The sequence below is a fragment of the Pangasianodon hypophthalmus genome, chromosome 10 (assembly GCF_027358585.1).
Source record: "Pangasianodon hypophthalmus isolate fPanHyp1 chromosome 10, fPanHyp1.pri, whole genome shotgun sequence".
Lineage (NCBI taxonomy): Eukaryota > Metazoa > Chordata > Actinopteri > Siluriformes > Pangasiidae > Pangasianodon > Pangasianodon hypophthalmus.
Window position 1 is genome coordinate 21,336,997 of NC_069719.1, and position 72,089 is coordinate 21,409,085.

At 38.3% G+C, this 72,089-nt stretch overlaps 1 protein-coding gene and 1 long non-coding RNA gene across 3 annotated transcripts; one reads left to right on the plus strand and one right to left on the minus strand.

Annotated features, from left to right (window-relative positions):
- Positions 1-17,743: 17,743 nt before the first annotated feature.
- On the minus strand, positions 17,744-35,820 carry bmf1 (BCL2 modifying factor 1). Of its 2 annotated transcripts, XM_026919789.3 has the most exons (5): positions 35,651-35,820; positions 30,084-30,132; positions 29,730-29,926; positions 28,458-28,615; positions 17,744-21,350 (listed from the first exon to the last, which is right to left on the minus strand). In XM_026919789.3, exons 3-5 carry the CDS (start codon positions 29,899-29,901, stop codon positions 21,231-21,233), a joined length of 450 nt encoding a protein of 149 aa, XP_026775590.1. In that variant the 5' UTR covers positions 29,902-29,926; positions 30,084-30,132; positions 35,651-35,820; the 3' UTR covers positions 17,744-21,230. The 2 variants fall into 2 exon arrangements, with proteins under 2 accessions (XP_026775590.1, XP_026775589.1); XM_026919788.3 differs by lacking the exon at positions 30,084-30,132 and having other exon boundaries at positions 35,651-35,819.
- LOC117598333 (uncharacterized) lies at positions 34,070-36,808 on the plus strand. Its single transcript, XR_004579003.2, has 3 exons — positions 34,070-35,355; positions 35,672-35,758; positions 36,442-36,808. It is a non-coding gene; the product is annotated as an uncharacterized LOC117598333 (long non-coding RNA).
- Positions 36,809-72,089: the final 35,281 nt, after the last annotated feature.

Consider the following 72,089-nt stretch of genomic DNA (forward strand, 5'->3'; position numbering starts at 1 on the left):
ATCAGGCTTACGTCACATGGCAATGAGGTACAGAATTCTTTACATTTTAGGTGCTCATTCATCTGCACTGAACTGCACAATGAAAACAGCTTCCAACACGGCTTTACTTTTTTCTGGTGTTGTGCTTAATTACCACTGCAAGCTACATAGAAATAGCACAGCAGTGAATTACTGAGCATGACAGTCACGGAACTGACAGAAATGACTGCACACTAAAGATTGGAAATTAAAGGTTTTATTCATTTACTGTGTTGAGATTGACAGTCCTATTTTTTTTTAAATGTTTTTATCCAGGCAGAAATTTCACGAGGCTTTAGTTTAAAGTCCAAGACAAGTTGCAAGGTTCATTTTCAAGATGGCAGTCAACATGCGACTGAGGTGCCACTGGAGTCCCTAACTCAAGTCCCATCTCTAATTTAGAGGCTACACAAATATATCATACATTTCCTATTACAAGACATGGACCTCCCTCAGGTAGTTTTTTGGGCATAACCTCAAAATGGACTCATCCAGGAAGTCACAAAAGAACACAGACAAACATACAAGGAACTGGAGGCCTCAATCACGTCAGATAAGGTCAGCATTTATGATTCCACCATTAGAAAGATACTGGTCAAAAATCTTATCCATGGAAGAGTTGCAAGGCAAAAACCACTGATAACCAAGAGGCACATAAAGAAAAAAAAACACCTTGATGACCCCCAGGGGGTCTGATTAATCAAAAATGTAACTTTTGGGAGACATAGGTCCTGTTACAGAGTGAAAGCTATCACAGCATTCCACAATAAGAACATCATACCAGGAGGCAAATATTGTGGTGGTAGTGCGATGGCATGGAATACTTTGCTGCTTCAGGGCCTGGGTGACTCGAGGAAACCATGAATTCTGCTCTCTACCAGAAAATCAGTCCATGATCTGAAGCTCAAGTCCAGTCATCAGTCCATGATCTGAAGCTCAAGTGCAATTGGGTTATGCAGCAAAATCATTCAATCATCATAATGAATCTAGAGGCCAGATCTGTGAAGAGTTGATGACATTTTTGTTGTCTAATTATTTCAGTCAGTGAGCTCTGTAACCCCTTCAGTGTTGTAGCTAAAGTCGTCTCTGACAATTGCCCTTGCACTGAGTTTGGAAGGATGGTATTGTTAGTGTCTGAGTTGTGTCATTTTTTTCCCCACTTTGTTATAATGGATTTCACAGTGCCCTTAGGAAGGTTCAAAACTTTGCCGATCTTTCTATAACCTTCTCCAGCATTTTTACTCTTAACAACTTCATCTTGAAGCTTCACAGGCAGTTCTCTGGTCTTCATGACAGCAGGACTTATCTTATCTGCCGTTTTAGCTTTATTGCGCAACCGTACACTCGGACACAGGTGCATTTAAAACTCATCCAGAAAATCACAAAAGAACCAAGCTGAACATCTAAGGAACTGAAGGCCTCACTCGCCTCAGATATGCTCAGCATTCATGATTCCACCATTAGAAGGAGACTGGTCAAAAATCTTATCCATAGGAGAGTTGCAAGGCGAAATCTACTGCTAACTATGAAGAACATGAAGGCTCCTCTCACATCTTATCAGTTAATCAGGTTTTACATTTTTTAAATTTGTAAATAGTTCTGAGGATATCTAAGTTATTTAATTTCATTAGGGTTGTGGTGGATCAAGAGCATATCATAGAAACATGACGTGCAAGGCAGGCAAACACTCTGCATGGCACTCCAGCCTATCATAGGGCATCACATACATGTGCAGACACAGGGAGAAGGTTGAACATAATGAAACTTAACAATGACAGTAACTCAGGTTCAGGATTGAACCCAGAACCCTGAAGATGTGAAGCCACAATGCTACCTGCTGTGCCATTATGCTGCCCTGTTATTATTAGTAATACGCTATATAATAATTAAAATATTACACAATAAGATTACTATCACTTTACACCTACAGGAATGGAGTGGTGAATTCTTGTTGTGATAATGTGTATCTGTAACTGTAGCTCTGTCTGAAAACATATAGGAAAACACTGATTGCTATAGGGTGTTTAGCAGATGAAGGGCAGATTTGTTTTGACTTATTATGTTGTATGCTACCATGCAGTTTATTTTGTAGTCACAGGCAGGGTTCAACCATAGTAACCTGGCTAATAAACTCTAACCTAGCAAGCTAACTCTGCTTACCAAAGCCTGAGTGGCTGTCACTCTGGTGGTGCTGAAGGTCTGCGTCCCAGCAAGATAAATCAGATGCAGCATGTTCTGGACATCTATTCATAGAAAATTCAACAATATAAAAAAAAATGGCAGCCAAACAATCACAGGCAGTGTCCCAAACCACATCCCACCATTCTAACTAGTATAGCATAATAGCTTACGAGTAGGTGGCATACTTTTTTAAGTACTCAACACCCTATTAAGTACAGTATCATGTGGTTTGTAACACCGCCAAAGGAAACAGTGAGATGAACACCTATCTAAGTTGTGGGCTAACCCTGATTGTTAAAGGGTATTTAGCGCACATCTGTCTTGGCACACTCTTTCGTATGGAGTGTGGCGTTTGGGTAGCCAGTTATAGTAACCTGGCTGCTGAACTCAAGACTAGCAAGCTAACTCTGCTTGTTCAATGATGTTTATCGCAGCAGTGTTTCCCTCACATAGGTGATACTTTGGCACTGCGCCCAGGTATATTGACAACCAGCCAAGCACATTTCCAACCATTTTATTTATTAATCCATTCCAAGAAAAGCAACATGCCCTTTTCCAATGACTACAGATATGAATGGGTCAGGGGGAGCTGAGAGAAAGAGAGAGAGAGAGAGGGAGAGAGCTGACACACTATTTAGTAAAGAAATGTGTGGCTTTTGAAGCAGTCATAGATTGGACCACACACACTGTAACAAATGCAGCACTTGTATACAATCATATATAACAGCAGTGACTCACCCTGAATCAGAAGAAGCTCAGCCAGGTGGCTGTCCGCATAATAAGCAGCCAGGTTCTGAGCCTGTAACACACACACACATGCACACACTGCAGTTAACGTTGTTTATTTCATTTTGTTCCTCTCAGATCAGAATCACAGAAGGTGCCAATGAGCTATGCTTTCCAGTGAGTATGTGCTAACTTTAGCTAGCTTAAGGGAAGATCTTGACATAGTAACTGAAATCTGTTAAAAAGAAAAACTATGGCTTTAGAATCATTTTAGAGTGTACCTGAGGAATAGCATGTATGGTATAGCCAGAGGATGGTGCAGGATGGTAGGGGTTGGGTACAGCATGCATACTCGCCATCCTCTTCATGTGCTGATGGGTCAGGTAAGCCTAGTGTTCCTCTCTGCACTGAGCCAAACCCGCATACAGTGTGACCAGCATCCTGCCATTCATCTCCATTATTGTGGTCTTCATGGCTTCCTCAGGAGTTGAGAAGCACATGAGCCCAAAGCCTTTGGAGCCACCATTCTCCATCATCACCACACATGCTAACATGTCTAGCCATGAGTGAAAACTAGCAATAGTCTGCACACCGAAGTACAAATGAATATCACAAAACAGCACCAGATCAACTCTGTTAGGTTAGCTGCAGGGTGCTGGTATTGTGCCTCTCCACAGTGGATATGTTCCTCTTCTACATTAATGGCAATTTCAGCTAGGAACTAGTATTTGAATTTCAATGTTATGCTAATACCAAGTTAACAGTATTGTACCTCTTCACATTCAGAAACTCCAATAGCTGAAGAAAAAAAACCATACCCCACTACCTTGTGCTGCAAGTGCACACTGGTTTTTACATATTAGAAAAACACTTCAGCGTCAGTAAAGGGAAGTAAATGGAATTTATTGGAAAACACTGCTATTTATCCAAACACTGCCGTTGGTTCATTTATCCAAACACTGCTGTTGGTTTATTTATCCAAACACTGCCATTGGTTCACTTATCCAAACACTGCTGTTGGTTTATTTAGCCAAACACCTCCGTCGGTTTATTTATCCAAACACTGCCATTGGTTCACTTATCCAAACACTGCTATCGGTTTATTTATCCAAACACTGCCGTTGGTTTATTTATCTAAACACTGCTGTTGGTTTATTCAGCCAAACACTTTCGTCAGTTTATTTACCCAAACACTGCCATTGGTTCACTTATCCAAACACTGCTGTTGGTTTATTTATCCAAACGCTGCTGTTGGTTTATTTATCCAAACACTGCCATTGGATTATTTATCCAAACACTGCCATTGGTTTATTTATCCAAACATTGCTGTTTGTTTATTTAGCCAAACAATGCTGTTGGTTTATTTATCCATTTTTTATTTAGCCAAACCACTACTGTTGGTTTATTTATCCACACCCTGGTGTTAGTTCCTTTATCCAAATATTGCTGTTAGTCTTTATGCAGCAGCCTTTACTCAAACACCACTGTTAGTCTTTATCAAAACACTGCTGCCAGTCTTTATCAAAATATTGCTGTTAGAGACCTATTTTAGCTTTTCTCCCTACATTAGTGACCTCTGATCCTGTATCACTGTATCCCATGTTATTACACAAATAATGAAATGGATATTAAAAAAAAAAAAAAAAAAAAAAAGATAAGCAGTTAAAGAATTCCATTATGCAATTAGATAGCAAGATTTTCACATATTAAACAGTAAATTTGCCAGGAATTGGACCCATACACACACTATACCCCCATGGAGATTATACACATGGAGATTATCTCACAAAATGCAGCACCTAAACATCACCAAGTGTCACTAGATCTACAATTGATATCATGTGTTGTGGTCAGATTTTGTCATGGCCCTATCCTATAAAAAAGGCACACAAAGTCTAGTTCTTGCCCTTATTAATGAAGATCTGTTCATGTGAGCCATGCAGGGAGCATCACGATATGGGTCTGTTTTCCTGCATCAGGCCCCAGACAGCTTGCAATAATTGAGATAACAATACATTACCTGAAGCTTAATGAAAGTTGAGTGAAGCAACAAGTCAATGACCCAAAACACATGAATATCATGTTGCAGTAATGTGATACTCAGTCATACTTGAATGCCTCTCAGACAATCAACATGCAAAATCAAAAACTAAGTATGGAAATTTGGCATTGAATGCAATTTAAGTCAGAATAATTTGGTTCCATTTTTGTGTAGGTGTGCAGTATTTTGTAGGATACACATTATTGCAGGCTCCTGCCCTTAACCCTACAGCACAATTATCTACTTTATTATGTACACCTGCTTGTTAAGACACATAGCATACCCTCTAAACATGGAGCTAAGCAGACATGGTCAAGAAGTTTAGTTGTTGTTGGCGCAAACATTACAGACAAAATGTGTGATCTAACCATGATTGTTGGTGCCAGTTTGGTGGTTCCAGCATCTCAGAAACAGCTGCTTGCCTGGGATTTTTATGTATTTACAGTCTCTAAAGTTCACAGTGAATGGTGCAATAAATAAAAAACAACATCAATGCAGTGGAAGTTCTGTGGTCAAAGCACTCTGTTAATGAGGAAGGTCAGTGCAGAATGACCAGATGGATTCAAACTAACAGAAAGGCCACATGTACCCAAATAATAACTTAGTGGTGTACAGAAGCCACAATGCACTGAATGCTGAAGTGAATTGGCTACAGTAATAGAATACTATGCCAGGTTCCACTCCTGTAAACTAAGAACAGGAAGATGAGGCTACAGTGGCCATGCCTTCATCCAAACTGGAGATTCAGGTTCAGAAGACAATGAATCTTGAGTTTTAATAGCATTTCAGAATCATGTGAAGTCTGCAGAGTTGATGAACTTCCCTTTATGGCCATAATCTACCTTTTTTTTCAAAGGATACTTGAAGTAGGATAATGTGTCTGATCTCAAGCCACTTCCATTAGCATGGTAGTAAATAAAATTTACTTGTGGACTAAAATAAAGATGCAAGATTTGTAAGCCAAGACGTCAGATAAATCTCTTGGTGTGAACAGGTCGAAATATGGTTTGTTGTAATATATCGGTGAAACCTTCACACTGCCTGATCATATTTCCTGTTTTAATGCCATATATATAAGTTGTACGTGGCCCAGATGTCTAAGTTAATTGGTATAGAGCACTGGCAAAACTGACTTTAACATGATTCATTCATTCATCTTCAGTAACTGCTTTACCCTGGTCAGGGTTGCACTCCTTATCCTGAGCCTCTCCCGGAAAGACTGTGTGCAGTAGGGGCAATACACCCTCTGAATGGGACACCAGTCCATTGCAGGGCACCATACACACACACATTCACACAGTCCTTGAAACCTAGGGGCAATTTAGCATAGCCAGTCTGCCTACTGGAATGTTTTTGGACAGTGGGAGGAAACTGTAAAAACCTGGAGGAAACTACTACAAACACAGGGAAAATATGGAAAACTCCACAGAGACTGTTACCTGAGTTCAGGATTGAACCAGGGAGTTGTAAGGCAGTCATGCTACCCGCTGCAACACTGCGGTACCTGGAAACATAATATATCATAAAAATCAGCAAACAGCATATAGATAGATCTGGCATATTGCCTTGTCTAACACATCACTCCCTGCAGCTCTCTCCTTCTCAGCCAGGTTCTACACTAGAGACTGAAGGTAAGGAGATGCACTTTCTGCTACATGGCACTGTCAGATAATGACGCTATTGTTTGTAGCATTAATATGTAATGGAGGGGTTCAAAACATGCTCAGTGTCAAGTCTGATTTATAAGACTCATCCAAATGAGCTGAATTGTGCAAGCAGCAGGTATTGGCAGACACCACAGAGTGTATGCTCCAAAAGGTTAACAAATAATTGCTATGAAATAGAAAGCTATGAGCTTCCCCTGCGTGGGGATTACGGGACACTGAGCATGACGGATTGTCTAACTGCAAGGCTTTTTTTAAAAATCTATTTAAATACACTTTGGAAAAGAATCAACACCTTGCTGATATTGCATCAAGTTTACACAAAATGGAAAGTCTATATTGTCCTATGGGCATGTAACAAAAGTATGCTGCATTCTGGCTTAACAGGGAAGGTACAAGGGATAGGTGCAATGCTGATAGATATGTAAAACTTTAAAAATCTGTAAAAACCTGATAAACACCTCTCTTAAACAGGATTCAGTTTAGGTAATATATTGAGCAACTGCCATTATGGAACATCAGTATTGAATGAAGTGAAAGATGCTCAGAGTTTGGTTTAAAACGGCCAATGGTCATTGCCACAATTGCTTCAGATCTCCATCTCAATGATTATTTGATGATACACCATATTTCAGCATTTCTATTTTGCTCTTTTTTGAAGAGGCTGTTAGATCTTCACTGGACAAGTCATTCTGCAGTGTGGTGGAGAATCAAGAAATCAATCTTGACATTCTTTCTTAGGTTCTTACCCTAGGATGACATTGTTGAAGCTTCAGGCCTCTGGATCAACTAAAACAGCACTACTTTTTTGGGAGAACTGCAGAGAACTGCAATGAATGGCTCGAGCATTGCACATAAACATCAATTAATAAAGAGGTTTAATGACCTGTTTGCTAAGTCTGTGAGTTCATAATTTTTAGGGAAAATATGTCTGTCAGGTTCTATATCCCACATTACATCGAAAGTTCAAAGGCAACAGATGTCGAACATTTTGGACAGGGATTTATCAGAGATAGATAGCAGTGTTTTAGCCACAAATCTAGACATAATACAAGCCTTCAAGGATGCAGCCAAAAATCATGCACATTTCTTAATACTGATTGGCATCTCCATCTTTTTGTAGGAGTCACCAGATATGAACTATGAAAGATGTGCCAAATAAATGTTGCTGAGAAAGCTTCCAGGTAATGCTGACTGCTCAGTTGTTTGATGAAAAGAAGAACCATTTCCACACCAACATAAAATGCACACCCTACACCCTACTACAAAAATAATGTCCATCTAGCACCCAAGAGTGTTCTACAGTTGTCCTTCTGGGGAAACCCATAAAGGTTCTATGTAGACCCCAAGAACAAAGTGGTTCATTTTTAAAAAAGCCTGCAAGAAAATCTTTAGAAAGTTAGATCCCTTAATTATCTAACACCCTTTGTGTCTACACCTTCATATAAGCGCTCAGTCTGCACACTCACAAGAGCCACAGTAAGGTGAAAAGAGGTTCCATCTAACACCTTAAAGTGTTCCTTGATTTGTCACTCTTCAAGTTTCTTTTCAGCACAATTCACCTGAGTAAGAGTGTAATGAAACAACACGATCTGTATCTGTATAGTGCTCCAAATCTGTACTCAGATTTAAACCCAAAGTGGGCATGGCCTAGACCAGAGGCCACAACTAGGGCAGTGGTGCAGTGGGTATTGTTCCCACCTGACAGCTCCAGGGTCCCTGGTTTGATCCTGAGCTTGAGTTACTGTATGTGCAGTGTTTCTGTGCATGTGTCTGTGCAAGTTTCCTCCAGGTTACTCCCTCCTTTGCTAAAGTGCTCCTAGGCATGAATGAGTGTCTGTATGCGATGAACTGGTATCCCATTCAGGGTGTATTCCTACCTCATGCCCAGTGATCCTGGGATAGTCTCTGGATTCCATGTGATTCTGATCAGGATAAAGAGGTTACTGAACATGAGTGAGTGAGTAAACAAACTAGTAGCCTAATTGAACCCATTGCAACCCTGACCAGGTAGTTACTAATAATAAATGAATGCTGTTGCATGTTAATGAACATGGTCTTTCTTTGTCCTGCGAGCTTCATATCTGACCACTTATACCCATATAAAAGAAAAAACCTCTCACTCAAGCAACGTTTTTGTTGTGTCCCATGGGATTCCAGTCGCGATGCTCACCTCTATTCTCAACCAGATGCCCTGTGAACCTTTCTTAAAAAAAAAAATAAATGGTGTACCTCCTATTCATATCTGTATTTGAATATTCTGTTACATCCCTAGAAACACTAACCATACTAAGAACCCTTAGTTTTTTGGCTACAAGTCCCTGCACTTTCCTGTTTGTTCTTGTTTCTTTTTCTCTCTTACCGTATAATTTGATTTGTACATGCATTTTCAGAGATCCTAAAACTTTTGGATTTGAATAGTTAATAATGGGGTATGATTTTATTATGAAGAGGGAGATAATGAATTGAACAGACAAGGAAGAACTTTTTAGAATGACTCTATTATATGATGGCACGTGTCCAAACAATTCTGACGCACACTATATAGTCAAAAGATTATGGAGACCTGACTATCACACCCATATGTGGGCCTTCCCCAAACTATTGCCACAGTTACTAAATCTACAATGGGGTGTGCAGAAAATAACATATGAGTGTGATGATCAGGTGTCCACAAACTTTTGGCCATATAGAGTACATCTGGATACAGGTGTGTGGCTTTTGGTTTGTCTTACCGAGGTGACCAGCAGAAAAGCAGTGGGAGTAAGAGTTATTATAAATTATTTTATGTAAAGGTTATGTTCCAAATATTATTGGTAATTATTGACAAAAACATTACCTTTATGGAAAAAAGATGTAGTATTACCAAAGCATTGTTCCAGTATACTGATACACAACACTGTTTATTAATTATGGCAGCTCAGATGTTTTTTTACATACATAGAATTGTAGAATTAAAGTTATCCATAGAATTTAAAGCACTTACTAATGGCACTTAAGCCCACAAATCACAAAAGTAACATAATAAATAAATAAATAAATAAATAAATAAAAACTGAAGGTGTAGTCTCTGTGTGTCATTATACCCTTAATATGCCTGGATCATGTCAGGTGTACTGTGTACAAACAGAGACCAATGATATTGTACTGTATAATGCAACAGAGAAAGAAATTTCAGGAGGGAAAAAGAAAGAAAACTGACACTCATATCTCTGATAAACAAGTTTAACCAGGTCTCTGTTAACATTATTTAGCAAACATAAACACTGCTAAAGGTCCACAGAACAACTGAAGGGATGTACAGCTATTTTTAGTGCAGAAAAGTTGGGAAACAATAACAAAATGAGACAGAAATGTGTCTGTGATGGAAAAATGTTGCTTTGGCTGTACAATGTTGATTGGGTTACTGGACTAACAAAATCGTACTGCACAAGATTTCACCTCATTCAGATTTATCCTCAGTTGGCCATATATGGTATAATTCACACATTGATCAGTCTCTGTGTAATATTAATGTATACATACACTGGTTATATTGTTTTGGTAAATTATGATCACTACAAAATGAAAATGTTTTAACAGCCAAGTAGTTTGAGGTTGGTCCTTTGAAATCTAATATAAACTGGTTCAGACTACAAGACTAACCCTGTTTAGCATGTAAGACACTTAAAATGTGAGCGCGCACACACACACACACGCACACACGTAAGCGATTGTGAAAATCCTATGCGTTGCTTTCAAATATCAAATACCAAAAACATCTGAGAAAATAATACTATATTTTTGAGGAGGAGTGAGGGAATTATCGGAGTATGACTTTTACATTTAACCGGCTGGAATTTTTAGATTCAGAAAAAGGGTTAGTGCAATATTCTGCATTTGTTAAAATGTCTACAGTGGCCATAAACTAAATATTAGGAAAGGAGTTAATAAAGGCCAGTTATTGAAGCTTGTCTTGTAGTTGTGCAATATATTGTACTTGTTACATTTAGTGACTGATGCTATTTTTTTTAAAGGTACAACCTAGAGTGTTGCAGGGATGACATATTTTTGTAGGCCAACCCAGAAGTTACCATCACCCTGGTTCCCTCGACAAAAAGCCAATAGGATTTTTCCAGTAGCTTTTGGATTATTGCAAAAAATAAACTCTGTGACCAACAAAAGTTTATGATTCTTACATGTTTTGTTCATCAAGATAATCTTCATAAATGAATACAACTTTTATGAATTTGAAGCCTAAATACAATCGCCAGAAGTAAAAAGCTAAAGGGCTATAAACGAACTACACCATGGTCGCATGACTTCAACGTCACCAGCACTAAGCTACCAACAACTCTTTCAATCTTTATTTTAAAAATATGTTCTCTGATAAGGATCCACTGTGATCTTTTTGTGGATGAATCTGCCCCCCACCTTTTTTGGGAATGTGTCCATGTTTCATTATTTTGGAGAAAATACCATTGGTTTATACTTGTAATAGATGAGTTTTCCTGTTCGGCATGATGAAGTTTATTGTCCCCAACAGCCTCTGTAGTCCCAATTAGGAACTTGTTAGCAACCTCCTTTTTCAAGACACATAAAAGCTTAAAAAAATCACGAGTGGGATTTTACCGATGTATGTTATATCGTAGAATAAAACATTAAAATATCTTGAGCTTGTGCTAACCACAGACCATTATTTCAGGCATTTAACCAAAAACCCATTCAAAAAACCCATTGATTTGAGGACGATGGAACCAGAAGTGCTAAAATACTATCTCATTTCCGGGTTTTAGGACTCAATCCTGCAGCAGTCCATTAAGATGGAAAGATTTGTATCTGGCATTGTTGCCTCACAGCTCACAGGATCCCTGGTTTGATCCTGAACTATGGGTACTGTCTGTGTGGAGTTTCTGTGCATGTTCTCCCCATGTCAGTGTGGGTTTCCTCTGGAATCTCTGGTTTCCTCCACAAAAAGATGTCAGTCAGTGGATTGCTTGATAAATAGCCCATAGGTGTGAATGTGTGTGACTGGCATCCCATTCATGGGATAGGCTCCAGAGCCACAGTGACCCTGACCAGGATAAAGTAGTTACTGAAACCAGTGTAGCCTACAATGTAGCATAGTTCCACACTATGCTGTCATTTCCTGTCTTTCTGAATGACCAGGCTTCTTTCTTGGAATCAGGCAAATGCCAACGGATAGACAGATATCATGATAGATGGATAGACAGACAGACAGACAGATAGATGATAGATGAGTACTTTATTGATCCCTGAGGGAAATTGTTTTGTCACAGCAGCAGACAATTACAGACATTACACATGACATTACAGACACCAAATACTAACAAGAAACACTTATCTGTAAGTCAGTATGTGAGTTAGATCCATACAGTGTCATGTGGAATAAAGTGTCATGTGAAGTAAAGTGTCCATGAAATAAAGTGACAGTGAATTAATAAATATAATAAAAACAGAATAGTAAAGATAAGTATAGACAATCTGAGGTAGGCAGATATTGTGCACAGTATAAAGGTATGTTGGTGGTGTTGTGTTTGAGTAAATTGTACGGAGGCTAGAATCATAGACAGCACCTGGTGGATGAGTTATATAGAGCCTGATCAGTCTGGACCTGAAGGTGCTCCGCTGACTGCTTAGATAGTCATGCAGGAGGTGAGAAGCATTGTCCCAGCAGTTTACCCAGCATCCTCTTCTGAACAGTCAGTTTCAGATCATGTTAAACTTTCCTGTGTTTCCTTAACTGTGTCTCACAGTGTGTGTAACTGTGTTACAGTGTCATAACTTTTGTTGTAAAGAACTTTTGAAGAATCTCCCTTGCCGCAAAAATCTATAGAATTAAAATGAAAATAGACTAAATGGGACATATGGAGATATGTTGTAATACTAGAATGATTTGTGCACCATAAAGGGCTTCCATACCCTCTCCATTTATCATGATTAACTGGTTGTGCCTCCTTAAAACAGGTCCTACGACAATCATGTAATTAATTAAAAATAGCCACAACCTTTCCACTATATCAGAAGTGAAAGCCTCCTCAGAAAACTCAGTGTTCTCTTTAACACTTTGAAAGTGCAGAATGACTCTTTAAGGTTAATTATATGTTCAAGCTCTTCAAAGCAGTAATTAAGCAGTACCCTCACAGGCTGGAACTACTTTAGCTGGTGCTGCTGGTGCTTTTGGGTGTATATTGTGGCTTTGTCAGTGTGGGAGGTGTTGATCCATTTCCCAGTGCCAGTTTGCAGTTAAGGCACTCTTACTGATAGACATTGTATTTACTTATTAGCAACTGGTTCCCTGCACAAAAATGTACAGCTGAATGCAAATGTTTGAAAAAAAAAATGACAAAAAGAAGGAGGAATGTAATTTAGGTTTAAGTTTTGCTGATGTTTCTTCATTATCAAGTGACAAGTGATATATATCCCTTCCCGAATGTGATATAAATCTTCACTAACAAACTTTGGTCTTTATAACTGCCTCCAACTTCTTTGTATATTTTCTAACTTTGCCAGATTGCTTTGCCAACCTTTGTCTATTTTTTTTAACATATCTGGTATAACTCTGGCAGTTGTCATACACAGCCTTCTTCAAATCAGGTCTGGGGACCTAGAAGGTCATTGAAGAAATGTTTTCTGTTGATTTAGCTTTTAGATTGTTGTCTTGCTGCAGTGCCACCCAAATTAGATTTTTTGACTTCTTAGAATTCAGTGTTTTTGTAGATAAATTGCAAAATAGAGGTACAATTTCCCTTTTTTTACCCAGAAACCATTGGGAATGCAAACTATTGCACCCAGCTGTAGGTTCAGCACACGGTGCTGCGTTCGAGGTGAGGTTGCAACTTGTACTCACCTACAACTAGTAAAAACCACTGAAAACGCCCCCACAACTTGAAATTTCAACTCGTCAACTTGGGGTATCCTTCTTAACTACCAGTCCCTTCCCTGTTTCCTGGAGTGACGTTAAATCAACATGGCCGCACACACTGTGAACAGTTCTCTACTTTTAAATTAGTTTACAGCACTATTGTCTTTAGATCAGTTAATATACAGACACAGTACTTGGTTAAATCTATAACATTGACCATACTAATCACTGTTTTAAGAAGGTAATCATCAACGCTAGAGTTATCACTAACATTAGCCGGCTGGCTTGTTGCTAATGTTACTTGCTATTGTACACTGGCTAGCTTGTTGCTAACACTACTCACTACTGTCCATTGTTGTTGCTGCAATTTCAGTCCAAAATGCTGCCTGAAGGTTCACTGTAGTAGAACAGCACCAATAGCCACTCAGGCCTGTAATGGTAAAAGTGTGGGTAAAGTAGCTTCTTATAAGCTTTATGTGTTCTACAGAGCAAACAAAAGTCATGTTTTTGAGGAGGCATTTATGGTTTTTTCGAATGTTATTACAACTTGTAAAATACGAATGCAGCATAAGAATGGCTGTCTCAAGAAACTTTTTTATTATTATTATTCTCATTAAGTAATAGTCATTGTAATCCATATGCTCTACATTCTGCAACAACTTCTCCGGAATCCTGAAAAGGAAGGAAAGGGTTAACCAGAGCAATAGAGTGTGTTGATTGGCTTTCCAGACATAAACAAGAGCCTTACTTGCTGGTGACCCTCAATCCTGACCCCAGAGATAGAGAGTGGGGCTAATGGGTGTCTCTTTCAAACAGCGAGAAGCCCAGGAACAGAGGGTCTATTGTTTGTCAGCCAGAGGCTGCCAAGTCTGTCGTGTCTCTGAGAAAAGTGCTGAGCCAAGCAAGGTTGTGGAGCTGGGACTGGCTCTGAGTTCCAGCTCTTCCCCCTCCTTCCCCTCCTCTCCCTTGCCTTGATTCAGCTGGAGCACCACAACAGCATTGCCCCAGGGATTCAACAGTGATCATCATCTCTGCTTTTATTGCTTGACTTGGTTGCAAGTGTGCTCTTATTTCCAAGTGTTCTCTAAACCTCTAGCTGGTGTGCTTCAATTTATGTTCTACACTAACACTGTAGGCTACATTGCTTTACTTTTTTTCTACTCTAGTTTCATTCATATCTCCTGTTGTCCACTATGCTCTGGACTTTACACTATTAGATTTACCTGCACATGCAAAAATGCCTTTAAAGATATCATGAAATATCTACTCTGCTGAAATCTGACTGAAAAACGATGAGCACTACCTCTTGGGATCACCAATATGAAACTAGCCCAGGCTTTCTGATTTACTTTTCAACCCTCATATTCTTCAGGTCAGCATGGCCCTGTTTAAACTTTTACTAAAAATCCTGCAATACTAAAAAGTATTTTTTCCAACATGAAAAATTAGCTAAGTTGAAGTTCTCTGATAAACAGTCCCATTTACTTAAGCTGAATCATTTATACCTGAGAGTAACAAAGTAAAATAAATATTTTCCCAACAGGATTCACTGTGTGATTCCATTAATATCATTTACATTGTATATGCTGGTGATATTGGATATTTTAAATAAAGGAGATGACCTGACCCATGGCACATGAATTGCTAAGCAGTGAAGGTAAATACTATCCACACAAAAGAAATGGTGGAGGGGGGAAGGGAGCCTGTGGAAACATCTGAAAGTGATTTCTGCTCTTATAAATAGCTGAAAAAGCCAAGTTCACTGTCCTACAACACAGGGCTTTGTGTTTATAGCTTGAACTGGGTGTACATCTAATGCTTCAGGCTAAAGAAGTTCTCAGCCTAGAAGTGGCAAAACAGGTCAGTCAGGGAACATGGAGGAGTGAAAGAGTAGCTGACAACAGGAATAAAATGCCTGCTGTGCACACGTGTTTCTGCGTGTGATAGATATAGGATGTGCCACAGTACACAATGGGGAAGATACATTATGGCTTTCAAAAAATATATAAACTTGAAACCCTAGAAGAGATCTTGCTTCATTTCCAGACATGCTTGAACATGTACTCACATGCTTTAGCTGTCATTTTGCCTGTTCATTTACCTTTTTCAAGCACATGACACTCTACCAGGCTATTACAGCCATTATGGAAAATTACCACAATAATTGGGATGTAATTCAATATATATGTATGTAATATGTATATAGTATGTATGTACATAGTATACGGAACTGTTTATTGCTCCAAATATTTGTATCTGTATCTGTTTTTAGATTCATTTTTTTTATTAAATTTGGAAACACTGAAAATACAGGAATAAATCCAGAGTAGCAATCATGACGAAGGAGAAGAAGCTTCCTAAAGTTCTCAGGGACAACATTATTAAACAACACAACACTAAAAGGCTAAAAGGTCATAGCAAAGACCTTAAACATTTCTGTCAGCAGAATTGGTGGGATATTTTGCAGGTGAAAAGTTCATGTAACCACAACTAATCGTCCCCGGACAGATTTCGCAATGCACTCTCAGAATAGTGATAAGGAAGGTAACAGAGAAGCCAGCAGTCCTTGAAAGGAGTCGCAGGACGACCTGAAAGCTGCAGGAACAACATTTATACGGAGCACAATAAGCAATGAACTGCACTGCAACCATCACTGTCCGTACACTCCACATAAAACCCTTCTGCTAAAAAGGAAGCACAGAGATGTGTTTAAAATTTGCACCCAAGCATTTACTCTTCTCGGCATATGGAACATGATTCCACATGTCATCAAGGAAACATGAATGGAGCGGTGACAGAGGACAGAGCCAAGAAACTGAATCTGGGGAGAAGATGGACATTTCAAAAAGACAACGCCTCCAATCATTCAGCATATACGTACAATGCAAGACTGCTTTCTAGAAAAGAAGGTGAAGGTGCTTGCATAGCCTCTTGACCTGAATCCGGTTGAAAATTTATGGAGGATTTTAAAATTGCGAGTCCATCAGACGGACCCTGGTGACCTTGGGGAATGGTATGATTTGGCCAGAGGAATGGGCCAAAATTGAACCACAACACTGCAAAAAGCTATTTACTTCTTATCATAGATGTATCACAGCTGTAATTGCCAACAACAGCTTTGCAACAAAGCGCTAATGTTGTTAAGTTGTGGTGCTTGAATACTTTTTTCGCCTTACAATTTAATTTTTAAAACATATCTTTGTTTATACTTGTGAATACATACTGTTTTGTTCATATTTATAAGTACAAAGTCAAAAGACATTGTGTGTATATTTCAAGTAGATATATGCACTGGAATTATATTAAATAACAAAAAGTCTCGGAATACTTCTTTCCCCTCATTCTAAGTGTGAAGAAGTGTGTGAATGTGTGCATGTTGCCCTGTAATGGATGCAGGATATATTCCCACCTTGCATCCAGTGTTTCAGGGATAGGCTCCAGATTCACAGTGAACCTAACCAGGATAAAGCAATTAATTAAAGTGTGAGTGAGTGAGTGAGTGAGTGAGTGAGTGAGTGGGAGTATTCTAGGTAACTAACTGACCAAAAAGCAAGGCTGGGGTTTTTGGCTTTTCTGTTTCTCTATTACTGTGTCCATTAACAAAGAGCATTACTTTGGTTCAAGGGGAACTTTTCCTGCATGGTGTCTACTGGCGCATTAGTCTAGAACATTTATAGGTGTGTGTGTGTGTGTGTGTGTGTGTGTGTGTGTGGACAGGCAGTCATTAGTGTGAGCAGGAAGCATAGCATGGCCCACTGAATTAATGACCTCGCAGTAGGAGAGGGAAGCAGCTGGATAGACTTCGACTGGCTGATTCAAGAGGATATATGAGAGAGAGAGAGAGAGAGAGAGAGAGAGACAGAGAGAGAGAGAGAACAATGCATTCTGCCTGAGCACAGCTTGACTCCAATAAACACCCTCAAGTTATTTTACTCAAAAGTTTAACCAGTGTGCATTTAATAATAAACACATCCCAGAGCATTCCAGGCTTTAATACAATTTTAATGAAAAAAATGTACCAATGGAAAAAAGTCAGAAATCATTTTTGTAGAGCAAAGCTCTTATATACAGCATATTGCACTATATAACATTGTCTAAAACTTCTATACTGTATCAAAACATAAGAAAACAACAAGTTCCAGAGTGCACAGTACAGTCTCGAAGACACACAGTTCAATGTTTACAACAAATGCTACATTTTCGCTGGGTCTCATTTCTTGGTATACAGAGAATTGTGAGCCTCAAGACTTTTTTTTTTTTTTTTTTTTTTTTTTACTTTTGAACTAAAAGGCTTTTAGACATCTCTATAATCGTAAAACTTTACAATAACTGATTTAATAACAGGTTTCTGGCAATTAAAAAAACACAGTGTAGTCCATTACAAATGCCAATTGATAAAAATATTTATTCTGTGGTTTAAGCAAGTATAATACCTCAAACATCAGTACACCTAATTTTGGAAATTGGAAACCAAAATTTTGGAGACCAAAATACTTTTCATGATACTGTTGGTTTCTGTCAAAGATAGGCCTGGTCAAGGTTCTCATAAACCTTGAATGTCTCTGAACAGCTGAAATTGGTGGCGAGACCTCAGCTCCTCGTTCTTCCTCTGTACAAACCACTTCATCAAACTAATACTGGACACCATGGTGTGCTTGCAATCCTTTGAGTAAAAGGAAAAATACATGTTGTTACTTGTGCCTGTCACCTGAAGTATATTTGGAGAAAGCCAGGAGAGGCTACATAGTAGAACACTGGAATATTTATTTAAAAAAAAAAAAAAAAAAAATCCTACAAGATTGGACAAAAATATTACAAAATATTTTCCAGTGCATATAAATCTAAAACTAGTGGATACAGTGAAGATAGAGAGCTAACTCATTAACATGGCCCAGTGTCTTGATCAATCTTTCCTACCCTGTTTTTGAGAAATATTTACAGATGTAATATTATAGTGAAAAAAGTTGAACGAAACCTGGTAGGAGACAGTGAGCATCATGGAAATGAGGTCAGTGAGAATGATGACCACAAGCTTTCATTCACTGCTGTATTATGGGCAAAGCATTTCTTCAGGGACTTTTCTGTCTAATAATCATGTTTATGTATATGCAATGTTTCAAAGGATTCTAAAAATATAGGTTTCAATGATATTTACTGCAATATAAGGTAGACAGGTGAAAAATTAAAGGTGTTGGGCCACCACAAACCACCAGAACAGCATCAATGCACCTTATTTGTATTTATATACTGTGTATATATAGCAGTGATCCTTCCCTCTAAGGGGACAAGTGGCCAGCAAAATGCCCCCCAGAGCATAACAGAGCCTCTATTTTCTTTACCTTTAATTTGTCACCTATCTGGAAGTGGTAACTTCACAATCCTTCACTGCTGTTGGATTCCTTCAGTCTGATAAATAGATTCAGTAATGTTACATTTCCTTCCCATTGTTGTCATTACCATTCATGTTCTTCAGAGGGAACCAAGATTTGAGGACAAGAGAGTTCTTCAGAACAATGACTGGACTAAAAATCCATCTCCCTTCATAGTTCATAACATAATCGCTCCAATCTGAATAATAAAGTCTTGTAGGACTACAATGATCATAATTTATCCATGGTTCACTTTTCATAACCTTAAAGTAATGTTAAAAGTAATTCAGGAAGTTATCACCATGAAACAAGATCCAAAAAATGGCTAACCTCTCACCTCCTTAATCCACAGGGTGAGGAAGAAGATGAAACACAGACACATCCAAGACCAAAACAAAAGTGGCAAGAAACACACAGAAAAGAAATTGCACACAACCTATACAGTAGCAATGGATCAATATACAAAGAAATAAATAAAAAAGGACAAAAATATATAAATTACAAATTAAAGAAAGAAAATCAGCATACCAAAAAGGTTAAAGGAGTGAACGTATATGGATGGAGACTAGGCGATGTGAGAAAGGTAGCTACTGAGTTGTGAGGCTACAGTCACTGGCTCAGCGTTCGCGATCTGCAGGAAACAAACGGTCAGCATTTCTTTGGACATTCACCATGCTTGAAAAGTAGCCTGTGCCCCACACTCACTCACACACAAAAACACACACACACACACACACACACACACACACACACACAGCTGGCAACACTGTTCAGTGATGAGAACTTGAGATGTTTTGTACCATGCCTGTGTACCTGTGTAATCGTAGGACCACAGTTAATACAGTTAAGCCAATAATTTTTATGAAATTAGTACATATGCAAATCAATAAGGCAAATTCTAGATTAGATTTTAACACAGACTCTAACCGGTTATCAGAGTTTCAATCTTAGAGCTTTTTTAATGTTCTAAAATGAAACCATCCTAGGTCCTTCATATCACATCCAACAATAACATGCACTTTCTGGTATAAATGTATCTACTATATTTATGTGTGTAACAAGAAAAATCTGTTAAGGTTGGACAATGTGAAAACCGAGTCTCACAAAATATACATCACTCCTTTAAAAAAATAAAATTAAAAAAGCTCTACAAGCAAAAAAAACAGCAATAAGAATCCATCAGTGTCTTAAAACAAGGCAGTTACAGTCTTACTAACAATTTACAGAAGAGCGTCCTTATCTAAAATAGGCAAAAGTAGTGGTTATTTAAAAAAAAAAACATTTCCACCACTGAAACACACTTCATTTGGAAGGTATAAAAAGCACAAATACAACTTGAAATTCTGTAAGACAAAAACACCCGAGTATCCTGAGAGGAGAAATGCAGTCACATCACAGACACAGTATTGCTCTGTGGTTGAGAAAACGAGTGGCCACAATGATGTTCAACAGCCAACCAAGAGGACCAGTGGTACATAAAACGTTCAGTAGAAAACCAGTGATGTTTTTTTTTCTTTAAATCAACCTGAACACATGTGGTGAGAATCAGTACTGAGGTTTTTTTGGTGTTAAACTTTCAGATTAATACCCACAGTGAATTTCCTTTGACAGTGAAAAAAAAAAAAAACAGGCATATAAGCAATCAGGGTTACTGAAACCTTCACTAAAAATTTGAGGAAGGTGGTTTGAGTTCAAAAAAAAAAAAAAAAAAAACATTTGTATCATAATAGGCACTGCACTCTTGTTCTTCTGGCTTAAATCAAGACGATGACACTTGTTGCCTCTAGGCATCTAACTATTTGGTGATCTCGCTTATTGATTATTGACAAGCTCATCAGTGAGACACACCAAATTCAAGTAGTAGAGGCCTGTCTACTTCCTATTCCTGCTAATTGCTGCGGGGGAAAAAAACACGACAGAACTACAGAAGCAGACATACTGAGGTGCAAAACTCTTTGGAGATTAGTCAGGCTGATTGGTGTCCTGGATGATTTTAGGGAGAAGAAGAAGAAAAAAAAAAACCTTCCAAACCACCACCTTCTCTTCTTCAGTCCACATTCAGTATTCAACAGTCTTTCTGCAGTGGCTGGAGATAAGGCATTCCCAGGACGGAAGTTGTTCAAAATGTACACATACGGAAGTGCAAGCAAAATTCGAAGACAGACAATATTGTACAAAATACCTCAACGTCAAAGTCTTATATGAAAATAATCTCGTGAACACCATGGCATCTTCTTGAGGAGAAAAAAGGAGGTCCCCGTCCCGCAGAGATCGTCTTCCTTCTCGTTTTCTCCCCCTAAAAACCCGTGTCGAAAGTCGAACAGTGCCATTAAGCAGAGGCAGCGGATCTTGTCACGGTGGCCATCTCACCTGCGATCCTCCTGTCTCCTCCTGTGAACCGCTGGCTCGCCATCGAACAGGAGAGCGTACAGCGCTGAGGCCAAACGCAACCAAAACGGCCACTGGTTCCTTTGGTTTCGGTGTTGCTGAAAAAAACGAAAAGACAAAAACGAGACAGGGAGTCAGGACTGGATCCAAACAGAATCACGCACGCTACAGTATTTGGGTTATATCATGCAGGCAGGGTGAGATGGGGGCAGCAGGCAAAGCGTGTGACTGAAAACCAGACGCCGGAACCGTGCTGATGTTTCCACAACAGCGGCAGTCCGTCTGACAGTCTGGCTGACACAAAAACATGGTGTGATACCGACACAAGAGTAACTGTCAAAAGTGGACACGTCTTTAGTGGAGGCACAAGGTTTCATTTCAATGAGCTGACAATAAAAAATAAATTTAGCCATATTACGGCTATGATATTACTAAAGCATCTCAGGATAAAATGATCCTATACTGTAAAGGCAATATTTATTCCCTATCAGTAACCCCTTTCGTCTCCTCTGCTAAAGCGTAAATTACAGTCATTAACACAGATAACACTTGATCAGGGCCTTAACATAGTATACATGATACTGCCGTCACCTGAAACTATGGCATAGTTAAATATCACTGTTAAGCTGTAAATGATGCATGGCTTAATCTCACTTGAGTCTCTCCCTGGAATCGAGTCCAAGTTGATCTGAAGAGATTTACAGGATAATACCATCAGGGTTTAGGCACAATACAAAAATTGCAGCGAATGGGATTAAGTGCTCTGGACAGATGCAAGCTTATGCACATATACACACAAAAACACTTTGCTTCACTCAACACGACAGGCTTGACTGCTTGTTTTGTATGTAAGTGTGCAATACCAAGCCACAATTCTCGCAAAAGAGAGACAAGCAACATTTAATTTGATCCTCTATAAATGAGGTACCTGCATTTAATCCCTACTCATCCACATCCATTAAAGAAAAGCTATGGTCTTGTATTTTCATGGGTTTTACTACAATATAAAATACATTTTATGTGGAGTATAGACACTCTAATATAGAGACTTAAAAAACACAGACAGCGCACACCCACAAGTGACAGCGATAGCGGTTACCATACACGACCACAAGCGACAGGAGTGAATTGTCACTGCTGGTGTGAATGCAGGGTTACAGAGAGTATAAAGACAAAAGCAGAGATAAGATGTAAAAGTCTACAACTTTCGTCAAGTTCAAGCTTTACTAGTCATGTGCAAGGATCTGTACAGGGTACAGCCTTCTTCATAGTGACTCATATCACGACTTTCTATGTATCTTCTGCCCCTCACCCTGCTACTCCTAATATAAATGATCCTCTCTAACACATCCAGGTTAAAACATACAGTGCCTTGCCTTCTTCATGATGCTGTATGTTTGTATTTATATTGAGGTCATGTGATGCTTTAATTGCACACAGTTCAGCTGCATTTAATAAATCATGTGATATCTGATTTGGGAGTTTCATAGGAATGGGGGTGAATACTTATGCAATCCCATTTTTGTGTGTAAATAATTTTGCACACTATATTGATTTTCCCCCCACAGAGCTATTTTGTGTAGATCCAATTAAATCAGTACCAGGCTGTAAAACTTCCAGATGTGGAAAAGTTCATGGGGGTGAACACTGTACGGACTACACACAGTTCAGTATGAAAGTTTTGCTATTAAGCAATAAAATTAGAAAGTTGTGTTAAAAGGTTACACACAATGTGAAGCAAACACATGCCTGATAATAAAGTTCCAAAGATTTGGCTAGAACAAATAAATGCAGACCTCAGTCTGTTTAAGAGAACTCTTATCTTTCTTATTGTTAAAGAGATAACGAGTGGCACTGACTCACGCAGATCACAGCAGGCATTGCAATATGTTGTGCAAGTGCTTGTCGCTCTTCCTTTGTCCTCAGAGATCAGTTTACACGCTCAAACCGTTACAGGAAGTGACATCAGGTCTGTTCGGCTTTATAACGTGCTTTAGATCACTCAGGCACACCCTGCCTTTGATAATTTTCAATTCAAGAATATTAAAAGGAAATAATATTAGGGTTTTCACACTTGGCATTTATACAGTGTTCTACAGAATTGTTATTTTTAGTCATATTGCAACTTTGCAGTTCTGGCAATGAAATATTTTCAGGGCAGCATGGTGGCACACCGGGTGGAGTCCTTGAATCACAGCTCCAGGGTCTCGGATTTGAGGTTCTGTCTGTGTGGAGTTTCACATGTTCTCCCTGCTTCTGTCTGGGGTTTCCTCTGGGTTCTCTCACACGTCCCAAAACTGTGCTAGTAGCTGGATTGACTACAATTAAATGTCCCGAGCTGTTGCAACAACACTTGATGTCATTCTGCACCTTTTTAAAAGCTTTAACTTTAAAAGCACTCCACTGTAACCAGAAAAAAGTATAAACCTTGCACAGACAATTGAGTGGTAAAAAAGTGTGAAAACACCCTTACTCCTAGTAATTTGTGCTACATGATAAGCACAGTACACCCTGACTGCATCCTAGGCTAAGAATGATTTCAGTCTAAGCCAAAAAATGATGATTTAAGAAAAGATCTGCAATTAAGAGTGTTTAACAGGTTAATCAGCCAGAGGTTTGTTACTGCAGACTCATGCTTCATGCCTCAGAACTGACAACACAAGGATAAAGAGAAGGCAAAAGTCCCCAAGAGTGACCTTTAGACGCAGACACACATGGTTTCCCACCCAAAACAGTGTGGCACGCAATGTCTGTGTGTAGGTGTGTGTGTGTGAGAGAGTGAGAGACTCCGTGCCACATGACTAACTGTCAAAATGAGTCAAAGGCTAAATTTAACCAGAGATAAGCGTTAAGAGTTGAGGCAGACGTCACCCGTCACTCCTGCGGGCTTCCTATCAGCCGTGCGTGCAGGCTTGCCATCAGCTGCAGAGCTCCCAAGAGCCACCGCTTATCACAACAGCAGCAATAAACACACACATGTACACACAGTAAATGTCACCAGACTCACTGGAGACCTCGTCTGCAATTTATAAATCACTGGAGCTATCCATAACAGAAGCTGACAGTTAGACACCTGGTACCAAAAACATAAATACATGTGCAGATCCACCACTGTCTACATCTCACCCTAAACTCCACACATATCTCAGACTTTACCTAATGTTTGAAAATATTTGAGATCTATACATATGTGTTGTCTTTTTTTAAAGCAGTTATATGATTGGCAGAAATAACTTAATAAATAAATAAATAACTTGCCAAATGGCTGGCTGACAATTTCACATTACAGTTGGGTAAAACTGGTTGTAGCAACAAGCAGCAGCCTTTTTACTTTTGTTGTTTTTCCCAAGCTGTTGCTTTTTGTCCCTTTAGAAGTGCTGCATGGCTTTTAAGCAAACTGGCTGACAGGAAACCTGTCTCTTAAAAAACATCCCCTTTTCTCTGGAGTGCTGGTAAACAGAAGTACATGCTTGCGCTCTCTCTCTCTCTCTCTCTCTCACACACACACACACACACACACACACGCACACACACACACACACACACACACACACAGGAAGTAGTATCTGAAACTCACATGCACATGTCTGCTTTATGGAACTCTAGGTATCAAAATTCTATGAACAAAGTGACCTGTGAAAGAACAAAAACAATAATGAAAAAAACATAATAACGACCCCCAAAGAAAGCTCCTGGAAACACAGCCCTGCAAAGATAATCCCTCTGACTGCCTCAGGGTCCCATCGCAAACCTGTCAAGAGCAGCAATTTATCTGTCAGCAGCGGCCGTTCCTATCTGACTCTCTACAGCCGCTTCATTTCAGGCTGAGCAGCCCGCCGGCGCTGCACTAACTGCTCGTCAGGGGGCTCGTGGGAATAACAGACTACTCTTTGTCACGTCTGACTCATTCGAAACTGAAGTGTCACTGCCGGCGTCAAATCTCGAGACAAGGCACTGATAAGCGAACACTCCTGGTGATAAATGAGCATGGCCAAGGCTTTAGGGGATGAAACATGAAGTCTCTCCCCTACGGGTTCTCATCATGCCATATGGCAATACAGAAAAGTCCGTTATTTCCTACTTATTTTCTTTACTCTCTCTGTGGGTTGACAAAACAGTACATTTAACAAAGAAAAAAAAAGATCAAGTTTGGTTTAGTTGTTAAAAAAACAGATGGAAAGAATTTTCAAGTTGGATATAGAAGACGTCAAGAAGTAAAGGTGCAAAAGGATCCTGCTTTATTTTTTCAATTTAATTCAGTTTTATTTGCGTGTCACTTTTAACAATCGACGTCGTCACAAAGCAGCTTTACAGAAATCTGGATGTAGATTTAGATCCCTAATGAACAAGCCAGAACTGACAGTGGATAGAAAATCGTGCTGAAAGGACAAGAGGAGGAAGCAGACTCAAAAAGGGAACTCATCCTGATACCAAATAGTGGGATTAGTCTGCAAGATTTCCAAACTGCATCTTTGAACCACGAACAGAATAACGCACGACCGAACATGCTGTTATAAAAAAATAATGGACTCTTGGGGGGAGAGGGTATTATTTCTGTATAACAGCACGGCCTATTATGCTGTTATGCTGCACAACAGACCGAGCGCTCATTGCTAAATGCAGGTTGAGGAAGACAATGAAATCTCAAAGTGATTAAATGGACAGTAATAAAAGAAACCCTGCAGCTCATGAATGTTGCACAGTGCACCTGAACCAGAACTCTCATAAGGAATAATAGCAAAGTTAAAAATATACTAGTAATATTTGAAGTTAGCACTGGAGATGTCCCAAAAGATCAATTATAAAAACATAAACATGAATTGAAATGAAAAACTTGGACTGAGTCCAAGCAATTAAACACACTGCTACACTGTAATGACTACTTTTATATATTTACTTGCCAGCCTAAGACATGACATGTAGAATGAGGCACAAATAAGGACTGCAGTAAATAAAAGAAAAGCAAACAAGAAAAAAAAAAAAAAGATAAAGAGCTACAGCCTGAGGCAGCCTCCATACTTTGAGATTACGGAGTAAATTACACAATTAAGAATAACAGTAAGAAGCGGAGGGGGGAGAAGAGCACACACACTCACTAAATGCAGGCTAATAGATTTGGGATCAGGTTTCTTTGGGATCAGTCATCAACTTGGCGTAAAGTGGCGTAAAGTGGCCCGAGAGAGCGCGAGTCATAATCTCTGGGATCCTGCATGGCCTCACAAGTCATTTAGGTGCGCTGAGGCTATCAGTTAACACTCTGGCCTCCATATCTTACCCTCGTATGGACTTGTACACATCTACTGTTGCAGACCAAAGAAAGTTGTTTGGCAATACAACTCCAAAAAATGTTTGTCCCAGTCCCAGATATCAGTGTAAGAGTATAGTCACCCCTCTTTTCCACAGGCAAGAGCAGGGCACAGTGTTGGCACAGTGTTGACACAGTGTTGGTACAGAGGCAAACAGTGTCTGCTACATAACAGAGAGCAGAGCAGCCTGAAAAACAGGCTTAAAATCTCAACATCTAGCAACTTGATGAGTTGCAGTAAAAATAGTAGCTTGTTATCACTGGGAACACACACTTGGCATCAATCTGGCTGTAGTATCGCTGCCTCGTGGCTCCTCATTCCTTAATAGAGTGTGTAAGCTTGCGTAAGTGTGAAGTGGCTTATTTGGTTATCTCTTGTTAGTTCTCTCAACGCCGAGCAAGACTTCGCTGGAGTCTCACTAACCACATCTATTCAGAACAAGCCTTGGCTTACCACCCTCTCTACCTCACATTCTCACCTCTTCCCTGTGTGTGTGTGTGTGTGTGTGTGTGTGTGTGTGTGTGAGAGAGAGAGAGAGAGAGAGAGTGTGAGTGAGAGACAGAGAGAGAGAGAAAAAAAAAAGAGAGAGAGGTTTGTGAAGGACAACGATGATTAAGAGCTTAACTATTTAAAAGACTTTGTGTAATAGAAAACAAATTAGAAACTGGCAGCTGATGGCTTCCGTATACGCTGCACCTTTCATAACATTTCCACACTGCCAGTGCGTGTAAACACACTCACAGCCTCTCTTTTTAAGCACACGTGACACTAATCCTACAATGTAGCATTAATCTGAACAAAGAGCCATTATTCTTGGCCAGAGTGCACAGTCACACAAACCGTCAACAGTCTCAGCTGATCATTGCTGTCTGTGAGTTATATGACAAGCCCACCACACAATGACACACACACACACATATACACACACGGTGAGTTATGGGCATACACGCACAGAAGCGCACACACGTTCACACACATGCGCTAGGTCACACACACAGGCGCGCACACTCGCACACAGGCGAGCACAGGCGAGCACAGGCACACAGGCGCGCATGCTCACACACAGGCACACACAGGCACACACAGGCACACATACATAGGCACACACGCACACACACACACACACACACACACACACACACACACACACACACACACACACAGACACAGACACAGGCACACAAAAGGAAAAGAGAACTATAAACAGGAAGCTAGAAGGATAGTGTGTGCTGAGCAGGGTAGGAGAGATTTTAAAAAATTGAAAGAGAGAGAGAGAGAGAGAGAGAGAGAGAGAACGAGAACAAATTTCCGACACAGAAAATGTCCATGTGTAAACTGGATGTTGGGCTTCTGTTCCAGTCTACAGCACCTAGCATAAGTAACACCCACCCCCGCCCCCTGGTTCTGGAAAAGTGTCAATCAGGGATTGACACATGAAACATTCAAGGGAGGTGAACACTTGTGATGAAACTGTATAGATATTTAATTGGCTTTCAGTTGAGGAAAAAAATGATGAGCGTCCACTAAGCTCACAGTTTAAAAAAAAAAAAAGGAAAGAAAGAAAGAAAAAGCTTGGCAAGAGTAGCATGACATTAAGTGGTTTTAGCTGCTCACAAACCTACTGATATCATCACCACTAACCTTTTGGGCAGGAACTAAGATAAGATGTGTGATGCTCTGCTTCTCTGTGCACATGTATGAATGATGTTTATCACCAACGTTTTTATGTTCCTAAAAGGGCTTAGGAGGTGGGTGTGTACAATAACCATACAACAAATATTATACTGCATCGTACTAGAATATAGCAGTATTTTTATTTTCTAAACATCACCCACACCCACTGAGAACAGAGTTGTGATGTATTCCTATGCCATAAACAGGGAGCATGATGTGACTCACCAGCATGTGCTCTTGATAGAACTGGTCGCCAATCATCTGGAGTTTCTGGCCGATCTGAGCCTCCACGCTGTGCGCAGGCCGTCGGCGAGGCTGATTCTCAGGAAACATGGCGCGATTGGAACGGGCAGACGGCGTCAGCAATAGCAATCCTGCACTACCTAATGAGAGAGCATAAGTGTTAAAATCACACTGAAAGCTGCAACACAACACACCACCTAGCAAGGGACTACAGAATACTGACAAACATAGCTGCTACTGCTATAACTCTGACATCTATAGTGTATATCAAACCTCATAAACTAAACAACTAGGCCAATGTACAAAAAAGTTGCAGAAATTAAAAGTATTGCACTGACCAGATTGTTATCTTTGCAGTGTGTGCTTAAGGCACCAATAAATCAGACTTCAGAAATCAAATTTCCTGTTTGTTGTGGTTTCTATACCTCAGGCTCTTAAGTTTTAAAAATAAACTATAAAATGACAAATCACAAAAACGAAACATTTTTACAAAATCATCAAAGAGAAGGAAACACACCACAAGAACACATGAGTCATAAAAGGTTTAACACTGACATTCAGAGAAGTTGAACAGGAAGCTGCTGTTTGGGCCAAGGCTGACTTAACAGTGCTGAATGTGAAATGAGAAAGAATTCGTGGTAATTTTGGCCTTTCAGCTTGAAGTATAAGGAAAAATAGCTCTGTAAGAGTGCGAACATAAACAAATGAAACAGTGCAGTCAGGTTGTAGCTCTCTTGGTGTCCATGACTGGGCCCACAGCCAGCAGAACAACCCTTGCGTGCAGTCATTTGAATTGCAAAGCGACTAAGTACACACACACAAGTAATAAAAGCTGAAGAGGCCAGGACAATCAGACGCCACAGGGGAGAGAGGGGAGAGGACGAGAGACACATAGATTGCTCTCACAGGAGCTGGAAACTCTCGCTCAGTTTCGGCATACTCTATTAGCATAGGAAATAATGGTACATTACCAGTGCTTGCGGCATAAAATAGAGAATTAAACTGTTACATTGCCTGTAATGTAACTCTTATGATTAAACAGACTATGTGTACTGGTAGTGTGAGTGCAAGGACAAACTGTGATGCCCTGTGAACAGAATTTTTTTTTTTTTTTTTAAAGTTCCCCTAACTGATAAAGTAACTTTTCAGTTCTTGCCAGACAGTCCCCGATTTTGTCTTTCTCCCTTTGTCTCTACGTCTCTGCCATCATCTCTCATTCCGTCTTCCTCTCGTTTTTATGAGGCTCAGGTTTACCATAGAAGAGGCGTCTGGGCTCCTCGGCCACACCGCAGGGCAGCATGCCATTCAGCCGTGCCGTGGGGCTCCCTGGGGTCTGCGTGCTGTGGTCCTCCTGCTTTATCTCCCTGTTTGAGGAAGGCCAGCACTGTGACACAGGCCCAAACACATCATCCTCATCCTCATCCATGAGCAGGGTCTTGCACACTCTCCACCTGCAATCCAGAAAATTGCAGAACATTTGTCAGTGAGTATAGAGACCATCATAAACATTACGGTAATAGTGGAAAGACATATGTACTTCTGATTAGCCTCAGTACAGAATAGTAACAAGTGATTTAAATAAAGAGAAAGATATAGAAGTACATGCACCTGTATACAGTACATGTCCATGTACAGTCCTGCTTTACTTCATCTTTTCCTGTGGGAAAAGAGGTTTTGCACTTTTTTTACAGTATAAATACACTACAGGAAGCACTCACTCATTTCTTCCCCCACTAAAACAAACCCAAGTACTGACTGAGCTCAAAATGCAAAAGAGACAACATTTAAAAACATTTGTCAGAAAAGTGATGTTTCCAGGCATTTTAAGTAAGCTGTTGAGTTCCTAGCACAGGTACAGCCAACATACATGTTATGGTCATGTGACCTACTCATGATCAAGCACAAGTTACAACGAGCACTTTTAATAAAGTTCAAAACAACCCTTTGAATTAAAATTAGGTGTGTGTAGTACACGTGGAATTTTTAGCAACAACCACGTGAACATTGTGAAGACACTCCCGTCTCTGTGATTTATACAGAGATCACTTATCCAATGCAAATCAGTGATAATTACTACACACATTCTCTGCCAACGTTACTTAACAGACATGTGCAGAAAGCTAATGCTGTATTCGACTTACCTCATAAGCGGCAATTCACAGGTCAGAATGACATCATTTTTGACCTCGCGCATTTGACATACAAAGTGGAAAACAAACATGGACGCCTTCGTGTTCCTCTTTTTTTTACCCACAAGCTAGCCTGCTACTGTGATGAATGTATATGGGTATGTATATTTTCCTCCTCAAACAGTGAACTGTATAACTAATGTTATAGATTTAACGAGTGAATATGTCTGAAAATTGATCGATCTAAAGTATATAATTGTATATACAGCATAACTCATTTAAAGGTAAGAAGTGCTACTTTGTTTATTCTGATGCTGTGAGCAGCCATGTTGATTTGACATCACTCCATAAACAGGGAAGGAACTCACAACTGAAAAGGTACACCAAGTTGACGAGTAGGAATTTCAAGTTGAGGATGCGTTTTCTTTGGATTTTCCTGGTTGGAGGTTGGGAAATACAAGGTTTGACCTCGAGCTGAACGACAGTCACTTCTAAGCACTTTCGTGAGTGACTGGGGGAAGAGTGGTGTCCAGGTATGTAGACATGGGGTGACTACGCAAACAGTACAGTTCACATAGTCATCTGTATACCTGTATACCTGGAGGATTAAAAGATCTATCCACTAGGGGGCAGGTCAGAGCCAACACATACTTCGCCAGCACTGGAATACAGTCTTTAACCAGTGCCCCAGATCTTGGTACCAACAGGTAAACAGTGAAGATGTGGCGCCAAGGTAGATGGTATATCAGACCATTAAACCAATCGTCAAGACAACACAGAGCACATTTCTCTAGTAATACCAATGACAGAACCTGACAAAAAAGGCACAGTTGCGTTGCCTCTGCATTTTACTTTGTATTGCACCATACACTGCATTAATTTTTTGCATAACAAACACAGAATACACATGACGGCCATCTTGCATACACATAGTTCTTAGTTCAGAATGAATGACCACATAATGACTATTGTATTTGATTCATAGTCACTCTGCAGTTCCTAATATTTACAAGATTTGGCCAAAATACCTGTATGATCATTTATGATTCATTAAGGCTGTATCAATCGCATATGAGTAATAGATCTCTCAGGAGGATCTGAGGTTAGAGGTGGGGTGGCCAAGGCTTATTTCAAGGGTGGCATCTGCCACCCTACACCACCCATTTGGCCACACCCCTGGACTAGGAACATACACACAAACGTACAACCACATTATGAAGCCTGTGTTTGTAATGCACACATGACCAAAACAAATCAATTCCTCTGACTCTAATAACAGCAGGGCTGGAGAGAAAATGCATGCAGTCCAGACCCTGAGCATCAGTTACAGCATAATAACAGTAAAGATTAGCTTAGCTTGTGGTACTCATTTAGATAAATAGTGGCCATGAAACCAAACCATGCGGCTGTGGTTAGACAACTGCTTTACTATATTTAACCTTACAGAGACTTTGGCAAGGCAGAGGCAACAACCGTGTCTCCTACTTTCTCCATGTTCTGTGGTAGAGCCCATGTGGTTTTTGCGGATCATGACAATTCTGGGTGAGTAGTAGTTATTTGTCCCCGAAATACCTCGATGTCAATCCCATATAACATTACACTGCACAAGACACGGTGGAAGTAAAACAAACACATACATACACACAAACACACAATAGTTTTGCATCACTGGATTTAGGACAGGACTAGGGTATGTAGGCTGCAGCTTAATTGGTATGTACAAATTCAGACACCGATAGGCCTGTGTCAGAAACTGAGGCAGCCAGCCTCTAAATACAACACAGCAGTAATAAAAATAATAATGATGTCATGAAGAATGGAGACAAAGCTGATCACACACTGCAACCCCGAATTGACACAACAAGCATGTGCTACTTTCATAAAAACATGAGTCAAAACATGTTCACAACTAATTTCTAAACTGAAAGTGAAGGTCTATGTGTTGTATCTGAAAGCTGAAAGCATGTACACACTTTCACAAGTACAAAATGTGCTTCGTGTGGGCTTGGAGTGCAGTATGGAGAGTGTGTGTATTTGAGAGAACCACCAGTTCGCTTTGTTCAGATCCCATCGAAAGTGTGAATGACTCCACACTGAAGCGAACGATATACAGCTCCCTCTGCTGCCCTGCTCTCTGAGCGTGCGTGTGTGTGTGTGTGTGTGTGTGTGTGAGTTTGCTCAGAGTGCTGAAACCTATGATCCTGCTCAACATGACACACATTTATCATCACTTTTAGGGATGTATTGATCTGATACCATACAAGTTTTGATATTTCACCTGATACCTCCCATGTATTGGACCAAAATCAGACAGATTTTCCAATACACTGACATTTCATGCATGTGTAATATTGAACCCCAAAACACAGATCCAAACAAGACCAGGTTGTCATCATGCGTCCTATGCTGCGCAGAACCTGGTCGCAGAAGGTTGAAGAGAATTAGCATGCTTACCATGAAGATATATAATGGATAACACTGTATCCACTTAAATAACACTCAGAATTTGTCTTTCACTCAGTTTTATTCTGACTAATCTTACAGATCATCCACACAGACTAAAGCCTCTGGAGAGAAAAGAGGAAATGAAGTGAGGTCTTTGAACTAAACGTACACACTGATACCTAGAAGTCTCATAGTGTTAAAAAAAAAAAAGTTTCACTTGAGTCAGGCAAAAAGTGACAGTATTTACAATTAGAAGCTTTCTGTGCTGCCTGCTATCTGTTTCCTAACCAACACCCCCCAGTATGTCTCGACTCATACATCATGTACATTCAACCACTGGCATCACTATTCAGCAAAGGCGCTGGAAAGAAAAGGTGAAACGAGATGAGAATGTCAATGAAAATTACACACAAATACATAGAAGCCCAGGGCCACATTCAACCGGTCAGACTGCAGGCGTTACCGGCATTGCCACTATTATTCCAAACATTAAATGATTTGGCAACCTTTTAAACTCCCTTAAACGCTTAAAAAAAAATAATCTAGCGACTGTCCTGCACTCGATACAGTGCTTCAGCCCTCATCACAGCTGCTTGTTATACCAGTTATACCAGAGAGAGCAGGTTCAGTCAATTCACCACCAGTGTAAAGTCGGACTTAGTTGTGCTTTCACGAGCAATTGTTCCAAACAACCAATCACTGAACACCATTGTTTCCAACGACCAATCACTGATCACCATTTTTCACAACAAACAATCAGTGATCTATTATCTTCTATTTTGATAACACTCTATTCTATTCTGTGTCTCTTCAGTAAATCTTCCTTCTTCATGTAACACGGTTTGATATGCAAGTGATATGCAAATTAGTCTATGACATCATCTGGCGATCATTCTAGCGACTTTCCCCTGAAAACAGTGGACTGATTTAACACTGTTAAAACCACCGCCAGAGGTGACAAATGCGCGCACACACACACACACACACACACACAGGCGTGATAACATCTGAAGTGCTACAGTTCATGAACACAGGTCGGGCTTGCTGAGAACATGCTAAATAAACTGCAGCACTGCGCGCGCGTCTCTCGCCACCTCAGGGCACAGTTTAGCATGTTATCCATCCATCATTACTATCGATGGCTTGTTCACGTTAAAAGCACAGTTCAAATGATTATTCTGGTGGTTAACACACTCACACAGAGCGCAGATTATACAGTAAATAGCACTGTTCTGCGCAGGAACTACACTACGATAAGGCTCGCGAAAGGTCAACAGGGTGCTCATGACGCCATATTTAACCTCTCCACACGTCAAATGAACGCGTCCTTTACTTTGTTTAGTCACATTTCATTGGCTACGAGTTGCTATGGTGAGAAACGGGCTTAACCAATCAGAGTCAGGCACTTTTCCCGTTTCTGTTCGAACGCTGTTAGCCAGCTAGCATAGTGGCTGAAGTACTGCTGTTCTACTGCAGGAGGCGAAACAGTGGCGTGGATGTTGTTTTATATGCCATTAGGTTATTTTCCGCTATTACTCGCATGTTGTTTGACTCATTTTCGGTGGAACCTTTTTTGGCAACGCTGTTATGATGAAGAGAAAGTTGAAATTTTTAAATATCAAATGTGCTGTTTGACATTCAGCACCACGCGCGAGCGCGACTCAGTCCGCACTGTGATTTCATTTCCTCAGCTCTGCCTCACAGTCCCTCTGCACCGCGCCGCTGGGCATGAGGCAGCGTCGCCGGCTGTAACGCAGCTGCCTTCATTTTGCAAAACAAATGAGTTTATACTGCGCTTTGGCTTCCCCTCACTTCACCCGTGCCCAGATAAGGACTTCTCAATTCACAAAATGCACGTGTTGTGTTTGTTTATGCAGCCTTTATTTCTGCAAGTGACGTGTTAGTAGCTGGAGCAGGAAACCAGTGGCAGTATTTACAGTTAGACGCTGATAGCGGTTTCTAACCAACAGTCCCGGCATGTGTCGATTCATGTGTCGACTCAGTGTTCTGATAAACTCGACGCTTTTTTAATAATAATAATAATACGCTGGCCAAAGTGTCTATTAAAGGCCACTATTAAGAGATGTTAGACAATCTTCTGCAGGCTTAAACTGTTGCCTCCACTTGAACTAACGCGCTGCCTGTGATTCACGACAGCGCAGCACTTTCAGGCAGTTAGTGAAGTGTTTACAGCGTGTAAACAACTGTTTACCTCCAAATCTAACAGCAAGTCGGTACTGCCATGGAAGCCATCATGAAGGTGGGGTAGAATGTAGCACAGAGCTGAAGTCCATCATCGTAATCAGGTGATTGTTAGTACACAGACATCAGCCAGATGCGTTTGGGAGAGTTAGCTCCACTAGCATACCGGGTGTTCAGCTACATCCGTGTGCCATTCAGACCACATCTGTCACTGCACAGCCACATGACACCTACACCCATATACGCACAGCCTTGCTGTTTGTGCTAGCTTACATACAGATAACAGATCAGATAACTGATTAATCCTCCCAGTCCACTTGTCTAGTTACACAAAATCACACAAACTGTAAATCAAGAGTAAATCCTGCTTAACATATCTCTGTGATAAGTCAGACCTACCTCTGCTCGGGCTGTGTTCAGATCCGTGGTGTTAGGAGTCTAAAAGAGCAGGCGCTTGAGACTGGCCGGTGGTGTAGAGCAGATGCGATCAGCTCAGAGTAAAGTCAGGTCAGTATGCTCCTCTTTCCTTCTCAACAACTTTCATTCTGCAGTCCAGCCTCCAGCACGCTCGTTTCATTCCCAGAGACGTCATCATGACTCCGCCCCCAACACGTCACGCAACCCAAGACAACAAACCGTCCTTAAAGCAACACGGCACTGTTTTATTCTGGAAAGAGAAACTAATGTCTTATGATACCAAATCTGTAATTTGGTAATATTTATACTATCGTCAAATGTTATTTGTTAGCCGACTTTACATACAAATATATTTTTGATCAACCCATTCAGCCAGTGTACCAGCATTCATTCAACATAAGGACTGTGCAGTCACTGGTACACTGCATTATAGCAATAAGTGTTTAGCTGCAGCTCTAGGTGTTTATCTACAGCTCTAAACAGTACTTCATTGTACTTTTGAACACACGGACAATAACCTGGTTCTACTGTTTGCTTTCTTACTGATATTACTGTCAGTATTGCTCACTTTCAGTAACCGCTTTATCTCGATCAGGGCCGTTGTGGATCTGGAGCTTATCGCACGAACACTATGCGCGAGGCGGGAATGCACCCTGGCTGGGCCGCCAGTCCATCACAAGACACTACACACACACACACACACACACACACACACTCATTTATACCTCGGGGCAATTTATCTTAGCCAATTCACCCGCCTGGATGTTTTTCAGAGATGGGAGGAAACCGGTGAACCCAGAGGAAACCCACGTGGACACAGGGAGACCATGCAGAGAAACTCCATACAGACAGTAATCCGTGTTCAAGATCAAACCGGGAACCCTGGAGCTTTGAGGCAGAAACATCCATTTATATCATGCTGCTATCACTAATTTGTATTTTTGTACAAGGATGGAAAATGGTCTGAAATACTGAACCAGTACTTCAGTAATTTTCACATTTTAATTGCTATATCTATTTATTTTTCTGCCCTACATATCATACTGCTATCATTCATTTTGTATTCTTGTCATATTGATAAAATTACTGTCATACCTTTATTTATTTATTTATTTATTTATTTCATCACATGTTCTGTTCTTGCTGCTGCTGTAACTCTTAATTTCCTCATGAGGGATTAATAAAAGTTTATATTATCTTTTAAAATGCTGTGTTTGACTCTACAAAGTGTTTGACTGATTTGTTTGACCAATTTAATAAAATCTTTACTGACATTACAAACAAGCTAAATAATATGTAATAATAACATTAATAACCAGTGAATAGGATAGAAACGTTGTATACCATTTAGAGGGTTACATGAGTAGAAACTGATTTGTCCAATCAAAATGTTTGGCTATAGCTTTAAGACTCGGTGGTCAGTGTGGTTTTAGCCAATCAGGGTGTTTGTTTTGATCCCGCCCCCTTCTCGTGCGATCAGGCACGTGGAAGGGAAATTCCCACAGTGGCAGTACTGTAGTGAGCAGTAACACATGATCAGAATGCACGAAAATGCGACGTAGCACATATACATTTTGTCACGAATGTCCTTTCGATGCATGATTAGCTATGCAAGCCTATAATTTGCATTGAGAAGTTACTGTCACTACAGTTTTAGTTCACATGATCTAAATTTGCAAGAATATCCAGTAAATTTGTAAGAACGTGGCCTTACTGTCCAATGTAGTGGAAATTTATCTTGGATGTCATGATATTTATTTCCAATGTGCAAGTTATATAGAGACATTTTCCTGGTCATATTCCTGGTCAGGTTCGTGATGGATCCCGAGATGGTGGCCTTCCGCGAGAACACTGGACACAGGACAGAAACACGCCCTGGACGGGACGCTAGTCCATCTCACACACACACACACACACACACACACACACACACACATATTCACACCTAGGAGCAATTTAGAGTAGCTAATCCATCAACTATCAAGTTTTTGGGAGGTGGGAGGAAACCTGAGAACATGGAGGAAACCCACACAGACATGGGGAGAATATGTGAAACTCCGCACAGACAGTAACCTGAGCTGAGGATCACACCGGGGAGCCTGGAGCTGTGGGGCAGCATGCTACACGTTGTGCCACCATGCCACCTGCTCTGTAACATAATTACTGTAAATACACTGGGATCCCAGTTATAAATGGAGAATAAGTTAGCCGCACTAAGATAATGAATGTAAGACCCTCGAAGTTATGTCCATGCTGTTTCAGACAATGGTGATTTGAATTAAGACTAGTAGTTCAACTGCATACACAAGCCCCTTTTAATTCTCTGCTAAACTCAGCTGATCAGACAGAGAACCTGGCGTGAGAGAGAGGACTGTCTACTCTGTGGCAGCTCTGTTCATGCCTCTGTGGAGTCCTGCACCAGCCTCTTTTTCACCAGGGTGGGAGGGCAGGTGCTGGATGTTATGATCTGGCCCTCTCTGCCCTCTGGGACTATGACTGATCAATAAACACATGGACAGCTGGGGCAGAGTGCAACTCAACATTCTCTCACAAAGCAGAGGACAATTCCCCCACTACACACACACACACACACACTTATAAGCACATCCACCCTCCACCCATTAACCGGCAATGCAGCAACTTACTTGGAATGAAAGAAATATGTCAGTCAGCTTCATTACAGGTTTAGCCAACTCCTCAGAATCAGTGAATGAATGAAATTTAATGGAAGAAAGATTTTTAAAAGAAAAAAAAATCAAAAGCCACTTAAGTTAACCTTCTTCAATGAAACAAAAAAGCAATCTGTTGTATGATAAAAAGTATAACTGTGATTCACTTAACCAATCAGACATTGAGGTCCAATTTGACAGTCCCTACTAAATCCCTCATACAAATGGACTTAAGTCAAGACTTCTGTTGATTTAAGCAACTTATTATCATTACTACTTAAAATACAACAAAGTGGTAGAAAGTGGGCAGATGATGCAATGGCTATTATATCTGGTAAGTAATGAATAATTGAAAGGATGAAAAAAGTTTTTTAAGTGCATTGACCTTCAGGTTTGAGTACTGGTAAAAAAATAAAATGGTCCTCTTTAGACCTCCTGTCATCCACAAGGTGTGAAACTGTGACCCTGTGTGTTACCTCCCCCATTCTCTCCTAACCCACAGAGGGGACAGCAGCAGGGTTCACATGGAGTTTGCTGGAGCTTTGCCAAAATTTTGAACAAGTTCAGACCAAGGCCACTGACACATATCCAGCCAGTCTCAGGAGCGTAAAGGTTTGAAATGGGAAAGAATTCAAACACTTCACTAATGCTGAGTGAGGCCAGCAAGTAAGAGGAAATGATATTTATAACCTGTGGCTCCAGTCAGATCAGAAATGTATAAAGCCTCTGTCCGTAACCTTGTCCAGATAACTGTCACCTTTTATTCTACAACATACGCGCCACACACAATGAACAAAAATATTAACACAGAATATTATGTGTTAATATTATGTGTTAATGTATCATCCTCTACATGATTGTCATTTCTTTGTAAACACACACAGAGTCATCTCTCTCTCTCTCTCTCTCTCTCTCTCTCTCTCTCTCTTACTCATGATGAACTCGTGTTAACACATCTGGTCTTATGCATGTAATTGCATGTCCATTGCAACCTTGCGACAACTTCCTGATCCAGCCATGTGAATGATTTCAATACGTTCTTCTTTTGTCAAAGGCATTCTTAAAGTGTATCTGAAAAAATATATGCAACATAAACTAAGTATGAAAAATTTCTCCTATGTATGGACACTTTTGGGACACCTATCTATCTATCTATCTATCTCATATATATATATATATATATATGTATATGTGTGTGTGTGTGTGTGTGTGTATATATATATATATATATATATATATATATATATATATATATATATAATGTGGATTATTTAAAAGAAGTACTGGCACACTTCATGAAATATATATATATATATATATATATATATATATATATATATATATGTATATATTTTTTTTTTTTTTTGATGAAGTGTGCCAGTACTTCTTTTAATTAATCTGCATTAATGTGTATGTAAGTGTTGATATTTTGGTATTTAATCACATGACCAAGTGTGAAAATATTGCAGTACAATTTAATTTTAAATATCTTGTAAGCTTATGGCACTTACTTTGATTTCTGCAAGCTTACTGTGATTAGTCTTGAAATTGCTACTATCTTCACAAGCATCCAACTTCCCCTTCAAATCAATAAACCTGCATGAAATACAGTCACACTGAGGTAGTTTGTGACTGTGTACACACAGACTGTCTCCAATGTATAGTCAGGAGTATAGAGTTTTAGTAGTTTGCTTTCTCTCAAAGTGTCAATTCGTTTTTATTTGTACAGGACTTTAAACAATAGACATTGTCACAAAGCAGCTTTACAGAAATATGGATGTAGATTTAGATCTATGATGAACAAGCCAGAGGTGAAAGTGGCAAAAAAAAAAAAAAACTGCCTGAGATGACATGAGGAAGAAATGTTGAGAGAAACCAGACCCAAAGCGGAACCCGTCTTCTTCTGGGTGACCCCCAGTAGTATGATAGTGTGTGTGTTCCTATTATGTATTGCATTAACAATTCAGTGTAGGTGAGGTATTGAACTGTTAAAAAAGAATTGTGGAGAATATTTGTTAGGCTTGTGATGTGATTAAAGTGGTCAATGGGCTAAACTTGTGAACATCCACTTATATACAGCATGAATGAGTTCAGCCACAAAAATTGTAGGATCATCAATCTGGCATTAACCGCAACATCTGAATGGCCAGATGTTATATTCAGAGCCATGATGCCACTGCTGATAGCGAGGCAGTGAAAATAAGATTAATGATTGATATGATCAGAGACAGCACACTTTCAAGGGGTAGTGTGTTTCTATGGAAACAGGGTGGAGAAGAAAGACAAGGTTAACCAAGTGTGTCTTGCCATCTCTTGTCCTGTTCTGATGGCACCAGTCATCACTGGGTTATGATGTCACACACCAGAGGGTTAATATCAACATTATAGTGTTTTTCCAGGTAGTAGAAAAGCTGAAATAAAGGCTATGGCCTTATCTCATTGCATCAAAATAAACCACATGATCAAATGCAAGCACACACACACACACACACACATGACTGAAAAATCACATGCTCTGTTTCCTGCAGTCAGTAGGTCCCCCCCCTCCACCCACCCCTACACTATCTGTCTACCTTCCTCTATCTCTATATCACTCTTTCATAGACATTCATCCCACATTCATGAATCTCCCATCAAAACATCCTTGAGTGCATGAATCCTGCCTAGAGACTCACAAAAAGGGGTTTTCACCTGTTCTGACTGCGCAAGCTCCGTAGCAACTGCATGAGCTCACCCAGCCAGTAAGGTGGAAAGGAAGAGGCACTGACCCAATGGCAGTGAATGAGAAGGGACCGAAGCAGGCACACTAACCCAGTAACAGCCTCTTCCCAGCCCACCTTCTATTGGATCAGCATTCATTTTCCATTTAAACCTTTATGGCTTGTGCTCTGTAAAACTGCTTCCTACTCCAAGATCAGCCTGAGGTATTTCTTTGATAACAAATAAAGGACTCTTCCTATTCCAACCTATATTTAATTTAAATTTGTCGTAGGGTTATTTAACATAAATTTCTCATCCACTCACACACTGTGAATTAATACAGGATGCCCTGGTGGTCAGTCATGCACTCTTCCTCCCACAGTTTAACAAATATTTAATACAATATGACACAAAGCAGTAATATCACAAAAAAGTATGTTGTTAATGAACATATGATGATCGAGGGTATATCTTTCTGAGCTCCAAGCATACCATCTCTCTCTCTTAGAGCTGTACGCTCTGATTTTATTTTCCACTTCAGCATACAGCTTTCTAACCCAAGTGACAGATTATATATTAGCACCACTGCTCACAGGTTTCTTTACTAATCACACCCTTTAAACAAGGAGACTTGTTTAAACTCATCTTAATCAAAGCCTATCACAGGAACGCTGGGTGAGAAGCAGAAACACAACCTGGAGGGGATGGCAGACAAAACAAACAAACAAACAAATAAACAAACAAACAAAGAAATAAATTTGATCATTCCTCTTCAGAAACTGCTTTCTCATGATGAGGATGACAGTAAATCCAGGAACACTGAACATGAGGCAGGAATACACACTGGATGGGATGCCAGTTTGTTGCAGGAAACCATGCACATAATAATAATAATAATAATAATAATAATAATAATAATAATAATAATAATTATATTATATTATATTATATTATATTATATTATATTATATTATATTATATTATATTATATTATATTATATTATAAAGAAGCAGAGGCATGGTGTGTGCTCTCTCTCTCTCTTTATCTCTCTCTCTCTCTCACACACACACACACACACACACACATTTTCCTTACAAAAGCCTCTAGTACAGTAGGTGCTTGGATTTAATCATGTAATATTCAGGAGGTCAGTTGTTTTTGTTTGGCCAAAAGTACCCTCTAGTTATTTAAAGCCAAGAGCATAGATTCAATATGAATTTTAATGTTAACATGTGAATAAATGTAAATAAATATCAGTGGTAAGTGGGTTTGGCAATATATTTATGCCATATATTTCTATAGATTTTATAGATATCAATTAATATTTTTTCACCTCATTTGAGCTTTTATGCTTAATGGACAACATATTAATGCAATGGACATATTAGTGTGCAAGTCTAATTGGGATGTTATGTCCCATTTTTTTCACTTTTTTCCATTTATGAGAGATGAGATATGTATTTACCCATAAGACATTTGCGTTCCCACATGCACAAATTGCATTAGTGCCACACACTGCAACGCACCTCATTTCAGACCAAGAGAGAGGCAAACGCAGAGGCTGTCAGTCATCTCAGGTGAAGGGGGTGTGAATAATTGATCACGGCGAGTGGGGAGGGTCATTTAGGCCTGACCCTCCCTCTGACAGACTGAGAGATAGCTGGACTCGGTTGCCTCTGAGGAGGGGAGATGCCCTTGCTTATTAAACAAAGACACCCGATCCACACTGGTAAACAGAGAGTGCCAGACAGCAGCTCAGCTATAGAGTCTGGATCTCAGAAGCACCTCAGGGATGGCAGTTGATTTGGAGAATCTCTTTTGAAGGATGAAGAGATTAAGGCTGTGTAAGGCCAAGTGAGTTTTAGTTCAAGCTCTTTACAAGTGTCTGTTTAGAGCTGCAGAATTAACCTATTCAATGTAATGTAATTAACCAATTCATTTCCAATTTTAACATGATTATGATCATTATTTTTGTCTTCCTTACATAATCGAACTTAATTAACGGTGATATTAAAAGGCTCGTGTAATGGCTAATGTTTTTTTACGCCTCAGCCCTGTTGGATGCTTGATTCTGATTAGTCAGAAGGTGTTTTTTCAGGTGTTACTTTTATATAACAGGAGAGCACTGACTGTATTACCAGCTGCAAGGCAAATCACAAGTTTATATTACTCATCATTCATGTTCTTGTTTCTACAGTTACAACTAAATCACAGAGACTTATATGATGGGCGCTCTACGTAAATAAATCTCCATATTATATAAGACAAATAATACCTAATAAACAGATTTTTTTGAAAATGTGCTGCTATTTAACAAAGAAAAATATCTAAAAACATAAAAATATGGTGAAGTTTTCTGTAAAGAGATGTTTATTTAACATTTTTGGGAGGAGTCTCCAGTGTTAGTGCTTTGCACTTTGCAGTGTTAGTGCAGTTAGAAATCAGGCCATTTACAAGAAAGAGGAATTTGCACTTTCTGGTTGCACAGTAACATGACAAGCTGTATTTTCTGTCTTATTAACTGGAACACGGAGAATAAAAAGAGAGGATGGTTAATGAACAACTGTTTATAGCTGCTATTGTGTAAGTGAAAACAGGAGCTAACTTGTTTCATGGATGTTCCACAACATAAATGTAAGTATAAACTGATAAAGTGATATTATTCAGTATACAGTATACAGAATATACAATACAATAACAATAACTCCACTTTATGTCAAGCCGCATCACACCACCTCATCACTTATCATTTTCCTATAACAGCACATCCAGAATCATTTTATTCTGTACTTATCAGCTCAGGTGCACTATGTCAGCTACATGTTGATATGTTTACTCATATGTTCTAACGTAATCTTAACTTAATCTGAATCTAAGATGAATCTTACTTACAGAATTAGTTTATGTTGGGTTTTTTTGTGTTTCTATTTAGCATTTAAAAGATGCACTCAGTGAATGACATTTTGCTGATCTAAACTAAAAATGAACAATTTTCTTACTTTTTGGTCTGAATAATCATTATAAATAATCATGAATCTAAAATTAAGCAAAATTATCTATGGTTTTAACTTTAGCTGTCATGCAACTGTCTGTAATTATATTATTTGAGCATCAAATGAAACAGGTTTCCCAGGTGGAGACAATTTCAGTAACAACTATAATGTGCCATATAGTGCCATATAATGTGCCATAAATTGTCAATTTGTATAGTTGATGACCAGAATTTTAAGGTTCAAAACAAGAAAACAAAAAATAATCCCTATATTCCTAAACCTTGCTATGCAGTCTATCAGTGTCCACTGGTTTCTGGAAATGTTGATTTATTTAATGTAAATGCTATAATATACAAAATAGCTATATTTATACAAAATAAATACAAAAAAATGATACATTTTAAGTCATTTTGGACATTTTGGTGTTATCTCACTTTTCGGGCGTACAGCTAGTGGTTGAAGAAATCACAGTATGATTGTACAACACAATACCACATGGTTTATAAGACGCTATGTACTTACAACTTTGCATTTTCAGTGAAGGTGATATTAAATTACATAAATGACAAAACACTGTAGCATCAGTGCTAGTATTGTTTTTAGTTGTTGTTATTTTATGTTAAGAATACAGGTAGCTGCTTGCCTATGAAGCTTGGATGCTAACAAATGTATATGAATATGTATTTCAGATGTACAGTATATCAGAACATAACTAATTCATTAGCACATTAAAAAAAAACCTTCGATGCACTTGCAGATCTTCTTCACTACTTTACAGTTATTGGCACAAGCATGGAAGATGACTGTGATTGGCTAAATGCTGCATTTGATGACACTGAAAGCATCTACTCTTCCCTGGGAATCCCTTCCCTTCCGTCTAAATATCTGTATTTCTAAGATTTAAAGTTTTGACATTTGTATTTAGGGTTCTGATTTTTTTTTAATCGTTTGTTTTAAAGGCAAAATTGTACCTTTAGCAAGTTCAAAACTAAGAAAAAACACTGGCAAAAGTGTGCATTTATTAAAGACACCACAGGAAAAAAAAAATGCTTTAGATTTTCAAATCAGTGTAGATTGATTTGAAAACCTAAACTTTTTTCCCCAATTTCCGCCTCATACTCTATCTCTATTTTTTATAAAGTAGGCTACCAATTTTTTTCCTATAGATCTGTTTTTATATTCTCTTTTATATTTTTATATTCTGTTGTTATAGATTTAAACCAGAAGTGGGTGTGGTCTGTACCAGAAGTGGTTTTGTATATTAACCCTATCACTATGCACTACTAAATACTGGAAACCACTGAAAAAACAGGGCTCCTGGGAAAAAAGCCAATTTGCAGAACATAACTTTATTCATCTCTTGTACCAGTCGCCCTGTGGAACTTTCAGCAAAGCTTTCCATCTTCTGGAAACTACGAAAACATGTTCTTCTCAATTCAGGAAACTATTATATAGGCTACAGCTGACATCAATAGCCATTTAATAATATTTTATCAGACTTACTTCAGATTTTGGGTATGTACCATTCCAGAAAGCTCTGAAACGTTTGCTGGACATGCTGTCAGAATCTTTTGAGAAGCTGACACACCTACAGTGCTGCTGCGAGCAGGATGGATCCTTTAAGCAGCATTTCATTATGATTTTCTGAGAACATTTACTAATACTAATGATGTTTCAGAACAGTCATTTAAGAATTTAAAAAAACACACACGTTTTGCAAAAGTTTTTAATATTCATTAAATGATATTTTTTAGCAGAGATATGCAGCTCTGTGCACAGTATTTAGTCTGTGTGAGCTTTATGGAGCAACAGCTCAATATATGAAAGCATATTTCTTTTATTTGTACAAAAATATGGTACAAATGTGGAGCTATCATTTTAGATCTCATTAAGGCAGTCGGGCTAAAACCCAAACGTTCTATCATGAGAAGTTCAGATATATACTGCAAATCAGAAATGCACACCACTGTTAACTTGTTTCTCCAACAAAAGATAGAGAAAATGAATAAAATTATGTGTTTCCTATGCTTGAATGTTTTCGTATAGTTTCAAGTCTTTTTGTGTGGCTTTTGAGTTGTAGCTTGGGTGGGAATTTTGCAGAAACCTGGCAACCCTTGACGTTAGATTCTACAAGCTATGCTTTAAAGGTCATCATTACAGTAAAAACCTCTTTTTACTTTTTTTTTCTTTTGTTTTGTCCAACTCTCCAGCTTTCTAAAAAAATACTATTTTTCATATATTTAATTATATTTGTTTATGACATGTTATATGTTCAATCCAAATAATATACTCATATTTAGTTACAGAATGGTAACGGAAAAAGTATTTCAGATTGCCCCCCTGTGTTTAAGTGCGTATGAGCACTGGGACACATTGCTGATCCGTCTTATCATCGTAAATGCTTCCAGGTGCCTTGACTGAGAGCAGAGTGCGGAGCTATGCAGCTAACTAAGTGCACTGAATGAAAGTCTATACATTTATGGGTGAAAGTTCAGAACACTATGTCACTGCACCACATATGTTATCTCTCAGTCTCCTCCAGTCACTCAGCTCAACCACTAATCCCCAGCAGCTGGAAATACTTAATGCATTTGTCTGTGCATTAGCTATGAGCTGGTTGTAAATGAATCTGTACTTTATCCATCTGCCAGGCTGCTGACTGGATCCTCTTGTATTTCCTGCCTGACTTGTTCTGTTACGGCCAGTCATTATGTGTGATACAGACCTTGCATTGCTACCTGCTGTGCGTTTGGCAGAAACATGTTATGTCTTTGATCTCTTTATGACCTGTGACCTCCAGCTGGACCTTTCAGGACAGGATCTGTAGGTTTAGGACATCTGATGTTTCCCGCCACATTTGCTTCTGAATAAACTGAATCTTAAGACTCAATCACTGATGCACAAAGAATTTGATGCATGGCCTGGATAATAGTATATAGTTAAAAGAAAAATAGGTGGCTAGTGAGTTTAGTTAATACAGCTGTATTTACTGACCTCTTTGAGAACTAGGAGCAATAAAGAAATTAATAGTATGTTATGTTTTTTAGGAAGACTGAAGACCTACCTTTTCACCAAGCACTTAAATGAACACTAATGTAAAAAAAAAAAAAAAAGAAAAAGAAAAAACTTGTACTGTTTTTGTTGCTGTGCTAACTCATTGTATTACATTCCCCCACCAAATGCAGTAAATGTAAATAGTGTCACATTTACGAACCAGAACAAATGATTACAGATTAAATATTTGGTGGGAGAAGTTTACGTGTGTATAGGAAGAGAGTGTGTGTTTATAGTAACCATGAGCACCTTTCTTGGATATGACATATGTCATAAAAATATTATAAGAAAAGCAACCACTGGTAAACCCACTTACGTCATCAATCTTTAATCATTCATAAGTTAAATTTGCAGTTGCAAATGTGCAAAGGTTCTGTTGGATTATGAATGAACAGAAACAAACAAACATTTAGTAGTAGTAGTAGATGATGTTTTTATGTCCAACTAACATTTTCATTTATCTTCCAAAGCTGAATGAAAATGTCCATGATATTTTGTTCTCAACAGCAAACAAATGAAAGACAGACTGCTCCGCATCCACAATCTAATCTAAACTCAAAAATAAAACTTTTACACATTTACATATACAATATTTCTTATTTGCACTTCAGTTTAAGTATGGACTGCAAAAAGGTAAAATATTTGTCTTTTTTCAAAGCACATTATGTTAGTTATTACTATAATTATACTGCTACTGGAGTATAGCACTACACACACAAATGTTATTAAAAGTTAAGTGCAACACTGTGCAAAATTAAAATAATAGATACTATAATTGTAGGTTATTACTATTTATTTAGCTAAGGTAATGTACGTATATACATTTTTATCATTTGACTCTTTTGATTTTTCTGCATCAGTGTGAGCCATTGTCAAGTCAGATCACTTTTATGTGTTTTTTTGGCTTAGACATTAAAGCCCACTTTAAATTTGGTTATTTAGCTTTTATTAAATATTGTGTACAAGTAAGCAAAAAAAGAAAGTAAAAAAAAAACAGGTAGGCAGGTTGTTGAGGTTTAAAGTCAAGAACCCAGGCGAGGTCCTGTGGCAGTCCTGAGATTTGCACTCAGCATATTATGTCACTTCAGTGAACATTAACCACTGAGCCACTACTATCAGTGCTCTGTTTCTGATAATCTGTTCTACATTCAATTCTAGTTGTATTTATTCTAATCATCATTAATGTCACATATTATAGTTACCTGGCTGATTTGTCTTTGAGTAAACAGAGCTGCTGAGGTTTATTCAGTAGTTAATTAGCTATGGCTGGCCTAACCCAGGCCGAAATGAAAGAGGTGAGGGGCCTGGGCGAGTGAGGAGAGGCCCCGCTGAGCCAGTCTCTCAACAGCTGCTAATTATTCTGAGCCGGTGTTGGCCTGCACTCTACCTACTAAACATTTATCTGCTGTCATCCATATTTTATGAAGCACCATTATCAGCCAACAATGCAGGAAGGAGCCAGACCCTTACCTGATACCAGACACAATGCAAACACTGAAGAATACAACAGCCACAAGCTCACACACACACACACACTTACACGCACGCACACTCACACAAACACACTCACATACACACACAGACACACGCTGCATACATATTCATAGCGAAAGCCGGAGAAAAAATCTTCCACTGGTATAATTATTATTGCATTAATTAATGATGTGTCTACACCTAAACCTGACCCCAACCTTTTCCTCAGTAATTAAACTGAAACGTTTTGATATAAACCATTTAGTTTTTAATATAAAGTCTATAGGCTTGTTTTTAAAAGCTATTCTTCTTGTAGGGACAAGCCAAATGTCCACACAAGCCCAATACTCTCAAGCTCAAAGTGGACACTTTGTCCCCACCAAGATATTAAAACATGTCCGCAGAGAGAGAGAGAGAGGGAATAATAAATACACACACATTAAAAAAAATGCGTGACCCAGTAGTGGCACAGCAAACACAACACACACAGCTGCATAGAGAGCTGTGAAAAACAAATACACTCCATCCGAACACATTTTTTGCCACCCTGCACTTTCTGCTTTTGAGCTATTCTTGAATAAGGCTAAATCGTTATTGTTTAAAAATCTTCTGCTATTTTTTGAGCAAAGAAACTACAGGGAAAACGGATGCCCTGTATAAATAATCTGAGAATCTGGTATTTAATTACATTTTTAATTAAAGTTGTATCATTTAATTAAATTTAATTGTAAAGAACCCTAGCCTACTTTTGAGCTTCTTTTTTTTCACTCTTTCTAGGTTTCTTACATTGACTACAGAAATTCATATATGGCATACATTTTTTGGACATCTTAGGATACAGTGATATGTCATTATTTTATATATAAATATTACTCATTTTTTTTATCAATAAATGCATTCTTTGCAAATATTATTGAACACATTTGAATAATGAGCCTTATATCTGAATAATTGGACTAAGTTCATGAAATAAATCTGTACTGAGTGAGTTTAGAGAATTTATTTTACAGTTAAAGGGGTCCCTGGCTGCAAAAAGTTTGAGAATCCCTGGTGTAGGGTTTAGTGTTAACTGTAATGTTTATTGTAGAGTCTATAATTTATTGTATGGTCTATTGTCTGTAGTTACTGTAGTTAGTGTCTTTGCACATTGTAACTGTGTTACTTATCCTCTATCCTGTCACTGTCTCATGTTATTTGTAGCACTGTGCTTCTGAAGGAACTATATTTTATTCCTAATATTACATCTGTATGTATGGAATACATGACAATAAAAGATACTTTTTACCTAATTTGTTCCAAATTTGGTCTTTTTGTCTATTCCCACACACTAGCCAGCTCTAATCATCATACAATGGCTAGCAATTGGGCAAGGCGAAGGCTAGAACGTGCTTCCTCCAAGACACTTGAAGCCAACCACTGCATCTTGTCAAAATGCTGCTCATGCTATATCAGATGTGGCTGAACCTGCTGAGAGGAAAGCAAGCTGCCATGATTGGTTAGTGTTGTTCCAATCAACAGCTGTCCTCACACCCTGAGAGCAGGTATGAATTTTGCTCCTGACTCCCAGACACTGTTTGTTGTGACATCATTGGGATTCAAATCTGTGACAATAGTCTGAATGCTTTTTGTTCAGGAGCCCTGACAATATCGCTCCTTGATCTGACTGGTCTTTATTGAATGTATTACTTTGCATATATTGCACTTATCATATGTGCGTATAGCAAATCTGTGATTAATCTGTCTATATTAATTATTGCCCAGCTGTACATTAATCATACTGATATGATTGAGGCTGCAGTTATGTACTGATATGATATGGAGGCTGCAGTTGAGCAGCAGAGCTTTAGTGCCATGCTTCAGCAGCCTCTTTCAGGAGCCGCTCTCGCCAATTTGTACTTACAGCCACGAGAATAATTATCCAGTGCTGCGTGCGCCAGACAGTTCAGGCCCTCCGCCAGAAGTAATCTACACCAGCCTCCTGAAAAATTCAAGAGCTATTAAACACAAAAAACAGGCATACTCTAATATCCCCTTTCTACTTGTGAATCAACAAGTCTGCCTGTCTCAGAGGTGTTGACATAGGAGGACTTAGTACCAACGACTTCACACCCAGTAAAGACAATAAAAAAAACACTGTGTTTTATTCTTAGAATATTAAAGTAGCTGTTAAATCATGAAAGAACCTGTATTTAATGATTAATACAGACACTTCTTAAATTTCAAGATTTGTGTAATTAACTGATATTAGTTGACCAAATCTTTTGTAAAAGGCTACCTGGTGTTATTTCCACATGCACACACACACACAGCTAACTGCAGGAGTGTTCTCTGATTATAACACTGTATGCTTTGAAAAAGGACAGATATTTTACCTTTTTGCTTTCTGATTACGAACGTCTGTGGAAAACAGCAAAGTTAGGCTGTAATGATATCTGTAATGATATAGGGTTTATTAACTAGGACTTTAAAGTATGTTAATACTTTAAAAGTATACATAAACTAGATAGTTGAAGATTGGAAATCTGATCTTTTTCCAATCTTCAGCTGTCCAGTTGTCAGTAAGCCTGTGCTCACTGTAGCCTCAGATTCCTTTTCTTGGCTGATAGGAGTAGAACCCAATGTGGTATTCTGTTGTTGTAGCCCATCCACCTCAAGGTTTGATGTGTGGTGCATTCTGTGATGCTTTTCCTCTCACCACGGTTGTAAAGAGTGGTTATTTGAGGCACTGTAGTCTTCCTGTCAGCTTAAACCAGTCTGGCCATTCTCATCTGACCTTTCTCATCCACAAGATGTTTTTGCAGACAGAACTGCCACACACTGGATATGTTTTGTTTTCTGCACCATTCTGTTTATACTCTAGAGACTGCATTGTGTGAAAATCCCAGGAGATTAGCAGTTTCTGAAATACTCAAACCAGCCCGTCTAGCCCCAACAAACATGTTACAGTCACTGAGATCACATTTTTTTCTGCATTCTGACGTTTGATGTGAACATTAACTAAAGTTCTTGACCTTGCATAATAATAGTATGACTGATCAGATGTTCCTAATAAAGTGGATGGTAAATGCACTTAATATCATTTGTCTCTTTACAAATATATAGAAGGCCTAAGAATTATGTTTCTTAAATCTTTTCTTTGTAGAATGCAAACTACTTCTAGGACATACATGAACAATGCAAAACATGTTTATCATCATGTCATCATGTTTGAACATGCAAACTAAATCTAATTATTAGTGGACAGGCATAATGAGAATCTTATTAGAAAAGATGAGATTTAATGTTATGGTACTGTAAAAACATTCAATTTCATTCAAAATTGAATGGGTATTGCATTAAGGAACTGATTTGTTTATTTATTTATTTCAGTCAATATATTAATTGCTGTCTCTGGATTCTTTTCTGGTGATTTTTAAGGGAAATTTGGACGTTCATTATGGACTTTATGGAATGTGCAATAAAAACAGATTTGTGCTTAGAAGAAATCAGTTGCTGTTGGTTTTGCTCCTGCTAGCCTATTTATAGAAAGTTAAATGTGTTTTTTTTTTTTGAAATACCAGTGAAGTGAGTCAGTTGCGTTATACCAGATGCACTGGCTCATATGTGCAGTTGAGATGATGTCACAAGTTTGACATGAAGTCTGTACCACAGTCCATTATGTATCCTAAGTGGTTAGGATGAAAGACAACTAACCAAGAAATTTCATATGAAGCATTCTGTGGATTTTTCTCAGCAGATTTTGCCCATTAGAGTAAACATTCTTCGTTTGCATAGAAGAAAAAATCAAGAATTCACATTTCACTTTACACCTTTGTTTTTCCACACAGAGCTCAGTGGACATATGCAAGAATATATGTGTTTATACTAAAATTTCACAGCCTTTGATAGCATAACCATTGTATAATTGCAAACCGTGAACAATGGTACACCTGTACTGGATCTCTCTGTGTATCTATTGTTTCCTGCCCCTCTATTCTATCTGTTATTGTTTGATACAGTTTGATACTTGTTAATAACTTGCATAAACATTTTAATGCAGACAAACTCTGCTTCGTTTCTGTTGCAGCATTTTTCAACCCCGGTATTGATAATGACATCAGACAAAAATAACATTATTTCCAGGTACATTGTGGCCGTTGAAATATTCTACAGGATTTCTACAAACAAGGAGGTAAAAATCATAGCACTCAGATCACTACAGTGATTTGCTGAACTACTAAAGACAGAAAGGCTTAACAAGCTGGGTTCAAAACTAGCATTTTCCTAAATCCAAAAAATAACACTGACAGTGTGTTTGTGTTTAAGGCAATGTGTACAACTTTTCTGTCGGCCTGTTGTCGTTTTGCAGTGGTGCTTCTGGCTGAAAGAGGAGATAGCCATATCTAAGGTTACTCTCTGATTACCCGAGTCAAGTAATATGTTGCTTACACTTCTGCCATGTCTCTTCTTAGACCAAATATTTTCATCTGTCTGACATTCACACGCGTTCTTTATTTGGCTCATTTTAAAAGTGATGTATTTTATTTGACTTTGTGTTTAATGCAAAACTCACTAGGCAGCAGAATGTAGATTGAATAAGAGCAGTGTAATATGCTTTGAATTTCTTTTCCGGGTAAGGATCTAATTTGCTGTGTAATAGCAGGGCAGCCAGCTAGTTACATGCTGCAGAATATTGATGTTGAATCTTATTCTGGATATGGTCATCAATGACAATATGCTGTATTAGAAATGTTGCGTATATGGGAATTATAACATGGACCAGTCTATTGTGTACAGACACCAGTTTTCTGTTTTATCAGAATTTAGGAAAATTGTACTTAGCCAAGAATTTATGCTTAACATACAGTCTAAATGAGCTGCTGAATCTGGCCAAATTTATAAATATAGGAGTGTATTATTCCATGTAGAAGTAAAAACCAACACTGTGTATTCAAATTACATGCCCAAGGGACTGTATATACAGAAAGAACAGTAAGATTGCCAAATCATTCCAGACACCATATTGGACTTTTTTAAGCTCTGAAAAATATCAGTAGGTCAAATCAATAATGATCTATCAAGTTCTAAATCAAACAGAAACTATGTGTCAAGCATGTGTTTTCAAGCCTGTCCAGTAAATATAGGATGTACATGATCTAGGGACACTCATATGTTTCTAATCTTTTTTAAATGCAAAGTGAATGTCTCGATTTGATCAAGCTGTCAGAAGTTATAGAGAAACAGACAATAAGCCTAATCAGTTCAGTTTGTAGTCAGATAGCGGCTGTCAAATGTTCTGTGATACTCCTGCGCCATCACATTATCATCAAAACATAGAGAAAAGTGATTTGACAGAGGAGAAACTTTGAAAATGTTTGAATGACCTAATAAAATGATCAGAAATTGGGCCACCAGATCACCAAAGTAAGAATAAACAGTGAACATTTAACATGCTGCGAGTGACATTTATATCAAGTGATGAGACTGATGTGGATGATGCTGATGAATAAAGTGATTACGCATTTCCCATTATAAACATATAATCCTTTAATGAAGGTTTTAACATGTAAAATATTATACTTTGTATATTGTATTTATTATACACTCAATTCACTGCAAAGGAATTCAATAAAGAACATTTGCATTTAGACAATTTATACTTTGGTGTGTCTCAGTGAAATTGAAACGGAATCTTTAAATGCAATTTTCTCATTTTCACTTTTGGGGATGACCAGATTTTAAAATGCTATATCTTTACATATGAGACACATGCAAAAGAGAAGAATCTGTCTGTAGTTTTCGAAATTTCATATAGTAAACAATGTAAACATTTCACCATGTGAGGGATTTTCATTATATCTGTTATTAAATAAGTCTATTATTAGCAAATATATTAGCTGTTATTTTTAGTGAAAAAGAAAGGAAGAACTTCGTTAGTGCTTGGAATTATTGGTGCTGTTTCTTCCACTCATTACCTTCATATTAGATATGTGAGGAAAAAATAGACATGGTTGAATCTTTTAGCACAATGGCAAAAAATAAAGAAACATTGTTGTAATGTTAAGCCAACTCTGACACACAATAACCTGGATGCCACAGCAGCATAGTGCTGGTCTGACTGTGGAGGTAATCTGTTCCTTGTCACTTTGGTCTGTTTCAAACAATGGTCATATTATCATGTGGCAGAAATCAAATGTGGCGACACGGTTCGGTTACAGTAATGAATATGACAGAGGTGTCGCAAGGTATAACACTCAATTATTCATCGCAAAGACGGCCGCCAACAAGAAAGAGACAGAAAAGAGAGAGAGAGACAGACAGCGATGAGGAAAAAGCGAGTCGATTTCTTTTCTTTTTCTGATCCAGACTTTGTTGCAACTTTAGCTGCCTTGTGAACATCGTATATCAACTCATGAATGCCTCTTAATGTATAGTTCATCAATTATTTACTGTGCATGCTGAGAAGAGAAGACAGCCCAAGGTCCCCAGACTGGTTAGTGATATAGTATATAGTTCTGTGTGTCTGGGTCGAGGTGGTTATTTGAGGGGAGAAAGTGGCAGTCATTTCCAGCATTCTCTGCTAGCCAGCACACACCACGTTGATGTGAAGCGCAGGTTCATTGCCGTGCAGTGGCTTGGTTACATGAAGCCTCGTTGTGGCTGCAGAGGTGAAGTCAGATTCCCTAATACACAGGAAACAAAAGTGCTGTCAATCAACCTGGGTGAGACAACTCATCAGCAACTCAGCGGGATGCCATTTAGCCTCTCTTTAGTTTATTCCCACCCATTCCCTTTAGTTCATATGATATTGATGAGTGAAATGAGTGTTACAACATAATAGGGGGTTTAACACTTTAATAGCAGTTACAGCAGGATGTGGGGAGTTTTATGGCCAGATGTTTGCGATTGTTATTGTCTTTACGGTCTATAATAGACTCATGATTATACTGTATGACTCTTAAGCTTGTAGAATCGACATCTGCTTCTAAGATGTCTGTGTCTATGAATTAGGCTATGCATCAGTTTATTTTATAGAAATACTGTATGTTTGGGGTTAAGGATGGCATAGTGGTGCAGCAGGTAGCATTACAACCTCACAGCTCCAGGGTCCCTGCGGCAGTCCTGAGCCCAGGTTATTGTCTATGTGAAGCACCTGCCTGGGTTTCCTCTGGGTTTTCCAGTTTTCTCCCACCTCCCAAAAACATGCCAGTAAGTGGATTGGCTAAGATAAAGTTCCTCTAGGTGTGATTGAGATTGTGAATCTGTGTGTGCACAGTGCATGATGCCCTGTGATGAACTGGCATCCTGCCTCAATGCCTAGTGATAAGCTCTGGATCCACTGGGACCTTGATCAGGTTACTGAAAGTGAGTAAGCGAGAGAGGGAGTGGAAAAGAGAGGGAAAGTTTATAAGATGAAAGGGAGACTAGTGTGCATGTGTGTGTGGGTGTGTGCATGTGTGCATGTGCCTGTGTGCGCTGCTGTGTGCGTGTGTGAGTGCGAGTGTGTGTGTGTGCGTGTGTGTGTGTATGTGTGTGTATTGAGGAGGGGCTCAGGGCATTAAAGATTTGAGTGCACTACCATGTCTTAGGTCATCAGGTGGCAGAGTTAAACAAGCCTCAGTGAAGTTATAAACCCTTTGAAGTGGGTTGTATTATCAGGCGACCGATCGATAGATAGACGTGTGGTTGAAAAACAAATCCGTCATCAAAGGCACTCCAGTGTGTGAGCGTTGCCTTCATAAACTTCTTTTATTAATGTGGAAGAGGTTGTAAAATGTCAAATCTTTTAGAATGATTTAAAAAACTCGTGCAGACTTTGCTGTATACTGTATATTTCAGGTTTGTTCTTGAAGAAACCCTTTGAAACATTCTTTGGAACATTTAGGTTCATCAAATTGTTATTACTGATGAAAATTAGAGTTGCAACAGTGTACAAGGGTACAGTTGTATTTTTATCAAAGAAGGCAACATTAAATGATTTATATATTATAGATTTATAATAGATTTATTTAACAGAGAAATATAGATAGATTTATTTAATAGAGAATATGTATAATTGTTGATATGGTGAAGTTTTCTGTAAGTTTTCTGAACATTTATGAAAGGAGTCTCCAGTGCCAGTGTTTTGTAACAGTCAGAGGTAAAGCCACGCCTTTAAGTTTTCAGTCTATAAACTGATTAAAAAAAACGCTGTTCTTTAATATATATATATATATATATATATATATATATATATATATATATATATATAGATAGATAGATAGATAGATAGATATAGATATAGACATATAGATATATATTTATATTTATATTTATAAAATTGCTGGGAAATTGCTGTTGTATGAGAGGAATAATACAATTTGGGCAATTTGTTATTGGAAACTTTGGAGTAGTATTGGATCATCACATCACATAACCTGTCATTGTTAATTTTCCTAAAACAGCACATTCAGTCATGTTTTATTCTTTACTAGTTCTACAATGTCTGATATTAGACAAAAGAAAATTCTCATTTACCAGCATGTGATTTGACCTTAGACTTAAGTCCCATGCCATGACATCACCAGGACATTAGAAGGGTTGCTTTTAGGATAGTAGATTACCAAATTGTTAAGAAATACTATTTTCCTTAATTTTCAGATGGTATATAAATAATCTTAACCAAATAAATAAATATACTGTGTGCACATGTACATATAAAATATAATAAATTGTCTATTTTTCAAAATAGACTTTGTACCATAATTCCACAAAAATATACCATAGAAATAACTTGTTAATGTTCCCATTATTTGTATTGCCATAGCATAACATGTCCGCTATTTCAGATTTCATTATCACAGTATACCGTCCTACTGATATAACGCATTAACACCCAGCCGTTAATCAAGGTTGAACGTGTCAAATCAAATGTCATGCGTGAACAGCATTGTTCTTCTCTTGATGTTTACTTCATCTGATGTTTCTTTTTTCAGCACAGATTCACAATAGTTGGTCGTTCTAGTGGATGAAACGGAATACACAGCCCCACACAAGTGCACCCGCCCGTCTCCCCCAAAGAAAAGAGAAACACGTGTGTGTCGTCTCTGATCATTGCAGCTCCATGAGTCCTGAGGCTCTCGTCCATCTCGGCATGTGTTCCCTGCTCAGATCCATCCAGCTGTCCTGCACTCTTGGTCCCAATCAATAGTGCCTCCTCACAGTTGGACGGCACCTTTGCGTTTGATGTTTTTGTATCTGAACCAGGTTCTAGCGTTTGATTCCAGCATTGTATTGGGTTGCTCAGCTTCAAGAGGAATCAACGGCCTCTTCTGCCCTTTTGCTGAAAGAACTTTATGCAGCGTGATCATGCAGAGAGCTCAGTAGCAACAACGGGGTACCTGTGTGCGTTAATATTAATAGGTAGAAACTAACGAATACCTATCAATACTGTAGGTAGGGGAAAGTAATAGCCATATTCCCCCAACGGAATGGCAGCATTCTCAGATTTCAGAATGCAACTCTTGCTATGCACTTTGGCCGCAGGCTACACCTCATACCTTCATCCACTGCACTAATGAGTGTATGTGTGTGAAAGTGGGAAAGCATCCCAAGGAGGGACATGAAAGCAAAAGTATTGATTGAAGAACAGACAAATATGTTCTGAAAAACACGGCAAACATGAAGCTTCACTTCAGAGTACACAAACACATCCCCTCCCCAGCACCTCTTTAAACACTCAATACTTTCAAGTATTGTTCATGACTTCCATACTTTAAAGTGGTGGAAGTCCTGTGAATCAAAGACAGACATTTCTCGTCTCTTTGAACTTTGCGCCATTCCTTTTTGTAAACTAGTTGTGTGTGTGTATTTGTGCCCCGCAAGGCCTGAGTCTTAATGAGTAGTGTCAACAACACAACATGAAAGGAGTCTGACAAGTGTTCATGTCAACACTGATAGAGAGCGGATCAGTAACATAACAATCTTCTTGTCATCGCTGCCTAGAGCTGGTGGGTGGAGTGTATCTAAAATGGCTCAACCAAAAACACAGAAACTATGATGGAGATGGAGACATATGGACAAAGATAACAGAACTCAAATTTAAATCTGGGCTGATAAAATCTTACCACATATCTGTCCACCATTCCACCGCTAAGATTTATATTTTTATTTCTATCAGTATACATTCATAGTCCTTCAGTCTGTCCCGCTGTCTCACCTCCTCCTCAGTGCAATCTACTCAAATAGATCAGGTTCCAAAAGCTTCCCAAGCTTCAACTGTCATGCCAATACCACCATCAGTGCCATCGTGCTTGTTATCTTGTAGATAGCCAACTGGCCGAGCCGAAAACTCAGCACAGCTGCATTGTATAGCTGCATTGCATTCTGGATCTTTCAGTCTCTAGTCCATTTGCTGTCTCCACTATTTCTATGTTGGATTTCTCATGAATATGACTTTGAACGTTGCTGGAAAATAGTGAGCAAGAAAAGAAGCTATTGTTCTTTTGCTTTTAGGAGCTGCTGGTGAAATCTGACAGTTAAGACTAATGTTTGAGGTTGTTGATTTTTAGCCTGTTAAGCATCATTGTAACTGCTCTAACATTGTCCCACCGTGACGTCAGTGCAGCAGTCAACCACAAACTTCTCACAAGAATAACAAACATACAGCATAAACCAACAAACTAGCACATGAATTGCTAAGCATATCACAAATATTTCAATAGAAACACATTTAATGTGTGTTCAGGGTGGACTTTTCCTTTAAAGGAATATTTTTAGCAAAACATCTTACACCAAATCTTACCATTTACTCCAGATGTGCTCAGTCAGCCCAGACATGTTTAGTGTCAGCCAAGATATGTTTAGTGTCTTGGTTTAGGAGATTGTCCTGAGTTTACAAGTAGGGGTTACGGCTTTTAGTCGAATGCGTATAGTAACAGCAGTTAACAGTTTTATGTAACTGACACTCAAGAATGAATTCTTGAATGAATGTTTGAGTCCTAATGAGTCCAATAGCCATCCATAACCAAAAGACCAACTGAATATAACTATATATATATATATATATATATATATATATATATATATATATATATATATATATATATATATATATATAGTACTGTGCAAAAAAATAGGCCCCCTATTTTTTTGTACAAATTTTGTTTTAGATTTTTAAGACTTCCGCATTATCAAGTTGGAACAAAAACATTTTAGATTTCCAAACATTAGTTTTCCAGCACAAAATTAAATGTTGCAGAAAAATGTTTGTATGTCAGTAAAGAAAGCAGCATATTACGTAAGAGACCATTTTTCAGTTAATTTCCTTATAAAACTGCACAAATTGTACCTGAGACTACTTTTTTTTTATAGCATAGGGTCGTCACACCAAATATTGACCTTGTTTCATTTATTACTGTTTACTGGGTTTTATAGTATTTTTTTTTATGTAGAAGCATTTAATTTCATGATGAATTTCATGATTGAAGGCATCTTTGTTCAGCATTTCTTTGCATGTGCCTAAGAATTCTGCACAGTACTGTATGTGTGTGTATATATATATATATATATATATATATATATATATATATATATATACACATATATATATATATATACACATATATACACATATATAAAACACAATATAACATGTTTCCATCTCCCTCAGTCAATTAGTGCACCCTTTATTTCACATAAACAGAATAGAGCAGTTAGTGCATTCAGCTGTCGTATCACATTTAGAGGCAACAGATTAAAAAAAATACTGTGGTTATTTTCTCATCTCGGAGGATTATCTATACATAAAGTATAATGTGCCCAATGAACCCAAAATGTGGCCCAGACTTTACACTTTGTCTAAGTATCCAGTGCAAGGTGACTTGTTACAGAGGATAGAGGCTGTCCTACCCAGAATGTTCACTAGTTATATTTTTAAAATGCTAACTAGCTAGTGAAAATATATGCTATGGTTATGGGGGATTTGGAGGCTGATTTTTAATAACCATTCAATCACACATAAAAACAGCAAAACTGTAATATTGAAATATTTTCTTGTTCTATTTCTATCAACCATAAAAATACATTTACATTTGGCAGACACCCTTATCCAGAGCGACTTACAGTTATCTCATTTATACAACTGAGCAGTTGAGGGTTAAGGGCCTTGCTCAAGGGCCCAGCAGCGGTAGCTTGGCGGTGCTGGGATTTGAACTCTCAACCTTCCGATCAGGAGTACAACCACTTAACCACTGAGCTACCACTTCCCTAAAATGCATTAATCAAATGTATCCACATCTGAATAGCGAGTGGATCGAGAGCAGGATCGAGACTATGAAATAAAATCGTGTAATATTTTCTTAATACCTTCTAAGGGGAAAAAATAAAACCTGATGTGCTATAGCAAATATTTCCTATAAAGTGCTGGGCAAATAGTTCTGAGGTGGCTACTCCACTGACACTGAGGTATAATCTTATATTTAATCATTTTCCATCTACATCAGTGGGCCAGATTGGGTCCAGGAACTCTCAGGGGTCTGTGAAGCATAGCCTGGGGTCCATGATTTTTTATTTTTATTTTACAATCCAAAGTTAGCAATATTATTAGAAATATTTTAGCTTTATTGCAGTTATTAGCTTATATGTCTGGTCACTTGAATTAAATGGATTAAATCCAAACCTAAATAACTGAAAAACAAGTCAGCTTATAAATCATGTCAACTTGGACCTCATGTTCAGTCAGTGCGAAGTTCAGGAATAAAAAGCTCCATGGCTTCAACAAATTCAACAAACCAAAATATTATTGTACACAATTAAGTAGCTAGCCCAATATTTCACAAATTAAATCTGTGATGAGGGGGTCCAAGACTTTTTTTATTACATCTAAAGGGATCTCTGGCTGCAAAAAGATTAAGAAGACCTGATCTATATGATGCCACATCTATATTAGACTTCATTCCTGAGCACATGAAACACCTTTTTATTGTGATTTGATCAAATAAACTGAGAGAATTTGCAGGGCTTTACACCATAGCGACCAAATCCACAATCAAGTTTCCACAGAGTGCTCTATTCTGCGAATGCCATCAATGCTGCTGTCAATTTCGTTTCCATACCAAGCACAAAAACAGAAATCCTGCAGCATATTAAGAAAGTTAACCCACTTGAGCCCATTCCCAGGAACCCCAGTGTATCAGTGCAGATGGTTGTTTGTGAATGAACTGTAATAAGATTGTCACAGAGGCAATGAAACTGGATGCAAGTGCAGGTTTTATTTCAAAATCAGGCAGACAGTCTGAAAGATAAATCCATAAAGAGAGTAAAAAAAACAGACAAGGGTCAGGTAAATGGCAAACAGAGATAACTAGAGCAAACAGAAAAAGCAAAGCATCAGACGAACAGAGTGAAAAAAAAAAACAGAAATGCACACATGAGAACAAAGGCTTGGAATCATCACTGGAGCAGGCTGGGAGCAAGACTTTGCAAAGAGAGCTTGGCTGTCTGGGTTATTTAAAGACTGAAGGTGTTTGGGAAGAGGTGTGTGTAAACAGACGTCTGGCGAACTTGTGCATGTGATTGAATCATGAGGCATGGTTTGTAGTCCGTGATGCTGACAGGAAATGGAGTTAGTTTCTTGAGTGCTGCGCTGTGCTGTAGAGGTTCCTTTGCCGTTCTGGAGACTGAAGTTCAAGTCAGAAGTTGTGGTTGTCAAAGTGGTGATGTGACAGATCTTAATTTGACACTTGTGCTTTAGTGAACACAGAGAAGAAGCTCAGGGTCTCTCACCTCTAGCCTCACTTGTTAATCTGCTCTGTTCAGACGCTAATGTCATTGGGCTTGTAGAGAGCCCGAGGCCACCTGCAGCTGGGCCCTGACCGCCACCCATGACATCATCTTCCTGGAATGCAGACACCCCCCTCTCCATCCCCTGCCATTTTCCCCTCTGATTTACGGCACCCTTCCACTCGTTTGTGGTTGTCAGCTGCATTTCGAACTAATGTCATGAAGATCTTAACAAAGTGACTAACCTGAATGAAAGGGTTTATTTAATGTAAATATCAGTTGCGGTTTAATTTACTTTAGGGCATGACGCCATTAAATGGCAAAGCTATAACAGGTGAATTGCAGTAATAAAACAGTAACAGTAAAAACCAAACCCGTTAATAAGTAAACAATGCAAACAAACAAAATAACAGTAACTAGCAGACTAGAGAAAAGTCAAACTTCACACTTCACATGTGGTTTTTCAGACACTTCACATATGATTTCCACATGATTCATTTATTTACACATATTCATTATTACATGTAGGGCAATGTGGTTTTATTTTTCACAAGGTTCTTTAACACATATTGTTTACTTAAATTCAGATTTGCAAAATTCCAGCTGTAACATGATGAAATGCATCCTCACGTGTTTTTCATATGAAGGTGCATTTCACCATGTCACGCTTCAGTTCTCTCTCAGAGGTTATCCCTGTGGTACTCATTCTCTCTCAGGCTGTGACACGGCTTCAGTGTGCCCCACTCTTAGGATTTGTAGCTCTTAAGCCTCTTTGAACTTAGGGCAATTTGGTCATTTGCTTTGAGGTGAATTTATGAAGATCTTTTGTCCTGAAATGTTTCAATATTATAATATTCATTATCATTGTAACACTGTCATTGTTATTTGTTTTGCATTATCCTGTAGTCTTTTACTTACTTGTGCATTTCATAATAAATACCTCCTATTTTTATGTAAATTTTGATTTATTAAGCTTTATTTCTTTATTGTCATGCATTTTGCATATGTTAGAAAGCACTTTGAATTACATCCAAAATGTAAAAATATATAAATAATTTTTTTTATTATTCTCTAATATACACACAATGTAATTCCCCATTATTTGGGGTATATATGTTTCTCATGTTATCACATAATCACATAATTCACATGTGAAAAGTATGTGATTTTTCTGTAAGGGGTCATCCTTGTATTACTCATTCTCTCTCAGGCTGTAACATGGCTTCAGTGTGTCCCTCTCCTAGGAATTGTAGCTCTTAATCCTCTTTGAACTTAGGTAATTTGCTTTGAGGTGAATTAATGAAGATCTTTTGTCTCGACATATATCACAATAGAGGCGAAAGTGCACCCCTTCCTTAGCTTTACTGCTCCTACAGTGAGCACATATATCTTCTCTCACTACCAGGATCATTTTAAATTGCTCTTTTTCTACAGAAAAGCTGTAGTCATTGAGTCGGTGCATGGTGCAAATCTGTCAGAGTTTTATATCAAATATGAGTACAATGGCCTTGTAATTATGGCTGCACTAAACATTTCACAGACAGAAAAAACTGTAAAGTAAGAAATAACACATAACAGGTTGGGCAGTTTTAGGAAAATAATCCACACTGGGGTGGTTTGATATAGCCCAATATAAAGCAGAGGGCCATTTTCACCCCAAGGTGCTTTATTCCTCTTATTCTATAGCGATTTGCCAACAATTCAAAAATTTTAATATATTATTGAATAATACTTTTTTAACAGGTGTAAACAACAGGTTTTAACACATTTAATCAGATTTTTTAACCTTTTATAGTTACATTTAAATTAACGAACTGTCTGTGAAAAAAAAATATTTCCATTTTCACTTGTTATAACAGCTTCCCAGCCTCTATTTTTTCTGTCTCTTGAAGTTATTAAGACGAAAAAATGAAGCTTGTCATGTTATTGAGAAATTAGAAAGTCCTAAAGATTCTCCCATTGCGGAAAATTTACCGAGTGTTACAAAGCACACATACCCAAAATTCCTACCACAAATGTTAAATAAGCATCTCCTTACAGAAAGCTTCACCATATCAATGCTTATATGCCTTTTCTTTGTTAAATAACAACACATTAAATGAGAACAAGTTCTTTGGATCATCTGATATACAAATCCAAGTGAAAGAGTTGACACTATTGAAACGAGAATGTATTAGAACGAATGCATTAACATAAACCTGTGATTCGTCTCTCTGAGCCATGTTGTTACAGAAGATTAATTAACACCTTCTGACCAATCAGATTTGAGAATTCAACAGCTGTAGTATAAAAGGCATTAATTGATTGTTCATTGTTCATCATGCCAATGAATAAAATAAAGCAACTGGAAAAAAAACTAAAGGTAAATTATTTAAATTATTAGTTTGATGTAAAAATAAGCAAGGTGAATTACGTTCATTCAAGTGATTAATCAGAAAAATGTATATACATTTTATGTATAAAGTTTTTTGGGGAAAAAAAGGATGTTGAACAGTCGTGGACTCATTTCTCAAATGGCTCATTGTGTTACAGTGAGGTCAGAGAATTGAGGATTAATCTTGCATGCAATTCCCCTTCTGTCATCTATATCTCATGCACTGGGGGGTCTGAAGCAAGCCGCTCCTCCCTGTATGACTCATTAAGCATGCTGACGTGACCTTGCTTCTATTTTAAAACCATTACCAAAACGGCTCATTCACACAGGATACACATAATTCCGGCACCGGTCATGATGTCATGGCAGAGTACATTTTCAATCTGCATTCTTACATTGGAAAAGTTTCGATCATATTCATTCCACTTGGCTGATGGTTCACTGGTTCATAGTGGTTCACTGACTGTCATTTTCAGTCTTTTTTTTTTACAAATAATTTTTCCACAGTAATGGAGCTCAACCATAAAGGTCTGAATGAAAGACATGGATGATTAAATGTGTGTTTAAGAAACAGCTCATCTGTTTACTGAGGTCTTCACTTGATGAAGTCACTAGCCATTAAATCCTTTGATTTAATGCGGGGAAAATCCAAACCAGTCCACTGGGAATTATTTAATAACACAGACACTATTTGGGAGGTACAAAGCAGTGTCTATTTTATAAGTAATATATACCTTAAAGAACATCCCAAAGGTAAAACCTGACAATATTCATTATCATTGTAGTGCTGTCATTTATTTGTTTTGCATCATAATGTAGTCTTTTACTTATTTGTGCATTTCATAATACCTCCTATTCTAAATACCTACTTCTATTCTATCCTCCTATTCCAAATACCTACCTCTATATACCTCCTATTTTTATGTAATTTTTGGTTTATTGAGCATTATTTCTTTATTGTCATGCATTTTGCATATGTTAGAAAGCACTTTGCATCCAAAATGTAAAAATATGTAAATAATTGTTTTTTTTATTATTATTTTCTAATATGCACACAATGTATTATCCCATTATTATTATTATTAGTAGTAGTAGTAGTAGTAGTAGTAGTAGTAACAGTAATGATAATCATAATGATTATAATGTTGTAAGATAAATTTGTGTTTTTACAGCTGAAAAGGATAAATAGGATTATAGCAAAACAAATTATTTTATTTCTTATACCTATAACCTTTAATATAATATAAACATATGTATAATTTAAAAATATAATTTGTATTTAAACACAACCACATTCTTTGTCACAACTGTGGCTATATAAACTCATTACTACAACTCTGCAACCCAATAAAGTCATTATTCTAGGTTCACACTGCTCATTATGTGGTTTTTTCACCACAATCATCCCTCTTTTCACACTCAGCTGCTCTCTCATTCCCCTGTGTGTGTTCCCTTCTTCCCAGCCCTCTGCTTTTGTCTTTCTGTTTTCACAGCTTGCCCACTGTGCTTCTGTCCTCCCTCACACCTCTATTGTAATGCAGGACAGCTCTTGAGGAACTGTAATCTTGGACTGCAACAGAGCTCTTCACACCTGGGTGCGACCCTCCCGAACACACACAAGCATGCACATACACACATACTGCTAGACCCCCTGCGGACGCTGGAGCTGTCAATGCTTCACTCAGATATCTGCAGTGACCTGCTGCAGTTCCTGCCGGGGAGAACAAGAGAACTAGAAGGATGAGACAAGATTTCTTCAGATACACACACACAGACATACATCTACACACACACACATGCACACACACACGTACACACAGCCTGGGTGATGTCATTGGCTGCAATGATGGCACGTCTGAGGAAACGAAGAGCACTGTTCACCCCCGAAATCTGGTTACAGAACCACAAAAGGCAAATCATACTCAAATTAAGATGCTCACATCTTATTTACATTCACATTTTAGCAGACACCTTCATCCAGCCTCATGACCTACAGAAGCACTTTATAGTCTCTCGTGAAAAAAATCCTCATGCTAGTACAAATGCCTGTAGGTCAGAGTCTAAAAGTGCTAAGAGTAGCAACAAAAACAGAAGTCACATTTTTTAATTAGTAATCATTTAATTAGTTATTAATGAAGAGATAAAGTCTTTGAAGACAATCACTGACACAGCTGTACAGACAGATGCATGAGTCTTGATGCATGTTTTCCTTGCATCGTGCGGGACAGTGGCTCAAATTGAGGCTCAAAGTGAACATGGTACAGAGCGGGGTTTGATAAGGTTCTTCATTTGGGTTGGTGCTGGTCCAGTTTTGGGTTTGTGAACAAGCATCAGTGTTTTAATCTGCAGCCGGAACTATTGTCAGAGCTGCTGCTGGTAATCAACTTCTGATCAATCAGAATCAATAATCAATAGTGCTGCGGTATAATATGTCTTATTCTTATTTTTATTCTTATTCTTATTATACAGTTGAATTCTCTAATTGGTTAGAAGTTGTGGATTAATTTTCTATAACCATTCTGACAGTAATTCCATAGGTTCTATAATATAAAAAATAAAAATAATAAAGTTAATATTAATCAGCTCATTCTAAAATGTTATTGTTTCTATAGTAACAGCTAATACACTGAGACTTGTGAAACACTACTACATGTAATCTAAGCCTAACAATAAACTGGTTTATTAAAAAAAAACATGCTGGTGTTTAACAAAGAAGCCGCTTTGCATTGGGTGTGCTATTCCTCGCTTGACGCAACTGTGCCTATTAAGAAAGATCTATGTCTGTATTTAACTTTGCCAAACTGCCTTTACGTTTCCAGATTTTAAATACCCAAACCCTTAAATAAAAATACCCAAACCCTTAACCCTGTGACTATGAAGGTTTTCATTCATACAAGCACTTTCTAAAATTGGTAAATTAATTTGATTGGGCTTGTTATGAACTCATAGTATTATAATTATAGCACAGCAACACTGGCTTACTACTACTACTTTTTTGCTAATAGTTATTTACTGATAAATCTCAGGTAGAACATTATACTGCACCTTCCATCAACCAGACATCAATCACAAACTCTTCAAACATGAAACACAGTCATGGAGATATCTGTCCAACCCTGGATAACCATCAGTAAAGGCTATACGCAGTCATTTAGATCATGTGGAACGTGTCACTGCGTGCGGACGTGAAGAGGAGAGGAGGATTTAACTCATATGCCCTCAGGCCTCAAAAACCCTGTGGCTTTTTCCACTGGTCACTCAAGGCCATGTGTAAAGAAAATCAACAGTTTATTCTTTCGGAGAGTGAAGTAGCAATGATCGCACACCTAACAAGCCATATTTGGGACTTCCATTTTAGACAAAAGTGTAGACACTGTCTCTGTTCATTTGTTCATTTTTTGGATCATTTGTTTATTTGTTTATTTGTTTTTTTGTAGGGATGGACAGATAAGGCCTCTGTCCAGTGTAGGGTGCCACCCTGTGACCTTGTAAAAGAAAACCCATGCAAAATTAATGTGAGAAACATGAGCGTACTGTTTTGTTTTGGCCATTTGAAAGCTCTTGGGGTCATAAATTATGTTCACTCAATCCTCTCCTCCTCCTCCTTCTCCTCCTCCTACTCCTTCTCTTCTCCTCCTACATGAGGGCAAGGGTATCCAAGGTGGGGCACACTGCTGTGCTCGATTAAGGTTCAGTACCACAGGCTCAGGTGTCTGCATTCTGATTTATATCAGAGCATACTGTAAGATATGGCATGCTCATTGCCGAGTGAGTTTTATACAGGGCACAAAAGCAATCCATGACCTCATCACTCGGCTACATCCATCAAAACCACAGAGATCACCAGACGCAAGAAACTGAGCTGAGGGGGTTGTCCGGAGGCATGAACTTCTGCCTTCATTACTGAAAAAAGGGAACATTAATTCTGCATTTGCTTCCACCCAGATGAATAATCTCTTTAATACCTTACTGATAAAAATAGAAGACTTTCATTTTATTAAAGAAAAACATATTTCTAAACAATCAAATAAAAAAACACAAAATAAGACAGACCCTTTCAAATCAAAAAAGCAAAAAGCTGGAACATAACAAAAACATGAGTAATTTATTATTAAAATTAATTTAATTTATTATTAAAATCATTTATTTATTGATTTATTGTGAGATTACAGTTCACACAGTTTTACATAGTTAAAAACTATAAAAGGTGAATGAGATTCTCAGTATGCAGAGTTCCATCAACAAAGCAGCAAGTTAAATCAGAATAAAAGAGAGGTAATGAAACAAATTAAAATACAAATAGGTTGTGTATAATATAAGGTAAATTAGTTAAAGTCACACTCATTTACTCACTTTCAGTAATCACTTTATCTTGGTCAGGGTCGTGGTGGATCCGGGGCCTATCCCAGGAACACTGGGCGTGAGGCAGGAATACACCCAGGATGGGACACCAGTCCATCACAGGGCACCATGCACACACACACACACACACACACACACATTCATAGTTAGGGGCAATCTACTGTAGCCAATCCACCTACTGATGTGTTTTTGAGAGGATGGAGGGAAATTGAGACCCTGGAGGAAACCTACACATGGTGATACCATGCAGAGGAACTTCACGGGATCAAACCGGGGACCCTGGAGCTGTGAGACACTACCTACAGTGCTACCAAGCTGCCCAAATAATATAATATAATATAATATAATATAATATAATATAATATAATATATAAGGAATAAAATATGATGATAGAAATGTTATCCAGGACGTGGCCCAACATAAAGCTGAATATTTTCCTGTGACCTGTCTTGTTTTATTTAGATAAGACGAAGCTTTATTAATCCCGGGTGGGAAATTCCAGTGTTACAGCAGCAGACAAGAGACAATAGACAATATAAGACAAAAAAGCAGCAGAAGGATATTAAAATATAAATAAAATAAAATACACTAACCATATTTGATTTATTAAAGAACAATACTTCATACTTTTTATAATCTCATTTAATATTGGGGAATGTCTGTAAAACAAGTTCTTGGTATAGCAGCTACAAAAAATTGTTCCCTCACAAGTGTTTTCCTGCCTCTTGAAGTTATTAAGACAAAACAATGCAGAGAAACAGAGAAACCGCAAAGCACCCCCTGTCCTTAACACATTCCCGTGTTGGAAAACTTACAGCTTTACCTCTGACTGTGAGAAAGCGCTGACACTGGAGAGTCCTTCTGTAAATGCTAAACAAACATCTCCTCACAGAAAACCTCACCATAGAAACATTTGAACATGTTTTTTAAATCCATTTATGGTGAGTATCTGCCATACAAATCCCTGTTTAAGTCTATGTTACCACTGAAAAAAATTATGTATCAGAACGAGCTCAATAATATCAACCTGTGACTTGATTGGCAGCTGATAATAATATAATATAATATAATATAATATAATATAATATAATATAATATAATATAATATAATATAATATATGCAAAGATAATGTCTTGGTTATGTTTCATTAATGCAATTATTATTTTATATCTTTTTTTATTATTTATATTTGTGTGTGTGTGTGTGTGTGTGTGTGTGTGTGTGCGATACTGGCCCTCTGTGCCATGAAGGCATTCATTGAGAATGATGAGACTCCATTTGCTGTTTAATTTCATGTTGGATATAAAGATCCTTTGCTGGTTACTTACTTATTCATTGCCCTGTTTGTTTAATTTATTTTCATATAGATGACTCGATGCTAGCCAGTTAGCCAGACAATATGCATTTTATTCAGTCAAGTAATACCAATGATTAGATGGTTTCATTAACCGAATGCGTACAGTCAGGAGACTTTCTCACTTTCTAGATACAAAGCAGTCATCGTTAAACCTAAATATTTATCAGTTTCCTTATTCTAATTGTTTGATTGTCATTATAGCCTTGCGGTTAAGAGCAGATGTGTTGTATCTACTTTGGAACTGTTACTGATTTTTAGTTGTCCTTAAATGTGGGCTCAAGTCATTAAATGGTAAAGGTCTAATTATAGGTGAATCTGTGAATCGAGTGAATCTGATTGGTGCATCTCACAAGTGACATAGAATACAGTCTCCCCAGTTAACAATTATAGGTTAGCTAAAGGAGCTCTTAATGCTTATAAATGTTCATGCAACATGTTTATCTGTGGGAACGTTATCACTAAACTCCCCATAAATGTTTTCTGTCTAACTGATGGTGACGTTGTGTATGTAATGTTCTAATATTATTGTGAAGCAATGCATTATTACAGAACCTTGCTGAAACCTTATTTCTGGAATGTTACATTCTTCCCTTTTTAGAAACTGAAACAGTGAGCTTTCTAATAATGTTTGCTGAACTGTGCAAGAATAGAGCTGAGCAGGATGAGTTGTGGGTGAAGAGCTTCATTTAACAGCCCCATCGTGGTTCTCTTGGATTCAAGCTTGCAATTTTAATTAATGTTCTTTAACTGATGTTTCATTAATGTTCTTATTAAGTGTAAGCTCATCCTGTCTGTGGTTATGCCTGGTGCTTCACTGTGCCTTCTGCCTCTTTGTTCATTTAAGTTTATACCTAAATTATTATTAAATTTATAATCAACTGCTAAAAACTTTTACACAATATAGAAACAGATTTCCAGCACATAAATGACCCAACATTAACCTCTAAACAGACGGCACTGAGCTGCTGATCTCTTGAGCCACCAGTCCAAACAGCAGCAACTCTCCAAGCCTGCATGGTTGGGCAACCAGGGACTGGGATTAGGAGTAATGTAAGAGTGCGGTGTTAAGGAATTTTGGTGTATGTGTGTGTGTGTGTGTGTGTGTGTGCAGGAGAGTGATGGAGTATGGAACACCAGCTCTCTGTGGCACTGTGAGAGGCCTAAGGCTAATTTCTTGCAAACAAGAGCAGCTGTTGTTTTTGCCAATGTGCCCAAAATGGTGCCACAGTCACCAGAGGGACTGCTGGATTAGGCCTAAGAATGTGTGGCCTCACAATCATCAAACACACTGAAGTGTTGTCATTTTTTGTGCTATATATTACCAAGTATGTTTGCAATATCTGGTCTTTGGAAATCTAAACAGCAGCAAAGTTTAACACATTAATTTTAAAAGTAAGATTTCCTTTTGGCTCTGGTTCCTCTCAAGGTTTCTTCCTTGTCTCAGGGAGTTTTTCCTTTCCACTGTTCCACTATTACGGATCTAAATCTACATCCAAATTTCTATAAAGCTGCTTTGCGACAATGTCTGTAGACATAAAATGTAATGTAATTGAATAGAAAAATCAAGATTCACAGCTCATTACATTCTGTCAAAGTGCTTAATATCCAATAACTGACAACAGCCCGTTAATAACAGCGAATGACATCACCCTCGTTTTGCCAGGATCAATCAGACTTGGTTTACTTGCAATTGGTC

Bases quoted from the DNA above. Each gene is read 5' to 3' on its own strand.
- bmf1 (XM_026919789.3), bottom strand. From the start codon at position 29,901: ATGGATGAGGATGAGGATGATGTGTTTGGGCCTGTGTCACAGTGCTGG. The intron at 28,616-29,729 runs GTAAACCTGAGC...CTCTCTCATTAG, and splicing joins GCCCAGACGCCTCTTCTATG to GTAGTGCAGGATTGCTATTG. The intron at 21,351-28,457 runs GTGAGTCACATC...CGTTTTTTTCAG, and splicing joins TCTATCAAGAGCACATGCTG to CAACACCGAAACCAAAGGAA.